The following is a 72,089-nucleotide window of genomic DNA, read 5'->3' on the forward strand; positions in this document are numbered from 1 at the left end:
CAACCTTATACTTGTTAAATGATGTTATATGTATTTCTACTACGAAATACAGTATGGTGAGTTTCATTTGCTCCCTTTTTAATTGCTTTTGCAATATATTTTTGGGCTGAGAATACATGCGCTGTTTTATAAATGTTTTACGAAATAGGCACAAGTACTAAAACTAATTCTATGTGGGTTTAAACCAGAAATATACCCTTAGCTTGGTAACATTAAACTACTTGTCTATGTACGGTAGGCGTGAATCCTAAAGATAGATCTATTGAGCCTGACAAACCCCATCCTGACTATGGGATGCTTTAGTACTTCGAGGTTATTTTAAACACACCTGATCTGGTGTACTTCAGAGGGTAAAACATGAACGTTAAGGCTTGTTACCGGGTGCCTACAGCTTATAGAATACTTTTATACACTTGCGAGTGTACATATATTTATAAACGGAAATCTTGTGGTCTATTAATATATTGAAATGATTGTTATGATAAACCTATGAACTCACCAACCTTTTGGTTGACACTTTAAAGCATGTTTATTCTCAGGTATGAAAAAAACCTTCCGCTGTGCATTTGCTCATTTTAAAGACATTATTTGGAGTCGATCATCGCAATGGAATCAGCTGTTGAAGACTTCGTCCAGATGGATTAGGACGGGTCCTTTCAGTTCCTCACTTGACCAAGATGATAGATCACTATGTGACTAGAACAAACTCACAAGCTCAACACTAATATATGAAGTTGTGTGTTTTTCATTTGTAATCAAATTGACAAAGTGTGTAAAAGAGTAGAGGAAAACACTCATCAAGTGATTCATTTAAGAGAACAAATGCTCTACATATTAATAGGGGAGAATTAAGTTGGTTTTTAATAAAACATTGATTGATATAGGTTAAATGATATTGAATTTCACTTAATTTACATAAGTTACGTCATAATGAAAAGTCTCATTTACTTATGTAATAAATATTGCATTACTTGCAAGCTTTTCAATATCATTGTCATCAATTTCTATTCAATTATATACCAACAATCCCCCACATGAATAAAATTGATAATATTAACAATATCAATGTCACGATATCTTATTTGCCTTAGCGTCACTTTCCTCTATTTGAATAATGACATCTCATTCACCTCAAATCTACTTTGGAGATGTAATATTTTATTATGAAGCCTTGGCCACCGACTACATAACCATATATTCCAAAGTTTGAGTGAATCTCATTTCACTTAGATTTTCCAACGTGAAAAGAAGTCGATCTCAAAACATAAACAAAATTTTCAGCAGTTGAATCTTGCATACGATAGGTAGGTGTTACCCTTTGAACCTTCGCTCATGAAACACACTTAGTCTACTGGCTCTGAGTAGACGGCGATGTCTTTGAACTCGTCTGCCGTTTGTGTAGGCGACAATACTCTTCACATAAGACTCTCCCTGACAAAGTCAAGTCCTCATAGTCATGTTCATTATGGTCCTGAAACACTAGCCTGGCTATGTGAGAGCTATTAAGTATTGTGCCCCAACAATACCCTTCGAAGCGACCCCACTTCTCTCTCACATAAGTGATTCACCACCGAATGGCTACTGATTAACAACACATGGTTATTTCAGTTGAATCATTAAAAGCCATAGGCTTATCCTCTTACTTGTCACTTTTAGAAATGGACTAGGGAGTCTACTCTTAATTAGTAAACTCCTTTTAAAAAAATTATAAGGGATGCTACTATGCTAGTTTAGTAATTATCTCCCCCACAATTGTAGTGACCCGAACTTTTCCATGTTTATATATATTAATTGAGATTGATATTTACATGATTAAATATTTCCAACATGTTAAGCAATCAAACTTGTTAAGACTTGATTAATTGAAATATGTTTCATATAGACAATTGACCACCCAAGTTGACCGGTGATTCACGAACGTTAAAACTTGTAAAAACTATATGATGACATATATATGGATATATATATAGTTAACATGATACTATGATAAGTAAACATATCATTAAGTATATTAACAATGAACTACATATGTAAAAACAAGACTACTAACTTAATGATTTTTAAACGAGACATATATGTAACGATTATCGTTGTAAAGACATTTAATGTATATATATATCATATTAAGAGATATTCATACATGATAATATCATGATAATATAATAATTTAAAATCTCATTTGATATTATAAACATTGGGTTAACAACATTTAACAAGATCGTTAACCTAAAGGTTTCAAAACAACACTTACATGTAACGACTAACGATGACTTAACGACTCAGTTAAAATGTATATACATGTAGTGTTTTAATATGTATTTATACACTTTTGAAAGACTTCAATACACTTATCAAAATACTTCTACTTAACAAAAATGCTTACAATTACATCCTCATTCAGTTTCATCAACAATTCTACTCGTATGCACCCGTATTCGTACTCGTACAATACACTGCTTTTAGATATATGTACTATTGGTATATACACTCCAATGATCAGCTCTTAGCAGCCCATGTGAGTCACCTAACACATGTGGAAACCATCATTTGGCAACTAGCATGAAATATCTCATAAAATTACAAAAATATGAGTAATCATTCATGACTTATTTACATGAAAACAAAATTAGATATCCCTTATATCTAATCCATACACCAACGACCAAAAACACCTACAAACACTTTCATTCTTCAATTTTATTCATCTAATTGATCTCTCTCAAGTTCTATCTTCAAGTTCTAAGTGTTCTTCATAAATTCCAAAAGTTCTAGTTTCATAAAATCAAGAATACTTTCAAGTTTGCTAGCTCACTTCCAATCTTGTAAGGTGATCATCCAACCTCAAGAAATCTTTGTTTCTTACAGTAGGTTATCATTCTAATACAAGGTAATAATCATATTCAAACTTTGGTTCAATTTCTATAACTATAACAATCTTATTTCAAGTGATGATCTTACTTGAACTTGTTTTCGTGTCATGATTCTACTTCAAGAACTTCGAGCCATACAAGGATCCATTGAAGCTAGATCCATTTTTCTCTTTTCCAGTAGGTTTATCCAAGGAACTTAAGGTAGTAATGATGTTCATAACATCATTCGATTCATACATATAAAGCTATCTTATTCGAAGGTTTAAACTTGTAATCACTAGAACATAGTTTAGTTAATTCTAAACTTGTTCGCAAGCAAAAGTTAATCCTTCCAACTTGACTTTTAAAATCAACTAAACACATGTTCTATATCTATATGATATGCTAACTTAATGATTTAAAACCTGGAAACACGAAAAACACCGTAAAACCGGATTTACGCCGTCGTAGTAACACCGCGGGCTGTTTTGGGTTAGTTAATTAAAAACTATGATAAACTTTGATTTAAAAGTTGTTATTCTGAGAAAATGATTTTTATTATGAACATGAAACTATATCCAAAAATTATGGTTAAACTCAAAGTGGAAGTATGTTTTCTAAAATGGTCATCTAGACGTCGTTCTTTCGACTGAAATGACTACCTTTAAAAAAACGACTTGTAACTTATTTTTCCGACTATAAACCTATACTTTTTATGTTTAGATTCATAAAATAGAGTTCAATATGAAACCATAGCAATTTGATTCACTCAAAACGGATTTAAAATGAAGAAGTTATGGGTAAAACAAGATTGGATAATTTTTCTCATTTTAGCTACGTGAAAATTGGTAACAAATCTATTCCAACCATAACTTAATCAACTTGTATTGTATATTATGTAATCTTGAGATACCATAGACACGTATACAATATTTCGACCTATCATGTCGACACATCTATATATATTTCGGAACAACCATAGACACTCTATATGTGAATGTTGGAGTTAGCTATACAGGGTTGAGGTTGATTCCAAAATATATATAGTTTGAGTTGTGATCAATACTGAGATACGTATACACTGGGTCATGGATTGATTCAAGATAATATTTATCGATTTATTTCTGTACATCTAACTGTGGACAACTAGTTGTAGGTTACTAACGAGGACAGCTGACTTAATAAACTTAAAACATCAAAATATATTAAAAGTGTTGTAAATATATTTTGAACATACTTTGATATACATGTATATATTGTTATAGGTTCGTGAATCAACCAGTGGCCAAGTCTTACTTCCCGACGAAGTAAAAATCTGTGAAAGTGATTTATAGTCCCACTTTTAAAATCTAATATTTTTGGGATGAGAATACATGCAGGTTTTATAAATGATTTACAAAATAGACACAAGTACGTGAAACTACATTCTATGGTTGAATTATCGAAATCAAATATGCCCCTTTTTATTAAGTCTGGTAATCTAAGAATTAGGGAACAGACACCCTAATTGACGCTAATCCTAAAGATAGATCTATTGGGCCTAACAAACCCCATCCAAAGTACCGGATGCTTTAGTACTTCGAAATTTATATCATATCCGAAGGGTGTCCCGGAATGATGGGGATATTCTTATATATGCATCTTGTTAATGTCGGTTACCAGGTGTTCACCATATGAATGATTTTTATCTCTATGTATGAGATGTGTATTGAAATATGAAATCTTGTGGTCTATTATTATGATTTGATATATATAGGTTAAACCTATAACTCACCAACATTTTTGTTGACGTTTTAAGCATGTTTATTCTCAAGTGATTATTAAGAGCTTCCGCTATCGCATACTTAAATAAGGACGATATTTGGAGTCCATGCTTGTATGATATTGTGTAAAAACTGCATTCAAGAAACTTATTTTGTTGTAACATATTTGTATTGTAAACCATTATGTAATGGTCGTGTGTAAACAGGATATTTTAGATTATCATCATTTGATAATCTACGTAAAGCTTTTTAAAACCTTTATCTATGAAATAAAGGTTATGGTTTGTTTTAAAAATGAATGCAGTCTTTGAAAAATGTCTCATATAGAGGTCAAAACCTCGCAACGAAATCAATTAATATGGAACGTTTTTAATCAATAAGAACGGGACATTTCAGTTGGTATCAGAGCGTTGGTCTTAGAGAACCAGAATTTTGCATTAGTGTGTCTTATCGAGTTTGTTAGGATGCATTAGTGAGTCTGGACTTCGACCGTGTTTACTTGAAAAATGATTGCTTAACAAATTTTGTTGGAAACTATATATTTTTAACATGTGAATATTATGTGATATATTAATCTCTTAACGCGTTTGATATTATGTGATAGATGTCTTATAACGACCCTCATTTTTTCCATTCTATATTTTTCCAATATTAAAAGCCCAAACAATATAATTAAAACTTAATGATTAAACTTTAATCAACAATTGTTAAGTGTTAAGAGTTAGAAAACATATTAATTAACTTTGTACAAAAATTGACAAGTTAATAAAAGATGAAAATAATAAACTGTTAGTCGACACTCACTGCTAATTAAAATTTATGCATTTATGTAATATTATAACTAATAACCTATAAGTAATAAATAAAAAGTGACATTTATATAAATAATAAAACAATTGGGAACTAAATATATACAAGTCATGAATTAGTAAAAAGAAAATAATACTTATCATGTAGTAAATGTAAAAATAATAATAATAATAATAGTAATAATAATGAGACTAAAAAAATCTTACATCCTTATGTTGACTAAAAATAAAGTGTAAACTAGTACATCCTTATGTTGACTAATTATAAACTAGTACCACCTATTGTTGACTAAAAATTATAAAACAAAATAAAATCATTAATTAGAACATCCTTATGTTGACTAACACTCTAATACTTGCACTATATAAACACCTAGTTTCTCATTCACAAATCACACCAAAATCCTCTCTCAAAAACAATCTCTCCCTCTCCCTCTCTTGTGGTATTCGGATCTTCAAGCTTGTTCTTCGTGTTCTTCAAGAATCTTCAAGGAGTTCTTCAAGATTTTCAAGGCTTTGATCTTCCATCTTCATCGTGTTCATCTTTTCTTTGTTAATTATCTTGAATCTTCAAAGGTATAACATAAACCCTAAACTATTTACATAAACTTTGATCTTTGATAATTCATATTCATATTATAAACTTGTTATTCATAAGTATATACATAAACACACCTAGATTTATATATACATATATACATGTAAAAAAAATATTTATATATATATATATATATATATACATATATATACGAATTATATATACATATACATATTAAAACCTTAAACCCTAATTACACCTAAACTATAATTCTTAAACCCTAATTAATTAAACTCTAAACATTTATGAAACCCTAGGACATTAATTACTAAACCCTAGTTATTAATTACTACTTTAATTAACTAACCCTAATTAATGAAACCCTAATACTACTTATACTAGTACTTAACATGTATACACTATTACTATTACTAGCACCTATAACCTACTAATTATATTATAGCACAAAAACATTTTGGGATATGTATTAGAGATGTATAGATCTTCGAACTTTCTTGACGAATGGTTTCTACGAGATTCTAGGCAGAGGGTTTGGATTTCCGATTTAAAGGGTCCTATGGCTCAAGCCCCTAGATCTAAATTAGCCATTCGAAGGGAAAGGGGTGATTGGAAGCTTATCTAATACGGCAAGTATCCTAAAATGGAAACACTCGTAAAAGTAGAAACTCTCTAGTCATAGAAACTTAGTAAAATAAGAAACTTTCTAAAAATAGAAACTTTATAAAAATAGTAACTTACTAGGAATAGAAACTTAGTAAAACAAACTATACTTAAACACATACTTAAACTTAAACATGGGCAAAACACTTAACTACTCTTAAATGTCAATAGGTTGACTTTCCTGCTCACTCGTTCAACTCTCTATTCCGAGGAATAACTCTCTCTACTTACTAAGGTGAATTCATAGCCCCACTCTTTATTGCTAGCAAACTTATTTAACTTATTTGGGGTGAGACACATGCTGCTTTTACTATTTACAATTTAGACACAAGTACCAACTGCTAAAACTATGCTATACCCGGCTACGTCCGACTAAGTCCCTACAGTGATATTTTTAAGTGCTGCGGCATGCTTATTTATTGGGGGTAGGCCTATCGGGAGTAACGTCCCCGATACATTTGACTCAGTCTTTGTATTACTTGATAATGAAATTTAAAACGACAAGGACAGACACAACTTGTCATGGGGCAAACTTGAACGTTTAGTCTAAATATCACGCACTGGCATAACTTTTGGATCTGCGAGATCTACTTTTTGATCCTGCGGGAGATCAACTTTACAACTAAATCTTGTGGTCTAAAAACAACGATAACTACTTTTGTTAAACCTATGAACTTCACTCAACCTTTTTGGTTGACACTTTAGCATGTTTTGTCTCAGGTGCTGTTTGATTCAAGCTTTCTTATCTACTACTTATGTGATGCTACTTGGACTTAGGATCAAGAGATATCGCATTTATTACTTCTGCATATGAACAATTACTTTATCGTTATTTCCATTATTGTAACGACATTTCATTTTCCGCTGCGTACTCAATAAAGTTAAATTTTCTCATTTAGTATTGTTCTCGTATTATAATATGTTGGTTTATTTGATATTAGTAACGTTTCTTCCAGACCCTATTGGGAGGACGTTACAGATTGGTATCAGAGCATAACCAGGCTGTTATAGAGAACCAGGATTGCAATTTTATGTGTGCCTTACTTGCTAGCTAGGGTGCCTTAGCAATCTAGGAAACTATAACCTTTCCTGCCTTACACTTAAAGCACTTAGGATTGCCTTATAATCTTAACAATCATGCTTTACCAAACTTGACTTAAAGATTCTAATCAAAGTCTCTTTCCTAATGTAGGACTACAACTTTTCTTGACCATAGTGCCTTTAATTGTTGCCTTTAACTGTTAAATGCTACACTATACTTTATAAACTTTACTTATCTTAGAATGACGAGCTAATCTAAGAACTCTGCTCACTTTCCTGAGTACTATCCAATTACACCACCGCATATAAATGCGACACAATGATTTCAGAAATTCTTGACATTCATAAGTCATCTATCATGGTTATGTGTATTACATATGTATTACATGAAATATTATCCATGATTTTGAAACTCTTATAATTGTTACAACTCACACTCAAACGTATATAACTCCCTGTTATATCACGTACCTATATGCCTTATGCCTTTATGCATCGGTTTGCGAATCGAAAAATGTCATTGGGTTATCACAGAATACGAATTGAAAGTCTTTAATCAAAAGATTATTAGATTACATACTTATCACTTTATGATCTCGACACGTCATACTGCCATTATTAAAGTATAGACACATCATATCTTATTATATCTTATCGTATCTATCCCAATAGATTTTGTCTAACACTTTTCCTAAATTCCCTCCATAAATTACGGAAATCTTTTTGCTATATACACGTATTCGAGGAGACGAATATATCATCCAGTATTCAACACTAATCTCATATCAAAAACCCTAATTCCAAACACATAATATGGATTCCTCGAACTCTTCGAGCTCCAATGGCAGCGTAACCGGAATGAACCAACCAATCAGCCATCATCTATTTTGGATGAATTGGGGATGGGTTCGTAGTAAACTTAATCAATGGAGACAAGAAGAAGGTGATCCCTTCCACCAACCGAATTCACCTCTTGGTGAAGAACCTGAAGCACTTACTGGCGAACCCGTTCGGAACACTATTTTCACCCTCATTTCCAGGATATCCAGTCACGAATATATAATATCTAAAATTTTAGATCTTATTCATCCACTTGTCCGAACCGCCAATCATCCCGGAATAATAGAAGAAGTCAACGAGCTTCGCGCTCGAGTAGTGGCTCTGGAGAATATGGTGCGAAACCTACGAACACCAGCAGCAGCACCAGCAGCATAACCAGTACCACCAGTACCATCAGCATCACCACCAACATCACCACCAACATCACCAGCTTCACCAACGACAACATCCGCATTCCACGCCTCAACATCGCACTCAGTACCTCAAACATCAACATCATACGCCCCATAGATACCAAGGAATATTATTAATAATGAGTTAAGATGTATTGACTCATTCTTCCTAAAGAATTACATATGTATACTTTATATATATGGATTGGAACAATAATAAATCTTTTCGTACTAAGCTATTACGTGTGAATCTTAACTAGTATGTACTACATGGTTAATTCATATCACAATATGCTATGATGTACATCTTTTGTTAATAACTTAACAATCGTTAATCATTGCTTCAATACAATAAACTCCATTTCGTAATAAACCAAGTGTATTACTCAAATATATGATTGATTGTATACTTTAATTTTCGATGTACTCGAAACTTTCTAGAAAATATCATTAGTGCCTTATGAATTTCACAAGAATTCCAAGAGCACCAACATCATATACCGAAGTATATCAATAACAATGAACGATGAAGTATTAATTTATAACTTCATTAGCGAAATATTTCACGACAATTATGAAATCTTTAAGGTTTTGGAGATTATTTATTCTCGTTTCAACAGCAAATCAAATGAGTTTAATATTATATTAGCTCATTAAAACCATGATTACATCTGAAGAATACATATATGAACGTATATCTTCTCTTTTGTACAAACTGTTAATTGTAAAAAATATTTTAACGGGTAGGTAAAACCCGAGAGATATTCATATCTCATATAAATATGTTACATTGTACATTCTTCCATTCTGATTCAGCAGTTGTTAACTATACTACTTACATTCACATGATATATGTATATGTTCACCAAAGAAAAACCATTTTCATACAAATTCAGTTACATACTCTGATTTTGACATATCGAAACTTAAGTAAAGCTTTAGCAAGTGTTATCTTCCTAAAGATCACTACATTCATGAATTATATTCATTCGTATTCTATGATGAATTATCAAATCAAACCACCGAACTTACCATTCCTTACTTTTGAAAATCACAACATTTCTTCGTCAACCGTTAGATCCATTGATGGATGCATCTTACGCTTAAACACTTCAAATTTAAAATTCTTGAAAACATCCTTTGAATCTTGACGATCGCAATCAGCGTTTAATCATCTAAAAATGAAATTTCTTGAAACCATTTCGGATTGATAACCGATGATTCAAATATGGTTGCATTAAATGCAGAGGAAACAGAAAAATTGTAGATGGTCTTAAGGGCCAACAGTTTGATAATAAAGAATGGTACGTTGGAAAAGCTCAAAAGAAAATTTGGAACTGAAAAACGGATTGAGCTAACCATGGAGGAGACCAAGGACAAACACAAGGGTCAAACCCTATATTCAAAGAATCCAGGTAATTTTGGATCCGGTGAAATCTTTAGAAATATCTTGCTCCGAAGTCATGTTAAAAGCTTGCGGAAAATTTTTCTTCATCAACTTTCGAACTTAGAAATTCCAAAATATCATCATAAATATCCTCTATATTTCGAAAGATATCTTCATAACGATTCATGTCCGCAATTAAGTATCTCTTTGCGATATCTTTATAAAGGAAACTGTTTTAGTTTCTATATTCTGTAAAATTCGAGTTTAAATTATAAATGCTTTGAAGAAGTGTTGGGAATTGAAGCATGAGTTAGTATAATATAATGACGTCAGGCCAACGTGATTATATTACAGTAAGTCATGCTAAGTTTTTAATGGAAGACGATGATTCATAGATTTTATAATCATCATTTTCCATGTTACACGACTCTTACATTCTATTTAACCTCTAAATATATCAAGAACATATTTTTCTTGATGATTCGGTCTTTTCCGGATATTCTGGTAATATGACAAATCAAATCGTGCTATTACATTTCCTTTCTACTTTATATATTATGATCATTCGAAACTTCATACCTATGAATTCTGGACCATTACTCGCTTGACTTGAAGTCGGGAAGAAGAAACAAAAGCATAAAGCTCCGACATATAAGGGAAAATATAAAGCCCGATAACGACTCCGAAATTACAAACCGTGTATATCAATGCGTATAGCAATATAAAGACACGGGATAATTAAAAACACTATAACCCCAAGAGCATAGTAGAAGTAAACAGATTCCTCTGGCGGTAAAAGAAAAAGAAGAATGACTGCATAGATGGTCAATATAATAACCAGGATCAGAACTGGATTAAGCATTTTCTTAATCTTTTGAAAGTTTGAATTGAGAAAGAAAGTATAGAAGTGGTGAAGATAATGAAACGAAAGAAGCTAATTTATAGCAAAATTCCAAACACATCAATCGAGGCAAATCACCGCATTTAATCAAACAAATCTCAAAATTTCGTAAATACCGGAGAATCAAATCTTATAGATTACGAAGATTTCCTTTAATTCCTTGAATTCCGGAAATCAATCGTGACTACGTCAAAAGTTAAGGCGAACATTTAATTTTCTCATTTCACTCTTTTATGATAGCTTCATTTATACTCTTCCTATAAACGAATCGTTTTATCCATATTATTCAATAGTGATAAAACTTTATTTTTCAACTTATATTCATCATTAAAATATTCTTGTTGTAAACAATGAAGATCTCTATCAAATTTCATGACTGTGATTTTCACGAACTCCTCTTTGTTTGTCTGCCCTAATATTGTGGCATAAAATGCTCAAGGTTTTAAATGAGCTCAGTACTATTCATAACACATTTCATGTATCCAATTTACTGAAATGACTTGTATAACATCATCATTTTGAATGATATTCGCATTAATGATAAAATGCACTTCGTTGAATAACCTATAGAAATCATGGAAGGAGAGGTCAAACAAACGCGTAAAAGCAATATACCTATCGTTAAAGTCCGTTGGAATTCGCGTAGAGGCCCCGAATATACCTGGGAACGCAAAGACCATATGAAACGGAAATATCCCCATCTCTTCTCAACTGCTGATGCAAACGAGGAAACTACCTAAAAACTTCGGGACGAAGTTTTCAATAACGGGGAGGTACTATAACGACCCTCATTTTTTCCATTCTATATTTTTCCAATATTAAAAGCCCAAACAATATAATTAAAACTTAATGATTAAACTTTAATCAACAATTGTTAAGTGTTAAGAGTTAGAAAACATATTAATTAACTTTGTACAAAAATTGACAAGTTAATAAAAGATGAAAATAATAAACTGTTAGTCGACACTCACTGCTAATTAAAATTTATGCATTTATGTAATATTATAACTAATAACCTATAAGTAATAAATAAAAAGTGACATTTATATAAATAATAAAACAATTGGGAACTAAATATATACAAGTCATGAATTAGTAAAAAGAAAATAATACTTATCATGTAGTAAATGTAAAAATAATAATAATAATAATAGTAATAATAATGAGACTAAAAAAATCTTACATCCTTATGTTGACTAAAAATAAAGTGTAAACTAGTACATCCTTATGTTGACTAATTATAAACTAGTACCACCTATTGTTGACTAAAAATTATAAAACAAAATAAAATCATTAATTAGAACATCCTTATGTTGACTAACACTCTAATACTTGCACTATATAAACACCTAGTTTCTCATTCACAAATCACACCAAAATCCTCTCTCAAAAACAATCTCTCCCTCTCCCTCTCTTGTGGTATTCGGATCTTCAAGCTTGTTCTTCGTGTTCTTCAAGAATCTTCAAGGAGTTCTTCAAGATTTTCAAGGCTTTGATCTTCCATCTTCATCGTGTTCATCTTTTCTTTGTTAATTATCTTGAATCTTCAAAGGTATAACATAAACCCTAAACTATTTACATAAACTTTGATCTTTGATAATTCATATTCATATTATAAACTTGTTATTCATAAGTATATACATAAACACACCTAGATTTATATATACATATATACATGTAAAAAAAATATTTATATATATATATATATATATATACATATATATACGAATTATATATACATATACATATTAAAACCTTAAACCCTAATTACACCTAAACTATAATTCTTAAACCCTAATTAATTAAACTCTAAACATTTATGAAACCCTAGGACATTAATTACTAAACCCTAGTTATTAATTACTACTTTAATTAACTAACCCTAATTAATGAAACCCTAATACTACTTATACTAGTACTTAACATGTATACACTATTACTATTACTAGCACCTATAACCTACTAATTATATTATAGCACAAAAACATTTTGGGATATGTATTAGAGATGTATAGATCTTCGAACTTTCTTGACGAATGGTTTCTACGAGATTCTAGGCAGAGGGTTTGGATTTCCGATTTAAAGGGTCCTATGGCTCAAGCCCCTAGATCTAAATTAGCCATTCGAAGGGAAAGGGGTGATTGGAAGCTTATCTAATACGGCAAGTATCCTAAAATGGAAACACTCGTAAAAGTAGAAACTCTCTAGTCATAGAAACTTAGTAAAATAAGAAACTTTCTAAAAATAGAAACTTTATAAAAATAGTAACTTACTAGGAATAGAAACTTAGTAAAACAAACTATACTTAAACACATACTTAAACTTAAACATGGGCAAAACACTTAACTACTCTTAAATGTCAATAGGTTGACTTTCCTGCTCACTCGTTCAACTCTCTATTCCGAGGAATAACTCTCTCTACTTACTAAGGTGAATTCATAGCCCCACTCTTTATTGCTAGCAAACTTATTTAACTTATTTGGGGTGAGACACATGCTGCTTTTACTATTTACAATTTAGACACAAGTACCAACTGCTAAAACTATGCTATACCCGGCTACGTCCGACTAAGTCCCTACAGTGATATTTTTAAGTGCTGCGGCATGCTTATTTATTGGGGGTAGGCCTATCGGGAGTAACGTCCCCGATACATTTGACTCAGTCTTTGTATTACTTGATAATGAAATTTAAAACGACAAGGACAGACACAACTTGTCATGGGGCAAACTTGAACGTTTAGTCTAAATATCACGCACTGGCATAACTTTTGGATCTGCGAGATCTACTTTTTGATCCTGCGGGAGATCAACTTTACAACTAAATCTTGTGGTCTAAAAACAACGATAACTACTTTTGTTAAACCTATGAACTTCACTCAACCTTTTTGGTTGACACTTTAGCATGTTTTGTCTCAGGTGCTGTTTGATTCAAGCTTTCTTATCTACTACTTATGTGATGCTACTTGGACTTAGGATCAAGAGATATCGCATTTATTACTTCTGCATATGAACAATTACTTTATCGTTATTTCCATTATTGTAACGACATTTCATTTTCCGCTGCGTACTCAATAAAGTTAAATTTTCTCATTTAGTATTGTTCTCGTATTATAATATGTTGGTTTATTTGATATTAGTAACGTTTCTTCCAGACCCTATTGGGAGGACGTTACATGTCTACCTCTAGAACAAGTCCCATTGACTCACCTAATAATAATGAAGAGTCAAATGTAAATTGGAATGATTCGTGGACTGATTCACAAGTTCCCGAAGAGGAACCGGAAGAAGATTCGGAACCGGAAGAAGAATCGGAACCGGAAGAAGAATCGGAACCGGATGAAGAAATAGAACCGGTGGGGGAAATAATAAAACGGTTAAGTAAAAGAAAATCCTCAACCAACCGACCAAGGTTAATTATGGTCAATGGTGTTTCCGCCAAGGAAGCAAAATATTGGGAGGATTACCAATTCTCCGATGAATCGGATTCCGACGAGAATTCCAATGATGTTATAGAAATTACCCCAACTGAATTTAAAAAGGCAAAAGAAAATAATAAGGGAAATGACATAAAAATAGAGAAATCTAATTCCAACCCCGATGAACTTTATATGTATCGTCAACCCCCGAAGTCCTTAAGTTGTAACAATGACCCGGGAACCTCTAAACCACCAGGTTTTTCTAAACCAATGTGGATCACGACGGCTCGTATTAGGGGAACATCATATATCCCTAGAAACTTGGCAAAACGAACCAAAACCGAAGAAGAAGAAACAAGCGAGTCGGAATAAGATAGTTGTATTCGTGTGGTGTAATATATGTAATATAGTGTGCTTATGCTTTATGATATATGTAAAAATTGCTTGTATTAATAAGTATTTTTTTTTTTATGAATCTAACTCTTGTCTATTTTACAGTATAAAAACACAAAATGGATAGACAACCCAATATTTTAAGAGACCTACCCGGAGACATGATTGATGAAATCTTGTCAAGAGTCGGTCAGAATTCTTCGGCACAACTACTTAAGGCGAGATCAGTTTGTAAGACATTCGAAGAACGTTCCAAGAATGCCTTGGTTTATAAAAGGCTTTCGTTCGAAAGATGGGGGATATCACATTGGGAAATCCATAAGTTACGATGTGTTTACTTTGACGCATATATTGCGGGGAACCCAAATGCTATTTTACGCAATGGGTTAAGAAATTATTTTGACTCAATATATCCGAATATTGGACTTCGTGATTTAGAAAAAGCGGCTAACATGCAACATAAAGAAGCATGTTATGCTTACGGATTAGTAATGTTCGCTTCTCACCAAAGTGAGAACAAGAACATCGGGCTACAACTATTAAACAAAACGTTCCCACAAGTGACGGAGTCGGTAATTGGGGTAAGAAATGAGGTTTTTAGATTGTTACGGGACTGTTGGACATTACGTAACCCTCATCCCTTTGACGATGTTACAACACGCTGTCTTATCAACGGCCATAACGGTTATGTTCCACAAGACCAAGGATGGGAAGTAATCCTAGTAAAACCAGAATGCATGACTTGTTTCTGGACGTATGAATTACGTGTCTTTATTGCCTTTGCTGAACGACTTGTGTACTAGCTAGAATTATCTTCACAACCATCTTGTATCAAATTTATTGTGTGCTATATTTCATGCTATATGTAAAATAAGCGGTATTGTAAGTTTGTAAAATATTGTGTAAAAGTTTGAACGCGAAATATTATTATAATCAGTTTTTCATATAGAATTGTAGTAGTTGAATTGTATATTAGCTACTAAGTATGAACTTAACGGGTAGGTACTACCCGAATTTAAACTTATAAAACGCTAATATGAAGAAAAAGCTTTTATAAATGAGTTCATATTATGCTACGAAATACTATTAACTACTCTTAATATTCTGTATGATTAACTTGTTCCATTTAACTATTTTGAAGGAAATGGCATCGACTACTCGACACACCGTGAATATGAATGAAGAGGAATTCCGTACTTTTCTAGCTTCAAACATAGCCGCAGTACAGGCTGCGCTACATACCAACAATAACCTTGGATCTAGCAGTACTGGAAATCGTGTAGGATGCACCTACAAAGAATTCACTGCCTGCAAACCTTTGGAATTTGATGGAACCGAAGGACCGATCGGATTGAAACGGTGGACCGAGAAGGTCGAATCGGTGTTTGCCATAAGTAAGAGTACTGAAGAGGACAAAGTAAAGTACGCTACGCATACCTTCACAGGTTCTGCGTTAACATGGTGGAATACCTATATAGAGCAAGTGGGACAAGACGATGCGTACGCACTACCGTGGTCAGCATTCAATCACTTGATGAACGAGAAGTACCGTCCCAGAACCGAGGTCAATAAGCTCAAGACAGAATTTAGAGGGTTACGAACCCAAGGATTTGATATTACCACGTATGAAAGACGATTCACAGAATTGTGCCTATTGTGTCCGGGAGCATTCGAAGATGAGGAAGAGAAGATCGACGCGTTTGTGAAAGGATTACCGGAAAGAATCCAAGAAGATATAAGTTCACACGAGCCCGCCTCCATACAACAGGCATGTAGAATGGCTCACAAACTCGTGAACCAGATTGAAGAAAGAATTAAAGAACAGACTGCTGAAGAGGCCAATGTGAAGCAAGTCAAAATAAAGTGGGAGGAAAACGGTGATAAGAATCACCAATACAACAACAACAGCAATTACAACAATAATCGCAACAATTATCCCAACAATCGCAACATCAATCGCAACTACAACAAACGGCCCAACAACAACAACAACAACAACAACAACAACAACAACAACAACAACAATAGCAGCAACTACAACAATCATCCCAACAACAATAATAACCGCAACAACAACAACAACAATCAGAAGCAGCTATGCCAAAGGTGTGAAAAGAATCACTCGGGGTTCTGCACCAAATTTTGCAACAAGTGTAAAAGAAATGGTCATAGCGCGGTGAAGTGTGAGGTCTACGGACCAGGGGTTAATAGAACGAAAGGAACAAATGGTGTCGGAACGAGTAATGGCGGAGCAAGTAGTGTCGGAGCAAGTTATGCCAATGTAGTTTGTTATAAATGTGGAAAACCGGGACACATTATTAGAAATTGCCCGAACCAGGAGAACACGAATGGACAAGGCCGTGGAAGAGTTTTCAATATTAATGCGGCAGAGGCACAGGAAGACCCGGAGCTTGTTACGGGTACGTTTCTTATTGACAATAAATCTACTTACGTTTTATTTGATTCGGGTGCGGATAGAAGCTATATGAGTAGAAATTTTTGTGCTAAATTAAGTTGTCCATTGACGCCTTTGGATAGTAAATTTTTACTCGAATTAGCAAATGGTAAATTAATTTCAGCAGATAATATATGTCGGAATCGAGAAATTAAACTGGTTAGAGAAACATTTAAGATTGATTTGATACCAGTAGAGTTAGGGAGTTTTGATGTGATAATCGGTATGGACTGGTTGAAAGAAGTGAAAGCGGAGATCGTTTGTTACAAAAATGCAATTCGCATTATACGAGAAAAAGGAAAACCCTTAATGGTGTACGGAGAAAAGGGCAACACGAAGCTACATCTTATTAGTAATTTGAAGGCACAAAAACTAATAAGAAAAGGTTGCTATGCTGTTCTAGCACACGTCGAGAAAGTACAAACTGAAGAAAAGAGCATCAATGATGTTCCCGTCGCAAAAGAATTTCCTGATGTATTTTCGAAAGAATTACCGGGATTACCCCCACATCGATCCGTTGAATTTCAAATAGATCTTGTACCAGGAGCTGTACCAATAGCTCGTGCTCCTTACAGACTCGCACCCAGCGAGATGAAAGAACTACAAAGCCAATTACAAGAACTTTTAGAGCGTGGTTTCATTCGACCAAGCACATCACCGTGGGGAGCTCCTGTTTTGTTTGTCAAGAAGAAAGATGGTACATTCAGGTTGTGTATCGACTACCGAGAGTTGAACAAACTTACCATCAAGAACCGCTACCCACTACCGAGAATCGATGACTTATTTGATCAACTACAAGGCTCGTCTGTTTATTCAAAGATTGACTTACGTTTCGGGTATCATCAAATGCGGGTGAAAGAAGATGATATTCCAAAGACTGCTTTCAGAACACGTTACCGTCATTACGAGTTTATGGTCATGCCGTTTGGTTTAACTAATGCACCAGCTGTGTTCATGGACCTTATGAACCGAGTGTGTGGACCATACCTTGACAAGTTTGTCATTGTTTTCATTGATGACATACTTATTTACTCAAAGAATGACCAAGAACACGGTGAACATTTGAGAAAGGTGTTAGAAGTATTGAGGAAGGAAGAATTGTACGCTAAGTTTTCAAAGTGTGCATTTTGGTTGGAAGAAGTTCAATTCCTCGGTCACATAGTGAACAAAGAAGGTATTAAGGTGGATCAGGCAAAGATAGAAACTGTTGAAAAGTGGGAAACCCCGAAAACTCCGAAACACATACGCCAGTTTTTAGGACTAGCTGGTTACTACAGAAGGTTCATCCAAGACTTTTCCAGAATAGCAAAACCCTTGACTGCATTAACGCATAAAGGGAAGAAATTTGAATGGAATGATGAACAAGAGAAAGCGTTTCAGTTATTGAAAAAAAAGCTAACTACGGCACCTATATTGTCATTGCCTGAAGGGAATGATGATTTTGTGATTTATTGTGATGCATCAAAGCAAGGTCTCGGTTGTGTATTAATGCAACGAACGAAGGTGATTGCTTATGCGTCTAGACAATTGAAGATTCACGAACAAAATTATACGACGCATGATTTGGAATTAGGCGCGGTTGTTTTTGCATTAAAGACTTGGAGGCACTACTTATATGGGGTCAAAAGTATTATATATACCGACCACAAAAGTCTTCAACACATATTTAATCAGAAACAACTGAATATGAGGCAGCGTAGGTGGATTGAATTATTGAATGATTACGACTTTGAGATTCGTTACCACCCGGGGAAGGCAAATGTGGTAGCCGATGCCTTGAGCAGGAAGGACAGAGAACCCATTCGAGTAAAATCTATGAATATAATGATTCATAATAACATTACTACTCAAATAAAGGAGGCGCAACAAGGAGTTTTAAAAGAGGGAAATTTAAAGGATGAAATACCCAAAGGATCGGAGAAGCATCTTAATATTCAGGAAGACGGAACCCGGTATAGGGCTGAAAGGATTTGGGTACCGAAATTTGGAGATATGAGAGAAATGGTACTTAGAGAAGCTCATAAAACCAGATACTCAATACATCCTGGAACGGGGAAGATGTACAAGGATCTCAAGAAACATTTTTGGTGGCCGGGTATGAAAGCCGATGTTGCTAAATATGTAGGAGAATGTTTGACGTGTTCTAAGGTCAAAGCTGAGCATCAGAAACCATCAGGTCTACTTCAACAACCCGAAATCCCGGAATGGAAATGGGAAAACATTACCATGGATTTCATCACTAAATTGCCAAGGACTGCAAGTGGTTTTGATACTATTTGGGTAATAGTTGATCGTCTCACCAAATCAGCACACTTCCTGCCAATAAGAGAAGATGACAAGATGGAGAAGTTAGCACGACTGTATTTGAAGGAAGTTGTCTCCAGACATGGAATACCAATCTCTATTATCTCTGATAGGGATGGCAGATTTATTTCAAGATTCTGGCAGACATTACAGCAAGCATTAGGAACTCGTCTAGACATGAGTACTGCCTATCATCCACAAACTGATGGGCAGAGTGAAAGGACGATACAAACGCTTGAAGACATGCTACGAGCATGTGTTATTGATTTCGGAAACAGTTGGGATCGACATCTACCGTTAGCAGAATTTTCCTACAACAACAGCTACCATTCAAGCATTGAGATGGCGCCGTTTGAAGCACTTTATGGTAGAAAGTGCAGGTCTCCGATTTGTTGGAGTGAAGTGGGGGATAGACAGATTACGGGTCCGGAGATTATACAAGAAACTACCGAGAAGATCATCCAAATTCAACAACGGTTGAAAACCGCCCAAAGTCGACAAAAGAGCTACGCTGACATTAAAAGAAAAGATATAGAATTTGAAATTGGAGAGATGGTCATGCTTAAAGTTGCACCTTGTAAAGGCGTTGTTCGATTTGGTAAACGAGGGAAATTAAATCCAAGGTATATTGGACCATTCAAGATTATTGATCGTGTCGGACCAGTAGCTTACCGACTAGAGTTACCTCAACAACTCGCGGCTGTACATAACACTTTCCACGTCTCGAATTTGAAGAAATGTTTTGCTAAAGAAGATCTCACTATTCCGTTAGATGAAATCTAAATCAATGAAAAACTTCAATTCATCGAAGAACCCGTCGAAATAATGGATCGTGAGGTTAAAAGACTTAAGCAAAACAAGATACCAATTGTTAAGGTTCGATGGAATGCTCGTAGAGGACCCGAGTTCACCTGGGAGCGTGAAGATCAGATGAAGAAGAAATACCCGCATCTATTTCCAGAAGATTCGTCAACACCTTCAACAGCTTAAAATTTCGGGACGAAATTTATTTAACGGGTAGGTACTATAGTGACCCGAAATTTTCCATGTTTATATATATTAATTGAGATTGATATTTACATGATTAAATATTTCCAAAATGTTAAGCAATCAAACTTGTTAAGACTTGATTAATTGAAATATGTTTCATATAGACAATTGACCACCCAAGTTGACCGGTGATTCACGAACGTTAAAACTTGTAAAAACTATATGATGACATATATATGGATATATATATAGTTAACATGATACTATGATAAGTAAACATATCATTAAGTATATTAACAATGAACTACATATGTAAAAACAAGACTACTAACTTAATGATTTTTAAACGAGACATATATGTAACGATTATCGTTGTAAAGACATTTAATGTATATATATCATATTAAGAGATATTCATACATGATAATATCATGATAATATAATAATTTAAAATCTCATTTGATATTATAAACATTGGGTTAACAACATTTAACAAGATCGTTAACCTAAAGGTTTCAAAACAACACTTACATGTAACGGCTAACGATGACTTAACGACTCAGTTAAAATGTATATACATGTAGTGTTTTAATATGTATTTATACACTTTTTAAAGACTTCAATACACTTATCAAAATACTTCTACTTAACAAAAATGCTTACAATTACATCCTCATTCAGTTTCATCAACAATTCTACTCGTATGCACCCGTATTCGTACTCGTACAATACACAGCTTTTAGATGTATGTACTATTGGTATATACACTCCAATGATCAGCTCTTAGCAGCCCATGTGAGTCACCTAACACATGTGGGAACCATCATTTGGCAACTAGCATGAAATATCTCATAAAATTACAAAAATATGAGTAATCATTCATGACTTATTTACATGAAAACAAAATTACATATCCTTTATATCTAATCCATACACCAACGACCAAAAACACCTACAAACACTTTCATTCTTCAATTTTCTTCATCTAATTGATCTCTCTCAAGTTCTATCTTCAAGTTCTAAGTGTTCTTCATAAATTCCAAAAGTTCTAGTTTCATAAAATCAAGAATACTTTCAAGTTTGCTAGCTCACTTCCAATCTTGTAAGGTGATCATCCAACCTCAAGAAATCTTTGTTTCTTATAGTAGGTTATCATTCTAATACAATATAATAATCATGATTCTACTTGAACTTGTTTTCGTGTCATGATTCTACTTCAAGAACTTCGAGCCATCCAAGGATCCATTGAAGCTAGATCCATTTTTCTCTTTTCCAGTAGGTTTATTCAAGGAACTTAAGGTAGTAATGATGTTCATAACATCATTCGATTCATACATATAAAGCTATCTTATTCGAAGGTTTAAACTTGTAATCACTAGAACATAGTTTAGTTAATTCTAAACTTGTTCGCAAACAAAAGTTAATCCTTCTAACTTGACTTTTAAAATCAACTAAACACATGTTCTATATCTATATGATATGCTAACTTAATGATTTAAAACCTGGAAACACGAAAAACACCGTAAAACCGGATTTACGCCGTCGTAGTAACACCGCGGGCTGTTTTGGGTTAGTTAATTAAAAACTATGATAAACTTTGATTTAAAAGTTTTTATTCTGTGAAAATGATTTTTATTATGAACATGAAACTATATCCAAAAATTATGGTTAAACTCAAAGTGGAAGTATGTTTTCTAAAATGGTCATCTAGACGTCGTTCTTTCGACTGAAATGACTACCTTTACAAAAACGACTTGTAACTTATTTTTCTGACTATAAACCTATACTTTTTCTGTTTATATTCATAAAATAGAGTTCAATATGAAACCATAGCAATTTGATTCACTCAAAACGGATTTAAAATGAAGAAGTTATGGGTAAAACAAGATTGGATAATTTTTCTCATTTTAGCTACGTGAAAATTGGTAACAAATCTATTCCAACCATAACTTAATCAACTTGTATTGTATATTATGTAATCTTGAGATACCATAGACACTTATACAATGTTTCGACCTATCATGTCGACACATCTATATATATTTCGGAACAACCATAGACACTCTATATGTGAATGTTGGAGTTAGCTATACAGGGTTGAGGTTGATTCCAAAATATATATAGTTTGAGTTGTGATCAATACTGAGATACGTATACACTGGGTCATGGATTGATTCAAGATAATATTTATCGATTTATTTCTGTACATCTAACTGTGGACAACTAGTTGTAGGTTACTAACGAGGACAGCTGACTTAATAAACTTAAAACATCAAAATATATTAAAAGTGTTGTAAATATATTTTGAACATACTTTGATATCCATGTATATATTGTTATAGGTTCGTGAATCAACCAGTGGCCAAGTCTTACTTCCCGACGAAGTAAAAATCTGTGAAAGTGAGTTATAGTCCCACTTTTAAAATCTAATATTTTTGGGATGAGAATACATGAAGGTTTTATAAATGATTTACAAAATAGACACAAGTACGTGAAACTACATTCTATGGTTGAATTATCGAAATCAAATATGCCCCTTTTTATTAAGTCTGGTAATCTAAGAATTAGGGAACAGACACCCTAATTGACGCGAATCCTAAAGATAGATCTATTGCGCCTAACAAACCCCATCCAAAGTACAGGATGCTTTAGTACTTCGAAATTTATATCATATCCGAAGGGTGTCCCGGAATGATGGGGATATTCTTATATATGCATCTTGTTAATGTCGGTTACCAGGTGTTCACCATATGAATGATTTTTATCTCTATGTATGGGATGTGTATTGAAATATGAAATCTTGTGGTCTATTATTATGATTTGATATATATAGGTTAAACCTATAACTCACCAACATTTTTGTTGACGTTTTAAGCATGTTTATTCTCAAGTGATTATTAAGAGCTTCCGCTATCGCATACTTAAATAAGGACGATATTTGGAGTCCATGCTTGTATGATATTGTGTAAAAACTGCATTCAAGAAACTTATTTTGTTGTAACATATTTGTATTGTAAACCATTATGTAATGGTCGTGTGTAAACAGGATATTTTAGATTATCATCATTTGATAATCTACGTAAAGCTTTTTAAAACCTTTATCTATGAAATAAAGGTTATGGTTTGTTTTAAAAATGAATGCAGTCTTTGAAAAACGTCTCATATAGAGGTCAAAACCTCGCAACGAAATCAATTAATATGGAACGTTTTTAATCAATAAGAACGGGACATTTCAACAATGACCTCTGCCAGTTCATACAAGTAGGTTGTCCTATTGAACTCAGATCTTGGGATCTCCAGTCAACTGAGTTAGGTTTTCCTTCATATAAACTTAGCCTTTCAAGGGATTCAGTCCCATTCCCATGCACGACATATACACTAACTCTCTGCTTAAGCCTTTTGTCAGCAGATCCGGAATATTATCCTTTGACATTACATAGTCAATTGTGTTAATTTCTCTAGAGATTAGTTATCGTACTTTATTATGTCTACGCCAGTCTTACCATTATACATTGTAATACGTGCTCTACCAATCACCAATTGGATATTATAATGTATACATATGGCCAACACATGCTTATGCCACCGTTTGTTTAAACCATTTTCACGATATAGCAGCACATCCAAGTGTGAATACATACCCACTTGCCGCTCTGGAATCATTCTTATCAGATATCCAGTTTCCTTCACAGTGTCCCTCGATCACTGTAGGATATCTGTCACTAAATTAACCTAATCATACAACTCTAATGAGTAGTACTTGGATTACTCTTGTATCTACTTAGCTTGCTTATAGCATTAGATACATTAGAACACGTTATCATGTATCATGTTCTTGATATCAATGTACAAGACACCCCCACATTTTCAAGCTATGGTGTTCATTTTACACAACTAACAAGGGCAGTTTATCCTATCAAAGCTTCCCCCACATGTCTTACAACTTGATATCATAATCATATATATCCAATATGATTCTAATCAATGAAGTGTTCAAATGGCCACATATAAGATTTACATTTTTTGTGTTCCATATTTTCGCATATTTTGAGCAATTCTTAGTCATATTCTAGGTTTGACCTAGAGACGTCGAATTTAGAAAACGTATCAAAGTTTTCGCACTCAAATTACACTTGCAAATCTGAATTCTAGTTAAGTAATTCAACTTAGGCAACTCAAAATTCAAGATAATATAATAAAGATAGATATCTTTATGTTTATAATTATCTTCAAATTCATCGATTTCCATATACGTTGGATTTAATCCACATCATTGACGTTACTAATTTGGTTTTACAGTACACCAAACCCTTTTATACTGGATGAAATACTGATTTTGTCTTGACATAATGACACAAATTCCGCACAACGGAATGTTCTTTGTTAATAGATCTCTGTAGGTGATCATCATTAACAAGTCTAAGTCTAACATGCCGTAGACTTCAATACCAAAGCATGAGAATAGAAGATGCATCATTCTAATCCTCGTAGCTTTCTAGTAACTTGGAATCACAAGCCATGATTCTCAAAACAATTCTTATTTAGACAAAATCTATTTGAGACTAAACACCATCACGAGTGTCTTATAAACACTGTCTCTTTTTCATCATTCGGTCTTACTTCCTTCGTATGCATAATGATATGCCACTTAGGAAGGAGGTTTCTTTAATTCTCCATCAAGAGAATTCCTCTTAGATATCTTTAAGGTCTATATCACATAATTCAATTATCATCTCAGAACAAATTGAATTACTTCCAACATCATAATCTTATGATGTTTACTCATATAGGGTACATATAATTATTTATTATAATCTTGGCCTCTTAATGCCAAGTCATTATAATATACTCCCGACACTTAATCGGACCTTCAAGTGAGATATTAATCTCGCTAGACACTGCGTTAAAGTGTCATATCTTTAATTCACACTTGAAATTTTCTCATATTATGACATATCCTCAATCCATTTCATTTGCATTAACATGCGTGTCAGAATCACAAATTTGAATCACATTCTACTAAATGTATTCAAATATAATCCATGTCATTTAATGACATAGCTAACTTCTTTCCAACTATTGTCATGACCTATTTTTAATGATATTATTACTCAGATATTTTCTATTACCACTCCGTTAAAAATTATAATTATAAAGAGGGGACATTATTTAAATGATTAAAAATCTTTTCCAAAAAAGTAGTAGATATATATATCCCAGATGAACCAACCGAAACTACTTCATTTCAAGTTTTTGTATTAAAATACAATTTAACGGGTACAAAATAATCTCATGACAATCTATAAAAAGAAGTCTCATACACCTCATTGCCCTTTTCAATTTAATGATGGGATATGTCAATTCCATCTTATTCAAATGATAAATGGTATAATCAGAAATGACCACCAAGTCATTCTCACTTGTGACTGAACTAATACGAAAGTTCCAAAGATCATAACTAGGTTAAACCAAATAGGTTTCAACCACCAGAAATGACCACCAAGTCATTCTCACTTGTGACTGAACTAATACGAAAGTTCCAAAGATCACAACTAAGTTAAACCAAATAGGTTTCAACCACGAGAAATGACCACCAAGTCATTCTCACTTGTGATAATCGACTGAACTTATATGGAAGCTCCAATGATCACAGTTAGGTTAAACCAAATAGGTTTCAACCAGACATGTTAAACCAAACAGGTTTTAACTAAACATGTTAAACCAAACATGTTTTTCACACTCATTAGATATGTAATATATCCACATAGTTCTCATCACAACCCTTTCGCGGAATGAAAATCGGTTCTTCAAGTTGAAGAACTTTACATCCACTATCTCATATGCACGTTTCATTAAGAAACAATTTAGAACAAACAACAATACGTTCTAAATTTTTACCGTCAAATAGTTAACAAACTACATCTTCATCGAGTATTAGGCTGTTTATATCTCCCGTTAACCATTATTAATGAAGGTAGTCAACCTTACGTCTTGAATATACAACTATATTCCAAAATCAATTGGCTATCGATGCCGTTGTAATGTTATGTACTTTCTGTTTTCATTCCTTCTAGTTACTTGCTAGAGGATTAATAAAAGTTTGCTTTGCCGTTCAAAAAATCTTAAAAAGCGTACCGCTTATTTTTACCAAATGTAAAGCAATATTTATTGTGTAGAAACACACTTCACACATTCTTATATCCTTAAAGAAGGATAATAAAAAACATTATCACAAAGAATGTTTAGATTACTCTTTAACCATCCAAACAAAACACTATATTTTTGTTTTGCTATATGTTTAATACATGGTACACAAAATGTTTTCTCAAACTCTACTCATATAACGTTTTATTAAAGAGATAAACTTTTCCACAAAACAATATGTATAAACAAATTCTACACTTATAATTACTTATAATTGTTTTGTCAAAAACTAAACATATAATCAATCTCATAAGTTAACTAACTCTGCGCGAACATGTTTTGTGCAAAACAAATACAACCGAATTCACAATAAGTTAATAAAATGTTAACGGTTTTTACTTATCATGTCCAATTGATGTTTTAAATAAAATAAATTCTGCATTCAAATCATTTCGAGTGACCGATAAACTTCCATTAAATTTCTTTTGGACACTAGAAACGTTTTCTCTTGTTTCACTACTATAACCGTTTTGTCAATAAAGAAACAAAACGTAGCTTGAAAACATTTTCACAAACTCAGTGGATAAATAGTCTCATAGATAAGTAATTAATTAGATTTTCCACCTTTACGCTAAATATTGATCTTTTACATGTGGAATATATCAAAACAAAAAATGGACACAAATGTGTTCAGTTTGTAAACAATACATGTTTACTACATATGCACTAACATTTTGACATAAATCTCAACAAATGTGAACCAAACATTTTGACATATATCTCTGAACGAAAATAACTTGACTTCCAAACAATCAAAAGTCACTTGCGATATCAAACACATATGGACTTTGTCCGAATTATGTCTTTAGTTCCCTTCACATAATTACAACTTGATTCAATATGTCAAAACTTTTTTTTTTTTTTTTAACAATGAAATACCTCATAAATGATGTCATCAAATCCACATTCAATTTTTCAAATAACTAATATCAAATTCTTAGTCCAAAGGTTGCGGTAAGCATATACTACATTACTACATTTATGATTTCAAGAAACAAAATATTCTCTTTTAACAAAACTTGAATTATTCTTCCATTTACGTTAAACAATATTCTAATAATTCGTCAATGGTTTGTACGATTCGTTTTTATAGAAATTCAATAGAACTTCTATTAAATTTATTCGGATACCGATCACTGAACTAACTGTTTTAAGTTTGTAGGAAATATAGTATCCGAAAATATATTTTATTTATTCATTATAATAATAAATCAAATATAATGAAATACGCATACCTTGAAAAGGGTGTTGTCGAGAGGATATGAAAAGGATATACAAATCATCTCACCAAGAGAAGCCGAGGCCCGTGTTTGACACGGTTCCCTTAAAACAGTTCCGCCGTCTACACGTCGTCTGTTTCCCAGGGTACAACGGCCGAAGCACTGCCGGACTTGAACATTTGCCTGAAAAATTTGTCTTTATTCCTCGTAAGCTAAACTAACTGTTTGTTTCTCACTTGACTAAGATGATAGATCACTATGTGACTAGAACAAACTCACAAGCTCAACACTAATAAATGAAGTTGTGTGTTTTTCATTTGTAATCAAATTGACAAAGTGTGTAAAAGAGTAGAGGAAAACACTCATCAAGTGATTCATTTAAGAGAACAAATGCTCTACATATAATAGCCTTAATAGGGAAGAATTAAGTTGGTTTTTAATAAAACATTGATTGATATAGGTTAAATGATATTGAATTTCACTTAATTTACATAAGTTACGTCATAATGAAAAGTCTCATCTGCTTATGTAATAAATATTGCATTACTTGCAAGCTTTTCAATATCATTGTCATCAATTTCTATTCAATTATATTCCAACAGATCTGGCTGTTCCTGCTGACGAGGATCAGAACGTTTGTGCGTTATGTGGAGAACCGTTTGATGATTTTTATAGTGATGAAACAGAAGAATGGATGTATAGGGGAGCGGTTTACATGAATGCTCCGTTTGGATCAACTGTAGGCATGGATAGATCTCAATTAGGTCCGATTGTTCATGCTAAATGTAGATCCGAGTCTACCATTGATGGCCAGAATGGGCAGGTATGCAACTCTTTTCTTTTATTGTTTACTTATTCAACTTGGATATGTTAGTTGACGATCTTTGAATTTTTTTGTTAATTTTCAGGTAGTTATGGAAGAGCAGATGCATAGTTAGGGAAGGTGATTCAGGCTTTTAGGTTCATATCTGTAACTTAGAAAATGAGTGTCTTCATGTTCTCACATCTGCTTAAATGTATGCGGTGGCAGTCTTGTACATGTATAGTAGTATCATAAAATTAATTACCCTTCACATTCTCATGCATCAAATTGACTGAAATACCCCCTTTGCAGAATTTCGATCTTATCATATCTCTGTCCATGCATCTAATATTACCTAAAATACTAAGATTTGGATGCATCTAATAGAATTATACTGAATATATGCAGAGTGCAGTGTCCATTCTTCTTTCTTTTACTTGCAGGGATGACACACAGTTTCTTTCCATTTGATCATTTGCAAGAAGCCTGCCGCCAGAACTGTGTTTTAGCTTTATCTGTTTTTGTATTTTGTTTCACCCATTTTCTTATGTAGTGAATGATCTGGACTTAATCTGATTGTTGTAAGGTTTACTTTGGCCAGTGAATTTCCAATGATAGAAGATTTACTCTTTGGGTCAGATGGTTAGTTGGATAAGACCTTTTATTTTATTTTTATTTTTATTTTATTGCAAAAATAACTAAAACTCATATACAAATGTTGCATAGGATCCCTAATATGTGGTTTTTGTGTAATGGTTTGTTTACTGGGAACCAAAAGCTGAGCAACTTATTTTTGTTCATGTGGTATTCTGCTTGGAATTTGTTTTGCTCAACTTCGCTTCAATAATTTAATACTTAAATAAGTTTTCTGTTTCTAGATGAGTGTTCTAAGTTGATTTTTCAAAATGGTCTAATTATTTTTTTTTTTTTTTTTTCTTTTGGAAAAACAAGTTAAGTATTCACATGATATTATATATACATAATACATATATCTAGAGTCATTTTTTACTTTTCACCTTTTCTTTTTTTTAATACTAAATTTCATTTCACCGACAAAGCCCCCTCAAAACTTTTTTTAAAAATTCAAATCGACCCACCAAACAAGGGAATAAAGTGTCAAATAATCATTTTCATAAAAAATCTTAAATAAACTCCACCTAAATATTCAACAGGTCATATCTTCTCGCTCGCAACGAGTTAAATTTTTCCGACAACATCGTTAAACTTGAAATAATTTTAGGAACACAATGTTACTAACTATACGCAAAACGGACGCTTTTTAAAAAACGCTAAATATTTGGAGTACTTTTCATACACGTTGATTTTGCGTTAAATTTTTAAAAGTCGACAATTTCATAGCGAAACGCAGAGATGCACATATATTGTTAATTTAAAATAACATTTAAATCTTTCACGGGTTATACCTTTTAGTTCGACTCGAGTTGCGCTTCAACGACATCATCATTAGTCACGAAATAATTTTACAAACTAAACGCAATAAAATACATTGAAAATCGAACCTCCGACTCGAAGCGAGGGTTCGAAAACTAGTGTGGTTTAATGGAGAAGTGTCTATTTTAATGTTACGATAATTACTAGTGAACTGTTTCTCGTTTTCCACGAGATTTATCGAGAACCATAAGTTCGGATATTTAAAGTCGATTGATTAACTGTCACTTTTAGCACTATGGGTCAGATGTTTGGTTGAATTTATCACAAAACAGTACTTTTGCTTTGCTTTATTGCCTTCTGAAACCCATTTTTCACGTTTAAAGAATGGAGTTGGGTCTCGATATTCTTACATGATTTGTTACTAGTTTGTGGTGTGTGTTTCTTTTTTTCAATTTTTTGCCGTGTGAGTTTTTAATTTAAAGGTATGGTGATGTGAATTTTTAATGTGAAGTTACGATGGTGAGAGGTTTTTTTATTTTTATTTTTCATTTTTTATAGATTTAATTTTTATTTTTAGTGCTGTATTAAATTAATTATGTTGTATACTTTTTATGTCTCATCACAAATGTTCATATTACAATTTGGGAAGTTATATTTTAAATGTTCACTTTATATTTCAACCAATTTTAAAATGTTATCGTATAGAGAAAAGATTTACTACGGAGAAAAATGAAGTTAATAGGATTTTTTAAAAATGTATGAAAGCAATGAAACGAGAGAGTATTATTCATATAAAAAAAACTTACAAATATAAAATGTACTAACATACAGTTAATATCAAGACAAAGATATTTAATTAATAACATTAAAATATAAAAAATAGTTATTATACTAAAAAAAGAAACAACAACAACAACAACAACAACAAAACTCAATCTCACGTATGTGGCATATGAGGATACTAAAACACAAAATTTGCATAATTTAAATGTCGATGAACAGAGTTAGATGGTAAGGTTGAAGAGAATGCTAAAGAGAAAAGGATCAAAGAAAAGACCCCTCATGAAAAATACTCTCTTCGTCCCATATTAATTGTCTTTAAACAAAAAACGCACAGTTTAAGAAAATATCATAAAAGTACTAAAGTGCTGTACTTTCTGTTTACTTTTCAGTTTTACCTTATACTTTCTGAAACAACCCAACCCGTATCCAACCGGATAAATTTTTTTATTTTTTTTTAAATAATATAAACCATTATCGCGCCATTTAATGAATCGGAAGAGGTAAACCATTCCATACATCCCATTTAAACTTACAACGAGTATAATGTTTACAGAAAGGCACGAAAGCCATTAATCAAATGTAATACAAGTTCGACCCATTATATGATAGTTTTAATCCAAACTACACCCGAGCATGGTTTGAGGCTAAACTACCCAAAACACTATGTCGACTTCCAAAAGCTTCATCCAAAAGCATCCCCTATCAAAATAAAGCGGGAGGCCACTAATCCAATCGAATACCCTTGCCTTTATCCAAGCCGGAGCCTAAAAAGGTAAACAACGAGAGGGTAAGCAAACCGCTTAGTGAATGCAATAATTATACACATACATATATAACTTACTTACCTGCAAACACTTATACCAAATCCGCATACATACTAGCAATATAATTAGCATACCTTCATAATATATAGCGCTAAATCCTCGATAACGTAGACTAGTATAACATTAGCATATAACGCAAACAATACAATATGCTTCAACACAATACACAACCATTGATGTTCACAACATCAATTAGTATTCAAATACCAAGGCTAGTGATAATGCTAAATACGAACATATATTTCATAGCATTATCCCTCAAGAAAGACAAACTTTTAGTTGCAATTGTCCTATTTACAAGTGATATTCATTTAAATAATAAAAGGTGAAGACAAAAGGTAGATTCGACGAATTGAAGATGCAAACGACCAAAAAGCTAAAAAGTACAAAGTACAATCAAAGAGGTTCAAATTATTGATGAGGAACGTCTAAAAATTACAAAAGTACGAGCCGCAAAACGCAAAGTACAAGATATTAAATTATACGCAAGGACGTTCGAAAATCCGAAACCGGGACCAAAGTCAACTCTCAACGCGCGACGCAACGGAAAAAAATTACAAGTCAACTGTGCACAAGAATATAATATAATATATAATTAATTATATATATTATTATATATATTAATTAAAAGCCGCCCACGTTTTGGATCATAATGTGAGCTGTATTTAAGACCTCCACACTCGCGGAGTTCTAAAGTGCAAAAGCTCCGCACTCGCGGAGCTGCACAGTAAATTGTGGGCCTATAAAAGCCATCGAATTCTGCACGAAACATACACATCTTTTTCTTTTCCTTACTCTATCTCTCAATATATATATTTATATTTATAATTTTAATTTTAATTTTAATTTAATTTTAATAATAAGGGTATGTTAGCGAATGTTTTAAGTTTGAAAGTCAAAATTCTGTCCGTGTAACGCTACGCTATTATTAATCATTGTAAGTTATGTTCAACCTTTTTAAATTAATGTCTCGTAGCTAAGTTATTATTATGCTTATTTAATGCCAAAGTAATCGTGATGTTGGGCTAAATATTAAAATTGGGTAATTGGGCTTTGGACCATAATTGGGGTTTGGATAAAAGAACGACACTTGTAGAAATTAGACTATGGGCTATTAATGGGTTTTATATTAACTTAACGATACCTCGTTAATTTAATATAAAGATTATAATTTGACGTATCTATAAATAACCACATACGCTTAATCGGGTACGGTGGGCGGGATATATATATAAATACCAATAATTGTTCATTTTACCGGACACGGAACTGGATTAATAGTTAATGGACTAGTTGAAACAAGGGTGGATTACATTCTAGGGTAATTGGTATAATTGTTAACAAAGTAATAAAACCTTGGATTACACGCAGTCGATAACCTGGTGTATTCATTAAATAAAGTATTAAGACCTTGTTACAATTCGAATCCCCAATTAGTTGAAATATTTGACTTCGGGAATAAGAATAATTTGACGAAGACTCTCGCTCTTTATATTTATGACTGATGGACTATTATGGACAAAACCGTATGGACATATCGAATAATCCAGGACAAAGGACAATTAACCCATGGTAATAAACTAAAATCAACACGTCAACCATCATGATTACGGAAGTTTAAATAAGCATAATTTCTTTATTTCATATTTAATTGCACTTTTAATTATCGCACTTTAATTTATTGTCATTTTAATTATCGTACTTTTTAATTATCGCAATTTTATTTACCGTCATTTTATTTATCGCACTTTAATTTATCGCACTTTAATTTATCGCACTTTAATTATTGTCATTTACTTTACGCTTTAAATAAAGTTATATTTATTTTTAATATTTTACATTAGGTTTTAACTGCGAGTAAAGTTTTAAAATCGAAAAACCGGTCATTAAATGGTAAAAACCCCCTTTTATAATAATAATAATACTTCTTATATTTATATATATATTTATATACAAATATAGTTTTTAAAAATATAGCTTTAAACTTGGCTAGTTCCCTGTGGACGAACCGGACTTACTAAAAACTACACTACTGTAGGATTAGGTACACTGCCTATAAGTGTTGTAGCAAGGTTCAGGTATTTCCACTCTATAAATAAATAAATAACTTGTGTAAAATTGTATAGTATTTAATAGTATTTTCTAGTAAAATATAAGCTATTTCGTATACATCTCTACATATATTATAGTATTTAGTACCCCTTCGCTTTAACATCAAGTATTTTTGGCGCTGCTGCCGGGGAACAACACTTAACGCCGAAGCGAGACGCTATTAAAAAAAATTAGTTTTTAAGTTATTTTTGTAAAAATATATTTACATAAGTTTTTAAATATCCTAAATATAAAAATATAAAACAATATATATATATCTTTAAGTCTTTAAAAAAAAAGTATTTTTAGTTATAAAATACTAATAAGTAATTTTTATTCAAAATATAAGTTTTAGTTATATTATAAAACATTTTCTATAAAATAAAAACAGAAAATTAAAAACAAAACAAAAAAGTAAAAAAAAAAATAACTGAACCTGTAATATTTCGACCTGCACTTCAACTGAACCTGCATCCTCCACACTCGCGGAGTTTTTGAATAGCATATATCCGCACTCGCGGAGCAGTCTGACAGACTGAAACATAGTACGTAATTAATGCGAAATTAGGGTTAAATTATTTATTATTAATTATAATTAGAGTTTATATTTAATATTAATTAGTTAATTAAATTTGTATTTTTAAGTTTTATTTAGTTTTATTAATATATAAATTAATACTTTTATAAAATTAAAAAAATAAAAATATTATTTTTATAAAAATTGTATTTTTTTACAACTTTAAGTTTTATTTTTATTTCGTACCTTTTTAATCGTTTATTCGTAATATTTAAATTTTTCGCTCGTAATTAGTTTTAAGACTAGTATTTGCCGAAGTTTATTTTTATTTTTAGATTCTTAGGCTTTGCCGTAAAATCCCTTAATTGCTTTTTCTTTAGACTAAGATTTAGGAGCTTTAGAATTTTGCGACGCTATTTATAAATTTTAGTTTTTTTTTAAGTTTCGACGCGCTACTCTATTTTTATTTCTCGACGCCTTATTTTTTGACCTTTTATTTTTCAACGTTTTTCGACGCACTCTTTTTCTTTCTTATTTCTCGCCACTCTAGGTTTTAGGACTTAGAATTTTTTTTCTATTTCTTCCCTAAAATGTCTTTAAATTTCAACGAAAAATTATTTTAAGCGGTTAAATTGATAGACATCCAAATTTTCTGCTTCGTAGTAATAGTTGGATTTGTTAGTGGCAGAGTTGTGAGCTTCCGATTTAAAGGGTTCTGGCTCCCTGCTACATATTTTGGCTATTCGAAACGTGGGCAAAAGCAGAAAAGTCTATTAATTGGATAACTTATATAATTTTTCTTTCTTTTTATAACTAATTCGATATTCTGTGAATGCACCGAGCAAAACGTTCACTACCTTTTATACGTTCACCACCAGTAACTCGATCAAGACATCTAGCCAATATTGTCGCCGTTGATTTTTCTTTAGAATCGTCATCAAGTCGACCAAGTACTCCAATTCAAATTTCCGATAATCCATTTTTTGAACCCGACCTCACAATTGAGAATCCGGAGGATATTCAGGGACAATTCAGAGATCCTGAACCATTAATTTTTCCTTCGGAACCACCAATCATTCAAACAGAGATTGTCGAGGAACAAACCATTAAATCAGAATCCTCTAGTAATTCAGATTCAACAAATTCAATCATGGAAAAATCTGAAACCATTAAGTATGGAAGACCGAATGAGGGCTAAACGCACTGGCCAAGGTCACGCAATTACTCAACCAGACATTAATGCGCCAGATTATGAAATCAAAGGACAAATCCTACACATGGTAACTAATCAATGCCAATTTAGTGGTACGCCGAAGGAAGATCCAAACGAACATCTTCGAACCTTTAATAGGATCTGTACTTTATTCAAAATAAGAGAAGTGGAGGATGAACAGATCTATCTCATGTTATTTCCCTGGACTTTAAAGGGAGAAGCCAAAGATTGGTTAGAATCGTTACCTGAAGGGGCGATTGATACATGGGACGTTTTAGTTGAAAAATTTCTTAAACAATTCTTTCCAGCATCTAAAGCCGTAAGACTTCAAGGAGAAACTGTTACGTTCACACAAAAACCAAATGAAACTCTATATGAGACGTGGACAAGATTTGGAAAGTTGTTAAGAGGATGTCCGCAACATGGTTTAGATACTTATCAAATAGTACAAATATTCTACCAAGGATGTGACATCACTACAAGAAAAGAGATCGATATAGCAGCTGGTGGTCCCATTATGAAGAAAACCAAAAAACTGAAGCTTACAAAATTATTGATAACACTGCTTCCCACTCACATGAGTGGCACCAAGAAAAAGATATTGTTAGATCATCTAAAGCAGCTAGAGCCGATTCTAGCCATGACTTTGATTCCATTTCCGCAAAGATAGATGTTGTCGAAAGACGAATGGAAAAGATGACTAAAGATATTCACTCAATACGAATTAGTTGTGAGCAGTGTGGAGGACCACATTTGACAAAAGATTGTCTCAGTATTGAACAAACAATGGAACAAAGAGAGAATGTTTCATACATGAACCAAAGGCCTGGAAATAATTATCAGAATAATTATCAACCGCCAAGACCAATCTACAATCAAAACCAGAATTATAACCGAAATATTCCATACAACAACCAACAAGGTCCTAGCAATCAACAAGTATCCAACAATACTTACAATCAGCAAAGGCCTATTTTTCAAAACAAACCACCACAAACCGATGATAAAAAGCCAAATTTTGAAGATATGATGTCGAAGCTAGTTGAATCTCAAACTCAATTTTTCACATCTCAGAAACAAACTAATGAACAAAATGCTCAAGCATTTAGAAATCAACAAGCTTCTATTCAAAATCTGGAACAAGAAGTGAGCAACCTAGCAAGGTTGATAGGTGAAAGAAAACCGGGTAGTCTACCTAGCGATACAAATGCTAACCTCCGGAATGAAACAGCTAAAGCCATTACCACAAGAAGCGGTATTACACTTAAACCACCTGAAATACCTGTAATTTCTGATGACTCTATTCCTACTCCACAAGAATAACAACCTGAGCAAGAAAAGAAAATAGAACCGGTAGTTGAAAAGGTTAATGAAGATAACACAGTTAAAGCTAAACCTTATGTTAAACCATACCAACCACCACTTTCTTACCCGAGTAAAATGAAAAAAGAAAGACTTGAAGCCGAACAATCCAAATTCTTGGATATGTTTAAACAAATAAATGTCAATCTTCCTTTCATTGATGTAATTTCAGGAATGCCAAGATATGCAAAATTCTTGAAAGATCTAATCACAAATACAAAGAAAATGGAAGAACTCTCGGCTGTTACTATGAATGCTAATTGTTCTGTATTGCTGTTGAATAAGATACCAGAAAAATTATCAAATCCAGGAAGTTTCACGATTCCATGTTTTCTGAGAAGTCTTAGGTCAATAGAAGCATTGGCAGATTTATGTGCTAGTATAAATTTAATGCCGTATTCACTATACGCTAAACTAGACCTTGGAGAATTGAAACCAACACGAATAAGTATACAACTAGCCGATCGATCAGTAAAATATCCTATAGGGATAATGGAGAACATGCTAGTTAAAGATGGTACTTTAGTATTTCCAGTAGATTTTGTTATTCTAGACATGGAAGAAGATTCTCGAGTTCCTCTCATATTAGGAAGACCATTCTAAAACACGGCTAAAGCAATAATAGACGTGTTTGGTAAGAAATTGACCCTAAGTATAGAGGACGAGAGTGTTACCTTTTCTGTTGATAGAGCAATGCAACAATCGCAATCTGCAGATGATACATGTTATTATATTCAAACTATAGATTCACATGCAGAATTGTTAGAAGAATTTCCAGAATTGCAAGGAACAGGAGAATGTTCTTTAGGAGGAGGAACTGAACCAATTGATGAAACTGAAATGTTAGCCGCACTTATGGCTAATGGATATGAACCAACAACAGAAGAAATTCAAATGCTAAAAGAAGAAGACAGATATCGGTACAAATCATCGATAGAAGAACCACTGACATTAGAGTTAAAACCACTTCCAAACCATTTGGAATATGCTTATTTACATGGTGAATCTGAATTACCTGTAATAATATCGTCTTCTCTTACGGAAAATGAAAAATCTCAACTCATTTCTGTGCTAAAAGCTCATAAACCAGCTATTGCATGGAAGATTCATGATATTAAAGGCATAAGTCCTTCGTATTACACACATAAAATCCTTATGGAAGAAGGTCATAAAACGTATGTGCAACGCCAACGAAGACTAAATCCTAATACGCAAGATGTTGTTAAGAAAGAAATTATTAAACTGCTTAATGCAGGTTTAATTTATCCAATCTCTGATAGTCCATGGGTAAGCCCAGTTCAATGCGTACCTAAGAAGGGTGGCATGACTGTCATCACAAATGAGAAAAATGAGCTTATTCCTACTAAGACTGTAATAGGATGGCGTGTTTGTATTGATTATAGAAAATTAAATGACGCCACCGGAAAAGATCACTTTCCCTTACCTTTCATTGATCAAATGTTGGAAAGATTAGCCGGAAATAGTTACTATTGTTTTCTTGACGGTTTTTCCGGATACTTTCAAATTCCAATAGCACCCGAAGATCAAGAGAAAACCACATTCACGTGCCCTTATGGTACTTTTGCTTACTAACGCATGCCATTTGGACTTTGCAACGCCCCTGTAACCTTACAAAGGTGCATGATGGCAATTTTTCACGACATGATAGAAGAATGCATGGAAGTTTTCATGGATGACTTTTCAGTCTTCGGTGATACATTTGAATCATGTCTAGTTAATCTTGAACGAAAGCTTATTAGATGCGAACAATCAAATCTAGTTCTTAATTGGAAGAAATGCCATTTCATGGTTAAAGAAGGCATAGTTCTTGGTCATAAAATTTCAAAAGAAGGAATTGAAGTGGATAGAGCTAAAGTAGACGTAATTGATAAACTTCCACATCCCACCAATGTTAGAGGAGTTAGGAGTTTTCTAGGGCATGCCGTTTTTACCGACGTTTCATAAAAGACTTTACTAAAATTGCCACTCCTATGAATAAACTCCTAGAAAAGGATGCTCCATTCATCTTTTCGGATGAATGTATCAAATCTTTTAATATTCTTAAAGAGAAACTCACTAATGTGCCGATTATGATAACTTCAAATTGGAATCTACCATTTGAACTCATGTGCGATGCAAGTGATTTTGCAATGGGAGCCGTTTTAGGTCAAAGGATTGAAAAACGATTTCAACCTATATATTATGCTAGTAAGACGTTACAAGGAGCACAAACAAATTACACAACTACTGAAAAAGAACTCCTTGCTATTGTGTGTGCTTTTGACAAATTTCGTTCATATCTCGTTCTAGCTAAAATGGTGGTCTATACCGACCATTCTGCTCTTAGATACCTATTTTCGAAACAAGATGCCAAACCAAGATTAATCATTTGGATCTTACTCTTACAAGAGTTCGATATTGAAATCCAAGACAAAAAGGGAGCAGAAAATCTCGCCGCTGATCATCTTTCTCGTCTTGAAAATCCTGAATTAGAAGTTCTAAATGAATCAGCCATACAAGATAACTTTCCTGATGAATATCTATTGAAGATTGATTATAGTGAAATTCCATGGATTGCAGACTATGCAAACTACTTAGTATGTGGATTCCTTGAAAAAGGGTTGTCGTACCAAAAACGAAAGAAATTCTTTAGTGATATAAAACACTATTTCTGGGAAGATCCACATTTGTTTAAAAGTTGCCCCGATGGAATAATACGCCGATGTGTATTCGGGGATGAAGCTAGTCAAATCTTAAACTATTGTCACACAGGACCAACAGGAGGGCATTATGGGCCTCAACTTACAGCAAGAAAAGTTTACGATGCTGGATTCTATTGGCCAATAATTTTCAAAGACGCACACCTTCTTTGCAAATCTTGTGATGTTTGTCAAAGGGCCGGAAAAATAAGTCAACGTGATGAAATGCCACAAAATGTCATTCAAGTATGTGAAGTATATAACGTTTGGGGTATTGACTTTATGGGTCCATTTCCAAAATCTCATAATAATCTCTACATTCTCGTTGCCATTGATTATGTATCTAAATGGGCGGAAGCACAAGCTCTCCCAACTAACTATGCACGAGTTGTAGTCAACTTTTTAACACATCTTTTTGCAAGGTTTGGAACACCAAAAGCTTTAATAAGTGATCGGGGTACTCATTTATATAATAATTAACTTGAGAAAGTTCTCAAAAGATATGAAGTAACTCATAAAATCTCAACCGCTTATCATCCACAAACAAGTGGACAAGTTGAAAATACCAACCGAGCATTAAAACGTATTCTAGAGAAAACCGTAGGATCAAATCCGAAGGAATGGTCCATGAAATTGAAGGATGCACTTTGGGCTTTTAGAACAGCCTACAAAACTCTAATTGGAACCACACCTTTTAAACTCGTTTACGGAAAAGCATGTCACCTTCCAGTAGAAATTGAACACAAAGCATTTTGGGCTTTGAAGACATGTAATCTTGATTTACATAAAGCCGGACCTCTACGATTAAGTCAACTAAACGAATTAGAAGAATTAAGACTTGAGGCATATGAAAATTCCTTAATCTATAAGGAAAGAACGAAGAAATGACATGATAAAAGAATCAAAAGTTCAAAAGAATTTAAGGAAGGAGATAAAGTTCTTCTTTTCAATTCACGATTCAAGCTATTTCCTGAAAAATTGAAATCAAGATGGTCTGGACCATTTATAGTCAAAAGAGTTTCCCATACGGAACAATAGAGTTAATAAATTCAAATGGAATTGAATTTAAAGTTAATGGTCACAAAGTTAAACATTACATACATGGTTCAATGGAAGTTGACAATGAAGTCAATCATAATTTCACCACCCAAGAAAACCTTCAAAATAAAAACATAAATATGTTATCAATAACATATGAAAAATCAAAATTGAAAAATGGGGAGGATTCAAATTGGAGTAATGAAGAAGAATTTCTATACAAACCTCCCATTCCAAGAAATGAAGAAAAAGAAGTTCAAATAGAAGTGAAAGAACCAAGAAAAGAACATCCGAAAAAGGTTAACAAACCAACTCGACTTACTAAAGTAGGAGACCCGGGTGAATTTATCATTTCTTGTTTGCTTAATGATGGTGCTATATATAATGGACTCGCAGATTTAGGAGCAAGTGCAAATATTATGCCTCTTTCCTTATACAAAAGATTAGGTATGGGTAAATTAAAACCAACCAAAATAGGTGTTCAATCATTTGACCTAACCATTAAACACCCGGTTGGAATAGCAAATAATTTACTTGTTAAAGTGTTAAATTTGACCTTTGTTGCAAACTTCATAGTTATTAATATGGAGGAAAAACTTGATATTCCTCTAATTTTAGGTCGCCCATTTTTAGCAACCACCGAAACATTCATTGATGTAAGAGAAGGTAGAATGACACTTAGGGATGGTGATAAATCGGTCACCTTTGTGAACCGAAAGTTTAGATCTCCACCAAATAAAACTGTTAAACCAATAAAAATGCCTAAGTGTGGGGAAGATGAAGAAACACTTAATGATGATCCAATAACAAAGAACCCCGTTGATGATACGAAATTAGATGAACCAGTTTTTAACAGTTCAACGAAGAAACTTTATAAACGGATTCACGATGCTAGGATTAAGGGGAACTTTAAGTTATGTAACCGATTAGTATCCAATTTATCGCTTAAAGAAAAGGCCATGTTAGTTGAATTTGTGAAAGTTACAGAGGAAATCAACAAATGGATTGAAGCAAAAGTCAGAGATATACAAGTTGTTGATAGTCCAATTGAAAACGAAGTTAATCACAATTTCGACACCACAACTAACTAAGTGTGGGGAGAATCAAGTCTTTTAAGGGTAATATGTATTTATGTTAGAGTTAGATTTTCTGTTTTCATGTAGTTCTCGAAAATGGAATCCGTATGGTCTTTCCCTAGCAGACCCTAAAGAACTAGTCTTCTCCCCCCATTCTGAATTTTTATTTTTTTTAGGTTTTACGAGATGAAGAATTCCTTTGATCTGAAACCATGGTCTAATGCTACACGCTATGATTACTAAACGTAATAATGACACACTTCCGAGTGAACTGGTATCATTCATAAGAGAAAAAATGGACGGAGTAAGAAAAGAACTCAGGAAAGATCATCATAAGATACATTTTCATAAAGAAAAATCAAAATTCGCAACAAAAAGAAGAGCACGACACCTTGAAAGATGTTATAAATGCGGAAAATGGTCACACGAAGGTAAATGTTCAAACAATCAAACATATTCAAATACCAAATTTGTTACTCTATGCAGAGAAGGACCGTTTATATGTTTAGAAGAAAAGATATTGAAGAATTGAGGTTACGCTTATGTAGCTATGAAGAACCAAATCACATGACTCTCCTATGAGTCGGCTAAAGCAGGTCTCTGAAAATTCTTTCTCACAGGTAAGTATGTACAGTTTTTTTTTTGTTTTTTTTTATTGCTTTTAACCTTTTGATAATAAACGCTAAATCGTTCGCTATAAAGTATTAAATTGGTATTCAATAAAATTAGGTATGCGTAACCGAAATTATTGATATCATATAAAAATATATTACATCACTGCGAAATTTACCGTTTATTCTTAAGGTATAAATATCTTTAATCAATCAACCCAAAATATTTCAGAAATTCGTCAGGAGTAAAACTAGGTTATGGAACCGAAATTACTTTACCGAAAAGAGGAGCGTATATTTTTGATAATATTTGATTGATTAAAGTGGGATAAAAGACCAAAATGATTTTTAATTTTATTTTTTTTATCATGTTTTTAAAATTAATATATAAATATTAAATTAATATTGTAAACTTTTTAAAATTAATATATTTAAGTTTGTAAATATTTGAAAAAAAATTAAAATTTTTAATATAAGTTTGTATGTATAAAAACAAAAATATAATATAAATTTGGTGTGAATTTTTAATATTAATAATATGAATTTTTAATTTTATGTATTTTAAATTTAAGTTTGGTGTGAATTTAAAAACAAAAATTTACTTTATTTCACTAAGTTAAAAAATATAATTTTTAAAATTCGCCGTGAGTTGAAAACTAGGTCGTTGAACTGAAATTGCTTTACCCAAGGAAGGGACGAGAACTTTTATTATCATTATTTTTAATCTTATTGAATTAAAGTATTCCAAAAACATTTAAAAAACCCAAAAATCTTTGCTTTTAAAACCGCGCTTAAAAATGACAAATTTTAAAATTTTGTCGAGGGACGGACTAGGACAATGATCCAAAACGCCCTCATTCTTAAAAGAAACAAATTTTTAAAATTTATTAATTTATGTTTTATTAAGTAAAGATTTTTATTTAAAAAAAAGGATAAATCCGCACTCACGGAGTTTGGAGTGAGACCACCTCCGCACTCGCGGAGTTTAAAAATTCCAGAAAGGGATAACTGGTCGAACAGACCAGTCCCCAACACACCCCATCTCAATTTTTTGCGAAAAAATACCCAAAAACACTCCCAAATTCACAATTTTTCACCATAAATCATCAAATTTTTTGCTAAAATCACATTGAGGAGATTATTAACAAGGAGTTACTCAAGAAAAACGGTAATTTATACATCCAAACACTCTTTAATCCGGATTTTTAATGTTCTTGAACAAATTTATACCTAATTTGATTTTGATGATTTTTAGTGTAATTGTGCTTAAATCGATTGTATATTATGCTTGTATAACCTAGAATTATGCTATTTAACATGATTAGAAGCCTTAAACTTCAAATTTTGAGTAATCTAGGCTTTGTGTTCTTGAGCAAAATTGGGGCTTTCAGATATAAACGGGTTATGGCCGAATTTTGTTGTTAGTTTATGCTAAATTAAGTTGTGTAACATGTTTAGGTTGCTAAATGATTAAAACTTTGATCCTAAACATGATTTATGAAGATTAAAGTGGACTTTTTGAGTCAAAAATACATGAACTTGATCTAATTGATATGAATGCCATGTGGAACCTGTTTAATTGCTATAATGATTATTTTTGACATGTTTTAGAAGTTAAATGCTTAGGAATGTTGTATACATTTTCATATAAGTTTATTTGTAAAAATATAGAATTGTTAGTATTATAAAAATGTATATAAAGTTTAATATGGTTTAAACATGTCATTGTAATTGTTTTGATTTATGATTTTGCTAACACTAATACATATTTGGATGCACAAAAATTGTGTTTGATGTATTTTTCAGACTGAAAGGGGTGAATCTTCATCCCAGGCTCGCAACGCTCCTCCTCCTGAGACTGCGGAACAACAGGAAGTTAATGACTTTTATCGACAAAATGTACCGCATCCAATCGTTTTATTTTCAAATATCGATGTGCCGAATTTACACCCAAACTTGAGGTTTGACAGACTTTGGATAGACTATCCAAAATATCAGAGGAACTTGCACATCCTTCAGTCTAATGTTGTTGAGGTGCCTAGGATAATAGAATGGGATCCGCTAGAAACAGTTGGATTAGCCGAACCAATCAGAGAATTACTTACACAAAGGTATGGTAATTCTACTTTTAATGATTGAGTACGTTTATTCAACATATATAGGCCTGTATATAGAGAATGGTGTGTGGAGTTGTTATGTAGTATTGAAATAAATGATCGGGTACCTACTTTAACCGATCAAAGTTTTCTTAGATTTTTATTAGGAGGTGAGATGCGCCATATGTCTTTACTAGATATGGCTCAGGCTTTACGTATATATACGCCTGAGGAACTAGCATCTTATGATTGTCAAAGGTTGATAGTTAATGGTAGGAGGGTTGATGAAAATTTCCTATGAACGAAATACGGAGTAGAATGACTAGCCATAACCAATTCAAAAGGGGATCTTACTCTTATCTTGATATTGATAGAGCCGAGTTAAGAGTGATCTACAGGTTTTTAGCCAACTCGATTACACAGCGAGGTAGAAACAAAGAGAAGGTAAATGAACAAGATTTATTCTACCACATGTGTATTCGAGACCCACAGAGCCCTGTGAGTATACCTTATTGTGTGGGTTATTATCTATCGACTATGATTAGGGGTATGCGGCCTAATAGCATAATAGTAGGTGGTATCTTTGTTACATTAATTGCTGAACATCTCGGTGTGGATAGAAGTCGGGGGGGATTATTAATGGAAGAACCAGAACCCCATGATAGGATAGATTTACGCGTGTATTATAGTGCTAAGGTTTTAAAGAAACGAAACAACGCTGCAGCACAATATGATGGCAGGCATCCACAGGTCGAGAGAGATCAACAGCAAGGTAATGCGGGAGGGGGTAATCAGATGACATAAATGCAACTTTTTATGGCTCATCATGAGTATGAAATGGCTAGACAACGAGCATTTCAAGATTGGCAGTATCATCAAAACCAAATCATAAGTCATCATGCACACATAAATGCAAACTACATTGCTACTCCAATGCCCGTATTTCCTCCATGGACTATACAGACCTGACCACCGTACCCTACATATGACCCAGCTCAAGCATTCTACAGCACATACGGCTATGAATGGGATCCCTACTGGCACCATCCTCATCAACCCTAATTTTCTTTTATGCTTATTTTTATTTATTTGGTAACTTGTAATTTTATACTTTTAATATTTCTTTTGATACTATAATAGTTTTTATAAATTTCTAACTTTTATTATTAGATCTTAATAATTTTTGAATGTGGGGTGATATACCCAACTTCAAAAATATGTATATATATGTTTGTAGTTTATCTCATGTACAAAACAGGGTAAAACAGTGCATTTTCAAAGACTGGCATTAAGTTCAGCAAAAGCAACTAATTTTGACGACAAGATGCAAAATATATGTGAAATAACAACTGCAGGAATGAACAAATGATATGCACCATTTATGATTCAACAAACAAACGCCAATATATTTGGAAACTTTGGTAAAATTTAATCATTTTTCTACGTTAATCACCCTCAATAATTTAAATTGTTACTGATTTCTTGCAAATGAGGGCATTGCAAGATCTTAAGTGTGGGAAGGGGTTAAATTCTTTCGGATTTTTAAAATTTTTGACTTATACACTTGGTTACCATTAAAAATACTAGTAACGCAGTAGTTGTATTAGAATCTAGTGCTCTCTGATAATAAAGAACAGCCCTAGTCTTATATACTGACTACCCAATTCTAGTAAAATTTTTTAAAATTTTCAAATAAATGAATTCAAAATCATGTTTATACATATTTATAAACGATAAAACTAGGTGTTAACACTGAAATTATTATTACCTCGGAAAAAACATAAATTGAGAAACAACTCAAAATGTTAGAATTCATTTGAAATGGAATAGAGGACAATAAAAAGGCAAAGAAAGGAAAATAAAAGCCAAGTGTGGAAAAAATTTACCAAGTTATTTAAAACATATATCACATATTTTTGTACAAATATCTGAAGATACTTTTGTTTTGGACAATTTTATCAGTTTTACCCAATTTCTTATAATATATTTGAAAGAAAAGATGGATCTACACGATGAATCAATTCCATCATTAAAAGGAAGTAAAGTCTTTCGAAAAAGACATGCGCTTCTTAATTTAGGTCAGGAAGTTGTCGTCCAGACCAGTTGTAGAGTCTACCAAAAACCTTGAAAAGTTTTCTCGAAAATCAACTGGAAATCCACAGACCTCAGCATCAAACAGGGTCGTCAAGTGGTCAGACTTATCCTAACCATGAGAGGATCTATCTCGTATAATGGGGGGCACCGTGCAAATTAGCTTATAAGACTAATGAATCAGATCCCCAGAAAGGATAATCTCCTTAAAGATCAAAAATCAGCTTTTACGACTGATATTACTCAATCCTTGAGATTGACCTTAAAGATTGAGAATTCAAACTCATTGAATTCGATGATATCTAAACTCGAGCTTGAACGAGAAAATATTTTGATCAAAATTACAAACCGATTTGTTTTCTGAAAACCCATTTTTAATGCGTTCATTACCATTGAATGTAAAATCCTAGGAATTCACCTGGAATTCATTAGGTCACCTGAACCAAATCGGGTATCAACCGTAAGAATGGTGGTTGCATAGCATGGTCGAAGACAGGACCTTGTGCCAGACCGAAAAACTATAGGGTGATCTTTACTATTGCTCCTACAAAGGATAGTAATTGCATCCGACACGTTATAGACCAAAATTAAAAGCATGTCATGGGACATTGCCTCAACAGTTGCTTGTTCAACACTTTCCTTTACAACCGGACGATAGTTTACCGAAAGGTAATATACGGAGCAAGTATACTAGACGTGTTGCTTTCCCAATACAAGGTTAGCAAGTGGGTGACACAAAACCATAAGTTTTGAGCTAAAATTTCCAAATCTGAAACCCACAAAACCCACAAAAATATTTTGCAAACACCGGTGAAGGGTTATTCCGGAAAACTTATCTAGGGTAAAAGCTAGATTAAATTTTCAAAAGATCAAATGTTTTCATAAAGATCCAATTTCCTAACGAATCAAAATTTTCATAGTCATGTGGGACTGTAAACCACATCGTTACTATCATTGTTCATACCGCCGTATTGAAATCACTGATGTACAAAGTGTGAAGAATAAAGAAGTGATTCTAGTATTATTTTTTTTCAAGACTATATTGTTTGAGGACAAGCAACGTTCAAGTGTGGGAATATTTGATAATGCTAAAAACGAACATATATTTCATAGCATTATCCCTCAAGAAAGATAAGCTTTTAGTTGCAATTGTCCTATTTACAAGTGATATTCGTTTAAATAATAAAAGGTGAAGACAAAAGGCAGATTCGACGAATTGAAGATGCAAACGACCAAAAAGCTAAAAAGTACAAAGTACAATCAAAGAGGTTCAAATTATTGATGAGGAATGTCTAAAACTTACAAGAGTATGAGCCGCAAAACGCAAAGTACAAGATATTAAATTATACGCAAGGACGTTCGAAAATCCGGAACCGTGACCAAAGTCAACTCTCAACGCGCGACGCAACGGAAAAAAAATTACAAGTCAACTGTGCACAAGAATATAATATAATATATAATTAATTATATATATTATTATATATATTAATTAAAAGCCGCCCACGTTTTGGATCATAATGTGAGCTGTATTTAAGACCTCCGCACTCGCGGAGTTCTAAAGTGCAAAAGCTCCGCACTCGCGGAGCTGCACAGTAAATTGTGGGACTATAAAAGCCATCGAATTTTGCACGAAACATACACATATTTTTCTTTTCCTTACTCTATCTCTCAATATATATATTTATATTTATAATTTATAATTTTAATTTTAATTTAATTTTAATAATAAGGGTATGTTAGCGAATGTTTTAAGTTTGTAAGTCAAAATTCTGTCCGTGTAACGCTACGCTATTATTAATCATTGTAAGTTACGTTTAACCTTTTTAAATTAATGTCTCGTAGCTAAGTTATTATTATGCTTATTTAATGCCAAAGTAATCGTGATGTTGGGCTAAATATTATAATTGGGTAATTGGGCTTTGGACCATAATTGGGGTTTGGATAAAAGAACGACACTTGTAGAAATTAGACTATGGGCTATTAATGGGTTTTATATTAACTTAACTATACCTCGTTAATTTAATATAAAGTTTATAATTTGACGTATCTATAAATAACCACATACGCTTAATCGGGTATGGTGGGCGGGATATATCTATAAAAACTAATAATTGTTCATTTTACCGGACACGGAACTGGATTAATAGTTAATGGACTAGTTGAAACAAGGGTGGATTACATTCAAGGGTAATTGGTGTAATTGTTAACAAAGTAATAAAACCTTAGATTACACGCAGTCGATAACCTGGTGTATTCATTAAACAAAGTATTAAGACCTTGTTACAATTCGAATCCCCAATTAGTTGGAATTTTTGACTTCGGGAATAAGAATAATTTGACGAAGACTCACGCACTTTATATTTATGACTGATGGACTATTATGGACAAAATCGTCTGGACATATCGAATAATCCAGGACAAAGGACAATTAACCCATGGTAATAAACTAAAATCAACACGTCAACCATCATGATTATGGAAGTTTAAATAAGCATAATTCCTTTATTTTATATTTAATTGCACTTTTAATTATCGCACTTTAATTTATTGTCATTTTAATTATCGTACTTTTTAATTATCGCAATTTTATTTACCAGCATTTTATTTATCACACTTTAATTTATCGCACTTTAATTATTGTCATTTACTTTACAATTATTGTCATTTACTTTACGCTTTAAATTAAGTTATATTTATTTTTAATATTTTACATTAGGTTTTAACTGCGACTAAAGTTTTAAAATCGACAAACCGGTCATTAAACGGTAAAAACCTCCTTTTATATTAATAATAATACTTCTTATATTTATATATATATTTATATACAAATATAGTTTTTAAAAATATAGCGTTAAACTTCGCTAGTTCCCTGTGGACGAACCAGACTTACTAAAAACTACACTACTGTACGATTAGGTATACTGCCTATAAGTGTTGTAGCAAGGTTCAGGTATTTCCACTCTACAAATAAATAAATAACATGTGTAAAATTGTATAGTATTTAATAGTATTTCCTAGTAAAATATAAGCTATTTCGTATACACCTCTACGCATATTATAGTATTTAGTACCCCTTCGCTTTAACATCAACTAGCCCTACGAATGGTATCGTCAACATTTAACTTAAACCCCATCCGCCCCAAATAATGTGGTATCGTCAACATCGAACTTTAAACCCACATATGAGGTATCGTCAACACCGAACTTTAACCCCTCATCGATTTACTACAATAGTGTTATGGCATCGTCAACATCAAACTTTAACTCCATACATGAGGTATCGTTAACATCAAACTTTAAACCCTCATCCAACAAACAATATATTCTAGGATATGGTATCGTCAACATCGAACTTTAACCCACACCCCACAAGTAAATAAATCATATACATACATATATAATTATTCCACTCACCTTATAGACTAGGCGATGAATTAACAACCTCGCAAGCTTCAAAGTGAAGTACCTAATACAATAAGTACAATTTCAAAACACCAAACTAGTTGGACTTAACACCAACATTTACCACTTAAGCATTTAACGATCCATTTGCATTAAATGACCCATTTACTCCAAAACCTCCCATTAATGGCCAAGACTCACCATAAATCACTAAAAGCTAGTGATTATAGTCCAATAACAATAACTATCACCTTTTAGGGTATTTTCATACTCATCTTGTCCAACAAAGTCAACAATTACTCTTTTGACCCATTTTAACACTTAGACTCGCAAATTGGTCAAACTCGGACCCATTAACAAATCTTTCATCCATTTACAAGTGTATTTGTAACTAACAACACAATTTAACACTTACAATCTCGATTTACATGACCAAACCCTAGATTATAGCTATTAGGGTTTCCTTACATCAATATAACCCAAATTCACCCATTCAACCCCCAAATGGGTCTTACAAGTCTCAAGTAAGCAAAACCCTAGCCATAAATCAATTAAAACTCAAATCACGGAGTTAAGACTTACCAACACTACCTCAACGTAGCTAGTGATGTAGGGAACAACTTTAAAACTTGGAATCGGGTGAGATTTGGTCTCCTTCTTCTCCAAGTGAGCTCTCTATCACTAAAAACCTCAACTCTCTCTCTAGATTTAATTTAGGTAGATGAAGATGTGATAAATGAGGATAGGATAAGATTGAATCAGTTTTAGACTCCCCATAACCGTCCATAAGTGAAAAGACCAATACACCTTCAAAGATGCCATTTAATTTGGGTCAAAAATGTAAAACAGAGACATTTGTCGCGTTTCGCGACACCAGGTCGCGTTTCACGACACCCAAACGCTACAAACCAAATAAAAACGCGATAAGGTAGACAGAACTGGGTTTCAGAAGTTGTCGCATCCCAGCCAGCTTTGTCGCGTATCGCGACCAACCCAAACGCGATGAAACACCTTTAGACGCGACAGAAGGCCTGATCAAACCATTTTCAACATTTTCTAACATTTAAACTATAAACAATCGTTCGCGGTTAAAACTAAACGTTTACAAGGTAAAAATACGTACCTTTATACCATGCATGAGGAAAACGGGGTGTTACACTTTCTCATTTAATCTTATCCACATACATTAAGGGCATAATAGAACTTAAGCTTCTATTTTTTTCTTCATGGAAGTGGACAATAAATTTGGGACATTTCAAAATGGCATACTAGACAATACATCATGAACGAATGGAGTATCTGTTAGTGAAACCTTTACGATCTGCTAATCAATTATGGGAAATTATAGATATTGACGAACTTTTCATAACTCTTTGATTTTTGATGATGCAGGGAAGGGGGAGGTCCAAAGCCTAATATCACAAAGAAACAACTTCTTGCATTGGAGTACCACGGAGATGATGAACCTATCGATTCTCTTGCAAGTGACGCTAATACACCACCACCTGACTGTGATGCAATCAAGATGGATTCTCCTAAAAAAGTCCAAGTTGAAGAAAGAGATGAAGTTATTATTGAGGATGCCATAAACGATGATATTCCAAATTATCAAGGCAACTATCTAGAGTTCAATAGATAGTATGATTATTTCATGTTTTTAAGGAGGATTTAGAAGAGAGGTGCATCGAAACTGATCGTATAAATAAACTAAATGAGAATATGAAATGATTAAAGAGGAAAGAAGAGAAGAAGCGTCGAGAGAATCAGGTGTAAAAAAGAAAAGGATAATTAATTACAAAGTAGAGGTGAGAAAGAGAAATAAAGCAGAAGAACAAAAAACTCTTGATGATTGGTTCGAGGAGTACAAGAAGATAACTCCCAAGCAACTTGATGAGGATGCAAGTGAAATAACTGCCAAGAAAGTTAGTGAATGCGTCTGTAAAAGTTAAGAAACCGTCTCTTGAGGTCAAGTACAGAGAATTTTATGAAAGGAAGAAGAGTGACAACATGACTGGTGGCAAGATTATCAGTTAGGGATACTTCGAGGATCTGAAATGTTACGCTGTCAAAAGAGAGTTTGGTGTTGATTACTTCAAGCACCCGATTCACTTCAAGACACACTGTATTTCGAAATGATGTAGGTTGCCCTACTGAGAATGTTATATTGCAAGGAGGTTGAGCTATCTGGGTGGTTCCAGAAGAAGCTGAGGTACGAATTCAAAACCCGTTGGGATATGTTTAGACTGTAGTTTTTGAAAATTCAAATATATACATATATATATATATATATATATATATATATATATATATATATATATATATATATATATATATATATATATATATATATATATATATATATATGTGTGTGTGTGTGTGTGTGTGTGTTTGTGTGAGGGAAGTAAATTTTAGGAGAGAAAGCGGAATTAATTTTTTTTTTTTTTTAAAGTCTCATAAACATTATGATAAGGTGAAAATTTTAACATTTAAAAAAGACACTTTGTTACTAGCCCCATATATATATATATATATATATATATATATATATATATATATATATATATATATATATATATATATTGTTTTACTCAAGAGGGAAACACTTTTTTGAGGAAATGTAATTTTTTATTTTTTTTTGAATTTTTTCTCAAGCATTAAGATGACATGAAAATATGAACAATTAAAAAAGATACTTTTTGATGAATGTTATTATTTTGGCGGGAAAATGCTCGAAGAAATAAATGATAACATTCGTTGCAATGAATGTTTTGCTTCTGAGTTTCTTTTTAGAGTTTAAAAATTAGGATTTAGAAATTAGGGTTTAGAAATTAGGGGTTAAAAATTAGGGTTTAACTGTTAGGGTTTAGAAATTAGGGTTTTGAGTTAGAAATTAGCGTTTAGGGTTTATAAATTAGGGTTTAGATTGAATTCTTAACACGAACGGTTTAGGGTTTAAGGCTTAGGTGTCAAAACCCGACCTTAACCATAAGGACGAATACAATAACATATGATTTCATTGCGAGGTATTGACCTCTATATGCGACGTTTTTCAAAAACTGCATTCGTTTTTACAATACAAACCATAACTTTTATTACAAATACAAGGTTTAAACAAGATAATAATGATAATCGTTTAGCGATAATCTTAGACTTACAAACTTTACATGTGATAATAACAATACGACTTCCAACATATTTTACATTACAAATCCTCCGATATGCAGTTTTATTTTTGACACAAATATGCATACTCAAGATCTTGCTTAAATTCAACATGTTGCAGTGGAAGCTTTTAGTTATCACCTGAGAATAAACATGTTTAAAACGTTAACATAAAGTTGGTGAGATATAGGTTTAATGCCGGCAGCGTTATGAATATAGACCATAAGATTTCATATATAAACGTTTTAATAAAAATATTCTAAGCTGTTGAGCACTTGATAACCATACTTAACATTTAATCAACGTCGCATATTCCCTTTATTATGAAATCTTACTACACCGTACCAAGTGTAGTCACCGAAACGAAGTACTGTGCAACCGTTGAATACTGGTCGTCCAGTCCGGTTGGGGTTGTCAGGCCCGATAGATCTATCAACAGGATTCGCGTTTACAATACCGCATGTAAATAGTAGTTACCAAGTTACAGGGAGATATGCCAGTGGTACAACTCAACGTAGAATATATTTTTAAGTACTTGTGTCTATAACGTAAATCATAAAATGCATGTATTCTCATCCCGAAATATTTAGAGTTTAAAAGTGGAACTATATACTCACCTTTTCCTTGAAGGTATTTAACTCGACTTGGTCTCCGATAGATATCACGAACCTAACCATATATATATATATACTATATCAACATATTTTCTTTTCAAGTAATCGTTACATATATATATACTTATAATACTTTTAATATTTTCTTAGTCCGTAGTTAGCAGTCTGTTGTTAATGGTCCACAATTAGTTGCTCAATAAAATAAATAAAGACCCCATCGTATTCGTATTGATCAGAATCAATCTCGACCCATGGTACCATGTTGTCAAATGACGTGTTGCGTACATAAAGTACCGTGTTGTCAGATGACGTGTTGCGTACAATCATGAGGTCTTATGATTAATCTTCTCGTGTTGTTTACGGGTGGTCCTGAAATATATAAAATCAAATCATAAGTAAATATATATTAAATATTATGTTAATTAGCCAAGATATGATTAATCCGATTTTGTCATAATATGATATATTACAGGTTTTGAAGTGTTTTAAAAATCAAATTAGAAGGATCTATTTAGTTTGCGAACAGGTTTGAAATCATTCAAACTATGTTCTTGTTGTTAAAAATTTTATAACACAAAATAAGATAGCTATATAAATTTGAATCGAATAAGATTATGAATAAGGTTACTACCTCAAGTTACTTGGATAAAGCTACTGGAAAAGATAGAAAATAATCTTGATCAAACTTTCTTATGATGATTATAGGTTGTTCATGAAGCTAGTTCTTCATGAGTATTTGCTGAGATTGTGAAGAACACTTAGAGTTCCTAAGAGTGTGTTTTTGGTTAGAGAAAGATGGTTGTAAGAATGAAATGAAAAACCAAGGTGATGGTGATACTTATAGGACAGTCTGGTTGTTGAGGGAACAAGGACAAATTATTGTGTTGAATTTTTGAGTAATAATGTATGCTAGCTTACAAATAAGATTTCCTCTTATCTAGGGCAGATCTAAGGCTGATAAGGATATTGATTTGATGTGTATTTATCAATAGTAAATACGTATAGATGATGGGTATGATACGGTAAAAGAAGCTCAAAATCGAGCTTTTATTTTGGGTCCAACCGGGCCAAAAATAAAATTTTAAGACATTTTTAATAAAGCAATGTTAGCCCAATGTCCCCGCCAGGGGTTGCCACCCCTTGGACCCCGCTTATCGGGGGCGCTGCCCCCGAACCCCCGTCATAATCAAGATAAGTTCAAACAAGTGTGCACTCCACACTTCCCCAAATTTGTTCGTTATTTATCAAGATTATTTTGGTTACAAATTAATCCCATTACACTTAAATCATATTGGTGACATAAATCACAACACATTATAGATTGTAAGTATATATGTCAAAGAACGTTACATATAGTTATCGTTTTGAAAACTTAAGTTAGTGGTCTCAAAGTATACTTATAACTCATTGTTGTTAGTTCACAATAAAATGTTAAACCATCCTTAAATCATGTTAAATATGTATAGATATGTACATATACATAATCGTATAATTATCGTGTGTTATATAGTTCGTGATATCATCGGTCAAATTGGACGGTCAAACGTTGTGTAAAACTCTTTTCAAAAATATAAGTCTCAACAGTTTAGATTGCTTATTATGTTGGTAAGGTTTAATTTATGTAAATATTAATCTCATAAGTATAGCACGATCGGAAAATTCCGGGTCGTTACATTAGGGTTTTGAGTTTTGAGTATAGGGATTAAACCCAAAACCCTAAGCCCTAAACCCTAAACTCTAAATCGGCTAACTCTTGAAAAAAACTTCACATATGATGGAAAATTAAACGCTCGAAGAATAACATTATACATGATGCATGTTATCAGTTTTTTGTTCGAGAGTTTTTTCGTCAAAATAATAACATTCTTCACAAAGTATTTTTTTTTTAATGTTCATATTTTCGTGTGCTCTTAATGTTGGAAAAAAAATTCAAAATAACTATATATATATATATATATATATATATATATATATATATATATATATATATATATATATATATATATATATATATATATATATATATATATATATATATATATATATATATATGTGTGAGAATTTTCTGACTTTGGTTTGATGTGAACAATTCTCAGCCACTAAATTTTAAATTAAAATTAAATAATATTATTTTAAATTTAAATTATTTTACATTAAAGAAATGGAAAGAAAGGGTGTGTGCGTAATTTATGCACCTGAAAAATCGGTTGAGTTATAATCGTTCCCAAACTCACGTTCAGCTTCATCCATTTTCTTTTTTGTTTTTTACGATTACTCAAACATATTCATCAATGTCTATATTTAATTTAATATATCAGAATTATTGTGGTTACAACTTATTTACAATCAAATTTATTTCTATTTTTTCTTATTTTATGAGTTAAAGTGAATGATACATTATAATCATAATTGTGAACGATGGATGCATATGTGTATAAAATTAATTGAAATTCATATTTTACGTAATATTTTTTTTTTTTTTTAAACAGCTACGTAATCTTTTATTGCATCTCGCTATTAAATATTCTTTCTTCAATTAGTTTATATTAGATTTATGGTGATGCATCCTTATTTTTTGAAGTCATGTATGATTCATGTACTCTTATCATCATTTATACGCTATAGAAACTAAAGGATGCAATGACATGCACTACTAGAAAAAAGAGAACAGGCGACGAAGGCCTTTTGCGGCGCACCCATCTCACCGCAAAAGAGCCGCTAAACGACAAAAAAATCAGACTTTTGACCAGCTGGATTGGGCCTACACGCAATTGCGGCGCACCATCGCCGCTAATAAATTTATCATATTTTCTTTTCCTTTTTCCTTCGCTGGCAAATCCTGGTCAAAGATGGAAGTGTGGGACCATATGTAATTGTGGCGACATCGCCGCTAATACTCCGACGTAAAAGTTTTTGGCGCTTAATATTTCCCTCCAAACTACTTCCCGCTAGTTTTTTGTCTTCCCGCTAGTTTTGGTGCGTCGTAGTAAGTGTGCGCCGCAAAAAGTACGTTACAGATTCTATAAATAAGAGCATAAATATATAACTAATTAACATTACATATATTTTTACCCTCATAAACACATCAAATACAAAGAAAATGGTAACCGTTCCGCTGATGATTGTCTCTTTCGACGTGTATTACGGAAGTAGATTCCGTAATCAAATGAGAGACTACGATTATACGAGTAGTTCGAAATCTACGTTCGAAGAAATTGATGTTCGCGACGTAGGTTTAGAGGACCTTCTATACTTTTTGACAGAAATGGTTCCGTTCGAACACACGGACGTCTTGTATTACGAAGATGACTGTGTTCCGGAATTGTCTGCTACATATCTCCGAACAGAGGATCAGTGGAACGGTATAAAAGAAACCTTGAGTTGGCGTTCTAATCGCATTTCTCTTTATTTAGTGTTGGAAGATGAGTAAAGTTGTTTTAATTTCCGTCAACTAAACTGTTAAGTTTAGTTAAGTTTAGTGTTAATCGTATCATTTTTATTTTAGTATTAATTGTATCATTTTAATTTTAGTGTTAATTGTATCGTTTTTATTTTCGTATTATTTGTATCGTTTTTATTTTAGTGTTAATTGTATTGTTTTTATTTTTGTATTAATTGTATCGTTTGTTAGTATTAATTGTATCGTTTTTATTTTGGTATTAATTGTATCGTTTTTATTAGTTATGTTGACTTAACTATTTCTCAAAATTATGTAGTGGTTCTTCAACTTAAGGCCACATCTTGAAGGTCCCCACGGTGATATGGTTCGAACAGGTATTGATAAAGCTGCCGGTAAATTATACCAGGACAAAAAGTATAAGTTCAAGAATACTTTTTGGAACAAAAAAGGAGGAAACGATAACCCGCCACCCGGATGCAAATTAACCCTAGCAGATTGGAATCATTATAAAGAGATGATTGAAAGTGAACAACACCAACGAAGGTCCGAAGCAAATATTGAGTGTCGTTCAAAGCAAACCGTCAAAACTCACCAAGGCCGAAAGTCATTCGCTCAAAATCGATATGAGCATGTAAGTTAGTTTAATTTTATTTTGGATAATATATACATATATACATACTTACATATAAATATATATACATACTTATATATATTAATAAATTAGTAAATAAAAAAATATATGTACATATCTATCAATTTCATATATTTACAACGTAACCGGGAAACTAACGAGAACGAGAGCTTAATCGAAGGCTATAAGAGGAACAACACGGATGACAAGGGAAATTGGTACGAACCTTCCGAGGAACCCGTTCGCAAATATGTAAGTAATTATAAACACTAGCTCGTTAATTTGTATAATAAAAACATATCATTATCAAGTTTCTAATGGAGGTTATTCTTGTGTTTTAACTATGAAGAATGAGATGGTGCGGATGCGTGATGAGCAAGTTGGGGCACAAAGTCCAATGAGTGAACGAAAAATCATGCGAGATGTCTTAGGTCATCGTTATGGATGGGAACGTGGTGTTGGTCCAAGTTATGGACGAAGGTCGGTTGATTCGTGTAGTTCCACCCAAACAAGTCAACGAATGTTCATGGAGGATGAGTATAATCGAAGGTGGGCCGCGGACCAGAATAAGTTAAAAGTCGAGGTGACGAAGGAAGTCTCGAAAACGATGTCAAAAACTATTAAACGAACTATGCTCGATTTCTTCATGAACAACGTTTTTGGCCGCGGAAAGGAAGGAAAGGGAAAAGAAAAGGTTCCGGTGGAATTGCAAAGTAGTGAGAATGAGGAGGATCAAACTAGGGATTCGGATGACGACATGGAGATGTAAACAAAGCAATTTGTTAACGCTTGTGTAATAACTAAAACTTAAATTCGTAGGATACAACAACAACAACAACAAAACCCAATACCACATAAGTGGTGTATGGGGAGGTGAGATGTAGAGAATCCTTCCCCTATCCGAGAAATAAAGACAAGTCATTTCTCCACCCAGAGTGAAACACTCTCAAGAGTAGAGAAAGTCATTCCTCTCTTTATTCGACGGATAAAGAGATTGCTTCCGAGAGGACCTTCGGGCTTTAAGTAGGAAAAAGTTTTTAAAAAAAAATAAATTAAAAATACAGAATAAAAATAATAATAGACGCCATGAAAATTGTTGAGTCCCCAATAATTAAGGATTTAATTATGACAAAACTGTAATTTATTTGCACTAAAATGTTATGTGCAGTCAGCACAAGTTTGTTTATGTATAGACAGCAGATTTTGCTGTGTCGAGTGTTTAGTTTGCTGCTCAGTCTACCAGCACAAGGTAGACAGTGTTCTTCAATAAGCACAGGATGTGTACTCAGCAAATCAAGAATATGAAGTGGCTCAGCTATGAAGAACCAGCACAGCTGAAATGCAGCTTACTACACAAGACAGCTATGCTCCATTATAAGCATAGTAGTTTCCCGAGTGGTCTACATCAATGGTACTATTCAACAGAAGTCAAAGACAAAGTTGAACAGAAAAGGACACGCGTCGGCGGCTGACAAGTGACCTTACAAGACCACGTGGGAATGCAGAAGTTTAACGCATGTGCAGACATGGGTTATACTTTGTCAACACCTAGGGAACACAACATTCTATTTGTATAATCAAATAGTGGTGCCAAACCGAATTAGGATGTTCCTGCAAATAGCTACCAAAGAGGAAAGAGGAGAGCATGCTCTCTGATGTAGTTGTACCCCAAGTACAGACATCCTATGTACCAGTGGACAATAGAACCATTACACGGATAATAGGACTACTATAAATTGTTGTATCCACTATTGTAACAACTAGTGGTGTGGATTTATTTTTATAGAGTCAAAACGTGTAATAACTGTTAGTTTACCTCTTAGCTATAATCTAGATAATCTGTATCAACCCACTATCATTCCGCCAAGGATAGTTGTGATTCTTTGTGATTCAATCAATAAAGAATAACTGTTGAAAATTATCTGTGACTCTATTTATTTGCATGCTTGAATACTAATCGTGTTTAACTGTTAAGTTATTTTAAAAGAAATTGTATTCACCCCCCATCTACAATACTCCTGTTGTTATCAAAGGACCAACAACTGGTATCAGAGCTTCAGTCTTGATAATTAATATCTTGGATCTGAATTCTCTCATGGCTGCATATTCTAATACAGCTTACCTTGAAAATGGCTCATCCAATAAACCACCCAAATTTGATGAAGATGAGTATGAAACTTGGAAGGCAAGATTCATGCTTCACCTTGAGTCTATTGACCCACTCATGCTTGGTATTGCCACAGATGGTCCATTTGTACCTACTGAGACTATTAGTAGTGCACCAGCTACAGCTGACACTCCTGCTGTTCCTGGCAGAGAGGGTATTCTCACCCCTTCTAGATGGGATGCTGAGGATAAACGTCGTGTTGGACTTGACCCTAAAATCTGAACCTTGTTAGCTATAACTTTGCCTAACCCACTGTTCAAACTGATTAAGGGAAAAGAAAATGCCAAGCTTATGTTGGACTATCTAGATGTTACCTATGAGGGTATGGGAGAAGTTAGGCAGAACCGAATGATTGCTTTAAAAAGAGAATATGAAATGTTCTTTGCCTATAAGAATGAAACCCTTAAGCAAACCTTCATTAGGTTTAACTCCTTGATTGCTGACCTGATCACTTTGAATGTCACCTATACTGAGTTTGAACAAGTAAACAAATTCATAGATTCAATGCCTACTAAATGAAAATCTGTTACTGACCCTTTAAGAACCACTCAGACCCTAAAGAACTTTAACATGTCTTCTCTCTACAGTTCACTTTGGAACCATGAGAAGGCAGAGGCTAAATTTGAACTTAACTTGAAAGAAAACTTTAGGTCTGCCCCCACCACTTCAAAATCTTTTAAGACAGATGATACTGCTCTTATTGCTGCTACTAAAAAGAAAGCTCAAAAGGCTTTACTGGTTCAAAAGTTGTTGGCAGAAGAAGAGATAGCTGAGAGTGAAGTGGATAGTGGTACTGGGTCTGAAGAAAGCAGTGATGATGAAAGTGATGCAGAAGGGTTTGCTGAAAGTATGGCTTTGCTGGCTAGGCAGTTCAAAAGGTTCAACCGTAATAGAACCAGCAAGTCATACAAAGGGAGTAAGAAATCGAGTGCTAAGTATAGCAGCAAGTCAGTCAAGGGTCCTAAATCTGAGTGTTATAATTGTGGGAAGGTTGGACATTTTACTGCTGAATGCATGTCCAGGAAACCTTCAACTTCACATGCTAACTCTTTCTCAAAAGCTGACAAGTACAAGAACAAGTACAAAGCTATGAAAGCTCAAATGAAGGAAAGTGCTAAGACTGATAAGAAGGGTAAAAATCCAGAAAAGGTTCTAGTTGCTAAGCATCATGATTGGGATGAAACCAGCTAGTCGTCTTCCTCTGATAGTGATACTGATGATGATGGTGCTGGTTATGCTCCAGAAAAGAAGCTGTGTTTAATGGCTAAGGAGGTCAAGGAGTCTGATGAGGATGATAGTGGTAGTAAGTTTTTGGCTGATATGAGGGAAGCTGATCAGAAAAGAGATTCACCTCAATGGAAAATTGAATTTATGTATAAGGTTGATAATTTTTGAACTTATACTGATGATGAAAAAGCCGAAATGTTTGACTACCTAAGAGTTGACTTATGTAGAGGCAGCAAACGTGAAGAAGTTTTGAAAACTGACAACAAATCTTTAAATGAGAAACTTAAAAGAAAAAATGATGAAATTAAAATCTTGAAAGATGAAATTTCCAAACTTGAAAAACAAAACTTTGCTTTAAGGTCTCTTCACGTTGAGGCAGCAGAAGTCAAGAACCAGCTGGATAATCTTAAAAAGGTTGTCGCTTCATGGTGTACATCTGCTCAACACACAGCAAAGTATGTTAACGAGCAGGTGCCTGCCCAAGTTGAAGCTTTCTTTGCTGGTGACTATGCTGCTGCTGCTGCTATTGCAGAAGTTACTTTCATGGACCCAATTCTTGAAATAGATCCTGAAGCTGTCTTGCCAAATACTTTTGACAAGATAGTTAAGGGTAAAAAGGTCTTGACAAGGGTAAAAAGGTCTTGACAAATAAGTTTGTTACACCTACTGTGTCCCCACCACCTGCCATGAAAGAAATTTTGGAGGATGAAGTTAGAGCAAGAGAAGCCAGTACCTCAATTGATGAGACTACTGACCCCTCAAGCATCTACTACACGACTCCAAAAGAAAAACGTATTAAAAGGGAAATCACTAAAAATAATCTTAGAAAAATTAAACCAACTGATTCCCCTTCGTGTTCGAGTTCCAATTGTGCTGAGCCAGCTGATGACAAACTTACTGGTCAAACAGTAGCTGTAGACAAGCCAGTCAAACATAATACTGGCAAGTCCAAGGCAGCAGGAAAAACTTCTTCTAGCTCATCAGCTTTAGTAGACAAGCCAGTAACTTTCCACGCTGGCTCGTCAAATGATAAAGGTAAAGCAATACGTCATGACTATGGTACTGGTTCCAAGAAGAAAGCTGCCCTTTAGGGAAAAGCAAAAGTGGACTCGAATGATGAGCTGTCTATCACTGAGATTATGACAGTCAAGCTTGACCAGCTAATTGAGGCAGTAACCAAAAATTGATCCGATCTTACTGCACCCCTTTACTCTGTGTATGACCAGTCACCGATACCAAATGTGAGAAAATGCTACAAATGTGGCAGCAAGTTTCACTTAGCCAACCGGTGTCCTTTTACCCCAACCTCATCCGCTACTGCTTCTTCAAGCAAACCAGCAGACAGGAAGAGATCAATAAAGATGACCCTTCCAGAACCCATCCTTGGATGGGTTCCCAAAAAGAACTAATCTCTTAGCTACTATGCAGGGCATTCAAAACAAGCAAATCTGGTATCTCGATAGTGGTTGTTAGAGACATATGACCAGATGTAAGTCCCTGCTGATGGACTATCAAAAAAAGGATGGTCCAGTTGTTTCGTATGGAGATAATTCGTTGGGTTACACAAAGGGTTTTGGTACTTTGACTAATGGGAATGTCACGTTCTCAAATGTTGCATATGCCATTGGGCTCAAACATAATTTACTCAGCATAAGCCAATTGACAAGTAAGAATAAGATAGTCCAATTCAGAAGGAAACTTAGCACTATTTTTGATAAGACAGGGAAGCCACTGCTGACTGCAAAACGTCATGAAAACATGTATCAAATTGACATGAACACAGCAGTCACAACAACTGATACTTGTTTCTATTCGAAGGCAGCAGACAACCTGAAATGGTTATGGCACAAGAGATTCTCACATCTCAACTTCAAAGATATTCACAAATTATCCAGTAGAAGTTTGGTGTCTGGGCTACCCACCATGTCTTATGTAAAGGACAGATTGTGTCCTGGTTGTGAAAAAGGAAAACATCACCATGCCTCATTCAAATCAAAGCAAATCTCATCTGTTGAGAAACCATTTCATTTACTTCATATAGATCTTTTTGGTCCTGTTAATGTGGCCAGCTGTAGTGGGAAGAAGTATACACTGGTTATTGTTGATGAATATTCCAGATACACCTGGGTATTTTTTTTAAGGCAAAAGAGTGAAGCTGCTGATGAAATTATCAATTTTATCAAAAGAATGGAGCTTTTCAATGGGCAACTGGTGAAACAGCTAAGAAGTGATCATGGTACAGAATTCAGAAATGCTACATTAGAAGAATTTAGTGCTGATAAAGGTATTTCACAGAACTTTTCTGCTATAAGAACACCTCAACAAAATGGTGTTGCAGAAAGAAGAAACAGAACTCTCATTGAAGCAGCAAGATCTATATTAGCTGAGTCTGGGCTGAAAAATTCATATTGGGCAGAAGCTGTGAACACTGCATGTTTTACCCAGAATAGATCTTTAATAGTGAAAAGACATCAGAAAACTGCTTATGAAGTTCTCAAAGGAAGAAAACCCTCAATCTCATTTCTTTATGTATTTGGCACTCCATGTTTTATTCTAAACAATAGGGATCAGCTGGGCAAGTTTGATGCTAAGGCTGATGAAGGTATATTCTTGGGATATTCCAACATGTCAAAGGCATATAGGGTTTTCAATAAAAGAAGGGGTTGTTTTGAAGAATCAATTAATGTTACATTTGATGAAACTGCCCCAGCCTCATCTCCCAGTCAAGAAGATGAAGAGTTATTATTTGAAGAGCCTACTCAGCAAGCTCTTGATGATGAAGAACCAGCTGCAAATCCCTCACCAATCCATGTTGCTGGGTTCTCTGATGATGAGATGGAACACTCTGTTCCATCTGTGTCTAAACCAAATGGACCTACTGGCTCTACTGAAGTCCTACAACTTGAGCATAGGTCTACTGGTTCTGAAGGATCACAAGCTGGTACTGGTTACACTAATACTGAACAGCTGTCTCTAACTGCTGCTCATACCTTTGAACCAGCTGATGATCAAGATGATGTGTGTTCCACGACAAGCTCACATGTTCATAACACTAGATGGACAAAAGAGCATCCAATTGAGCAAGTTATTGGTAATCTGGCTAGTGGTGTTAAAACAAGAAGGCATGCAACCAGCAATTTTTGTATGCATGTAAATTTTGTGTCTACCAATGAACCTAAATGTCCTGATGAAGCAATCAAAGATCCAAGCTGGGCAGAAGAGATCTCTCAATTTGATAGGAATAATGTTTGGACATTGGTACCTAAACCTGATGATGAAACTAAGAAGATCATTGGTACCAAGTGGGTTTTCAAGAACAAGATGGATGAAGATGGGATTGTGATCAGAAACAATGCTAGGTTGGTAGCTCAAGGGTTCAAACAGGAAGAAGAATTGGATTATAGAGAGACTTATGCTCCAGTGGCTAGGATGAAAGCTATCAGATTGTTCTTGGCATATGCTGCTAAGATGAACTTTAGGGTATTCCAGATGAATGTTAAATCTGCATTTCTAAATGGGAAGCTACAAGAAGAAGTTTATGTCAAACAGCCTCCTGGTTTTATAAGCAGTAAATATCTAGACCATGTCTACAAGCTAGACAAAGCTCTTTATGGCCTCAAACAGGCTCCAAGAGCATGGTATGAGACACTTCATGTGTATCTCACTGGTATAGGTTTTAAAGTTGGAACAATTGATACCACTCTGTTCTCAAAAGAGACAGATGATGATCTCTTGCTGGTACAGATATATGTGGATGATATTATTTATGGATCTAAAAATGAGAAAAATTGTCAAGATTTTTCAAAACTTATGTCAAAGACATATGAAATGAGCTTACAAAGAGATTTGCAATACTTTTTGAGATTGCAAATTAAACAACTTGGTGATGGAATTTTTATAAGTCAGGATAAATATATCAAGGATATGTTAAAGAAATTTGGTCTGATCTGTTTAAAAGATATATGGACCCCAATGACAGCATCTATTAAAATAGATGCTGATCCCAATGGTGAACCAGTCAATATCACTGAATATAGAGGTATGATTGAATCCCCTACTTTATCTCATAGCCAGCAGACCAGATATTATGTTTGCCACATGTCTCTGTGCCAGATATCAAGCTGATCCTAAAGAGTCATACTTGCTAGCAGTCAAAAGGATATTTAGGTATCTGAAAGCTACTACTAAACGTGGTCTTTGGTACCCCAAAGACCAGGATTTTGAGCTAATTGGGTATTCAGATGCTGACTTTTCAGGGTGTAAAATAGACAGGAAAAGTACTACTGGTGGTTGCCAGTTACTGGGTGGTAGGCTAGTCAGTTGGACGAGCAAAAAGCAAAATACTGTGTCCACATCTACTGCTGAGGCATAATACGTTTCTGCTGGTAGTTGTACTGCTCAAGTACTGTGGATGCAAAGCCAGCTGAAAGACTATGGTGTTCATGTTACAAAGACTCCAATCTACTGTGACAACACAAGTGCAATCGCTATCACCAACAATCCTGTGATGCATTCAAGAACAAAGCACATTGACGTTCGATATCATTTCATAAGGGATCATGTTCAAAAAGGAGATGTGGAGCTACATTTTATTTCAACAGACCAGCAGTTAGCAGATCTATTCACATAGCCCTTAGATGAGAAACGTTTTAACTATCTCATCTCTGAGCTGGGTATGCTTGAACTTTAAATAAAAGACAATTTTTGTTGGTGTGCTAGCTCTACAACATGTAGGGCAAACCAGTAAGTCATTTTTGTTAACTTACTGCCTACATGTAAAACACTCAGTACAACAAGGTCTTTTATATTTTGGTTACTCAAAATGTTTTTAATTGAAATAATAAATAGCCCATAAAATTAAATGTTTCCTTAAATCTGAAACTCATTTACTCCCAATGATTTGAATTAAATTCATGACATATTAAATGTAACAACGTATTTTGTATTTAATACAAAACTTATTTTGTGGTTTTTTAAATCATTTTTTTTTAATTAAATCCTGCTGCATTTAATGCTGAATGGAAGGTATGAGTGTTCAAGCCGTATATACGTCAAATCAACAGTCTGTGTCCCATCGAAAGTGTGCCAGTCTGTCACATCTGCCCACGCGCCTGCTAATGGCAGTTGCCATTTTCTCTCTCCTACCTTTTCCATCTAATTACAACGGTTAAAAGAGTGTTTTATCTTCCATAATAACCTTCGGTTATTCAGTTTTCAAATTCACACTCTTCTCTCTAAAATTCCCAAATCTTCAAATCAATTCATACATCCATCTTCTACGAAATCATCAATGGCAGAACAACAACAACATCAATCACCACCTGCTAAAAACCAGCCAGAGGAACAACAACCACAGCAACAACAACCGGTAGAACCACAACAATCGGAACAGCAACCACCACCGGTGATCAAAGAACAAGTGGTGCAGGGCCCTCTGTTCAACCTGCACCCACGCCTTGTTAGGGCTGCAAATGCACCAGAACACTCTTCCATTTTCCTATCGTGAGGCAATGCTGCTCATGCCCTTTCAATTCCCAAATCCAAAGCCAATATGGGCTATGATACGCTTATCGATTACATAAGACAATCACCACTGGCTCGAGCTATTACCGGCATACCTTCTCGTCTTTATCCGGCCTGTTTGGCCAGATTCTGGTATACTGCCACCACGGCCACCACTCAACAGAACATTCCATGTATTCGTGGCATGGTGACTGAAAGCCTACCCTGCTCTATCACTGTTGATGCCATCTGACGTGCTCTCCAATTACCTATTGGTCCATTTGTTAATTCACCAACCAGTGATGAGTTTAGAAGAGAAGTACTGGAAATTATAGGGTTTGATGGACCAGTGGCTCATACGCCCTTAAGGAAGCAGATGCCACCTCTGTGGAATTACTTCTTTGGCTTGCTAACTCATTGCATCATTCAAAAGTCCAGGAGCTTTGAACAGTGCTCAGATTTGAGCTGAAGATTGGTCACGGGATGCTGTTCAATCGAAATATTGGTTATGCCAGTAAAATTTACTTAAAGCTAAGGGAAATGGTGCTTGCACCCAAACGAACACATTTAATCCCCTTTCCACGGTTTTTGAGCCTTGTTTTTAAAAATGAGCTGGGTGAAGCTTACCAGCAGATTGCTGATGAATCATTCGACCTGCCTCTAAAACAAGGGGGAATGCCAAAAGATGCTCCTGCTGCTCCATATAATGGCTTGACACCAGGCATGCTCGAGTATCTTGTTGCTCGAGGTGGAGTGAACCAACCGACTGCCTCTGGTGCTGCACCAGCTGAGGGGGAGGGACCTCAGCGAAAGCCAGCTGTAAAAAGGAAGAAGCCAGCTACCTCAACTAGTACAGCCACCGTCTCACATACAGGTAAAGCAGTAGTTGTATTAGAATCTAGTGCTCTCTGATCATAAAGAACATCCCTAGTCGTATATACTGACTACCCACTTCTAGTATTAGAATCCGTTGCTTAACTATTTTTTGGTAACAGGAAAATCCAAACGTGCAAAAGCTGGCTCCAAGCACACCACAGGGGAGATTGCACCAGTCTCAACTGCTGCTCCTGCAAAGGATGTGGCTATGGAGCCTGGTGCGTTTCTAGACCAAACAGCAAAAAATTCTAACATAATTAAAAAAAATTTAACTGCTGACTTGAAAAATGCAAGTGGAGTTAAAGGTATAACCTTGGCTCCCAAGCTGACTGGTTTTAAAACTAGTGTTAAGAAGAGTAGCAACCCATACTCTTCTAGCCAGACACTTCCACATTTTTCTAAATTGAACTTAATGCTATATCCTCTGCTGACAGTACAACCCGCAGAGCACATACCTGACCCTCAAAGCAAATTTGAGCTGAGTCCTCATCGTGTTGAACCAGCTCAGGATACTGCACAGCCATTATGTTACTCGGATCATGATAAAAGTCTCACTCCTACATCATTACCATCCAGAACACTTACACTATCTGGGTCAACATGTGTCGCCAATGAGTCAGCAGAGTCACAGCTGTACTTACAGACACCTTATTCTGTCTCATTCGAAGGCTGAACAAATCACCAGTTTGTCCCCAGAGACCAACAACAGATGCAATTGTTGAGTCAAATTTATTTGGTTCTACAGTTGTTAACATAAAATGTTCTATTGTTTCAGTTCTTAGCAGGGTAGATGAACAGGAAGAGGGGGAGCAAGTTAAAGATGTTATTATTCCTACTGATGAGATTGCTGCCTCTGCTACTGGTGTTGGTGCTACTGTTTCTCCTACTGGTGGTGCTGATACTGGTACTGTTGCTTCTACAGCTGCTGGTGATACTGCTCCCAGTATTGCTGCTTCCACTACTGAACCTGAATTGGAAGATGAAATCATAGTGGATCCTCCCGTTCTTAAAAAGGTAATTGACAATATTGTCAAGGATGTTCTACTTGATGAACTTGTCACTGAACCAAAGGGTGCTGATAAAGCTGCTGATTCTGCTGCTGTTTCTGCTGATGCACAGAATGTTTTTGTGGACGCTAGTACTTGTGCTACTTTTCTATCTGATTCTAATGTACAGGATGTTATCATAGATGCTGGTACAAGTGCTACTTTTCCATCTGACTCTGGTGCACAGGGTAATATTGTTCAGGAGGTTCTTGATTTTGATGATGCTGCCACTACCACTGTTACTACAACTTGAAATGTCCCGTTCTTATTGATTAAAAATGTTCTATATTAATTGATTTCGTTGCGAGGTTTTGACCTCTATATGAAACATTTTTCAAAGACTGCATTCATTTTTAAAACAAACCATAACCTTTATTTCATAAATAAAGGTTTAAAAAGCTTTACGTAGATTATCAAATAATGATAATCTAAAATATCCTGTTTACACACGACCATTACATAATGGTTTACAATACAAATATGTTACATCGAAATCAGTTTCTTGAATGCAGTTTTTACACAATATCATACAAACATGGACTCCAAATCTTGTCCTTATTTTAGTATGCAACAGCGGAAGCTCTTAGTATTCACCTGAGAATAAACATGCTTTAAACGTCAACAAAAATGTTGGTGAGTTATAGGTTTAACCTATATATATCAAATCGTAACAATAGACCACAAGATTTCATATTTCAATACACATCCCATTCATAGAGATAAAAATCATTCATATGGTGAACACCTGGTAACCGACATTAACAAGATGCATATATAAGAATATCCCCATCATTCCAGGACACCCTTCAGATATGATATAAATTTCAAAGTACTAAAGCATCCGGTACTTTGGATGGGGTTTGTTAGGCCCAATAGATCTATCTTTAGGATTCGCGTCAATTAGGGTGTCTGTTCCCTAATTCTTAGATTACCAGACTTAATAAAAAGGGGCATATTCGATTTTGATAATTCAACCATAGAATGTAGTTTCACGTACTTGTGTCTATTTTGTAAATCATTTATAAAACCTGCATGTATTCTCATCCCAAAAATATTAGATTTTAAAAGTGGGACTATAACTCACTTTCACAGATTTTTACTTCGTCGGGAAGTAAGACTTGGCCACTGGTTGATTCACGAACCTATAACAATATATACATATATATCAAAGTATGTTCAAAATATATTTATAACACTTTTAATATATTTTGATGTTTTAAGTTTAATAAGTCAGCTGTCCTCGTTAGTAACCTACAACTAGTTATCCACAGTTAGATGTACAGAAATAAATCAATAAATATTATCTTGAATCAATCCACGACCCAGTGTATACGTATCTCAGTATTGATCACAACTCAAACTATATATATTTTTGAATCAACCTCAACCCTGTATAGCTAACTCCAACATTCACATATAGAGTGTCTATGGTTGTTCCGAAATATATATAGATGTGTTGACATGATAGGTCGAAACATTGTATACGTGTCTATGGTATCTCAAGATTACATAATATACAATACAAGTTGATTAAGTTATGGTTGGAATAGATTTGTTACCAATTTTCATGTAGCTAAAATGAGAAAAATTATCCAATCTTGTTTTACCCATAACTTCTTCATTTTAAATCCGTTTTGAGTGAATCAAATTGCTATGGTTTCAAATTGAACTCTATTTTATGAATCTAAATAGAAAAAGTATAGGTTTATAGTCAGAAAAATAAGTTACAAGTCGTTTTTGTAAAGGTAGTCATTTCAGTCGAAAGAACGACGTCTCGATGACCATTTTAGAAAACATATTTCCACTTTGAGTTTAACCATAATTTTTGGATATAGTTTCATGTTCATAATAAAAATCATTTTCCCAGAATAACAACTTTTAAATCAAATTTTATCATAGTTTTTAATTAACTAACCCAAAACAACCCGCGGTGTTACTACGACGGCGTAAATCCGGTTTTACTGTGTTTTTCGTGTTTCCAGGTTTTAAATCATTAAGTTAGCATATCATATAGATATTGAACATGTGTTTAGTTGATTTTAAAAGTCAAGTTAGAAGGATTAACTTTTATTTGCGAACAAGTTTAGAATTAACTAAACTATGTTCTAGTGATTACAAGTTTAAACCTTCGAATAAGATAGCTTTATGTGTATGAATCGAATGATGTTATGAACATCATTACTACATCAAGTTCCTTGGATAAACCTACTGGAAATAAAAAAAATGGATCTAGCTTCAAAGGATCCTTGGATGGCTTGAAAGTTCTTGAAGCAGAATCATGACACGAAAATAATTTCAAGTAAGATTTCCACTCGAAATAAGATTGTTATAGTTATAGAAATTGAATTAAAGTTTGAATATGATTATTACCTTGTATTAGAAAGATAACCTACTATAAGTAATAAAGGTTTCTTGATCTTGGATGATTACTTGGAATGGATTTAGAAAACTTGGAAGTAAACTTGCAATCTTGGAAGTATTTTTGATTTTATGAAACTAGAACTTTTGGAATTTATGAAGAACACTTAGAACTTGAAGATAGAACTTGAGAGAGATCAATTAGATGAAGAAAATTGAAGAATAAAAGTGTTTGTAGGTGTTTTTTGGTCGTTGGTGTATGGATTAGATATAAAGGATATGTAATTTTGTTTTCATATAAATAAGTCATGAATGATTACTCATATTTTTGTAATTTTATGAGATATTTCATGCTAGTTGCCAAATGATGGTTCCCACATGTGTTAGGTGACTCACATGGGCTGCTAAGAGCTGATCATTGGAGTGTATATACCAATAGTACATACATCTAAAAGCTGTGTATTGTACGAGTACGAATACGGGTGCATACGAGTAGAATTGTTGATGAAACTGAACGAGGATGTAACTGTAAGCATTTTTGTTAAGTAGAAGTATTTTGATAAGTGTCTTAAAGTCTTTCAAAAGTGTATGAATACATATTAAAACACTACATGTATATACATTTTAACTGAGTCGTTAAGTCATCGTTAGTCGTTACATGTAAATGTTGTTTTGAAACCTTTAGGTTAACGATCTTGTTAAATGTTGTTAACCTAATGTTTATAATATCAAATGAGATTTTAAATTATTATATTATCATGATATTATGATATATTAATATATCTTAATATGATATATACATTTAAATGTCGTTACAACGATAATCGTTACATACATGTCTCGTTTCGAAATCCTTAAGTTAGTAGTCTTGTTTTTACTTATGTAGTTCATTGTTAATACACTTAATAATATATTTACTTATCATTT

The sequence above is a fragment of the Rutidosis leptorrhynchoides genome, chromosome 6, assembly GCF_046630445.1.
Source record: "Rutidosis leptorrhynchoides isolate AG116_Rl617_1_P2 chromosome 6, CSIRO_AGI_Rlap_v1, whole genome shotgun sequence".
In the NCBI taxonomy this organism is placed as follows: Eukaryota; Viridiplantae; Streptophyta; class Magnoliopsida; order Asterales; family Asteraceae; genus Rutidosis; species Rutidosis leptorrhynchoides.